This window comes from Channa argus, chromosome 18, assembly GCF_033026475.1.
Source record: "Channa argus isolate prfri chromosome 18, Channa argus male v1.0, whole genome shotgun sequence".
NCBI lineage: Eukaryota > Metazoa > Chordata > Actinopteri > Anabantiformes > Channidae > Channa > Channa argus.
The window spans coordinates 14,730,242-14,802,330 of record NC_090214.1 but is presented as its reverse complement, the minus strand read 5'-3'; the positions used below and the strand labels follow the sequence as shown (position 1 = coordinate 14,802,330).

Here is a 72,089-nt window from a genome sequence, read left to right as displayed (position 1 = left end):
CTAATGCCGATTATATGCACAAACACACCTACAGTGCATATTGAAACGCACATTCACACACACACAAGCACGCACGCACACACACACACACACACACACACACACACACACACACACACACACACACACAAAGACACAAAGAGAATCTCAGGCACAAACTGGCACTTCCTTGTTCCTGTCTTTAAGTTGTCCCTCATGGAAATTATTTTTAATGCACCATAATCCCCCTCTTTCCCCTAAACACATAAAAGAGACATCCTTCTATCTGTGTTAGTGGTTCTGACGGCCACCAGCTCAACACAAACACACACTCATCAACATGCAGTTATTCCTTTGGCACTTGATTGCGGGCTGTTAATTGGCTGCCAGAATTTGTGTGTGTGTTTGTGTCTGCACTGCAGAGCTGGGGTTGTTTAAACATTCTCATCACGTCTCTCTGAGCCTCGATTAAGATGTTGCTCCAGTTTTGAGCAGACAGACATGCGGGGAGGAGGGGAAGAGTTAGAGAGAGTGGGAGAGGATGCAGCAGGGGGGGGGAAGATGAGAGAACGCTGGAGAAGTGGGGTGAGAGAGAAGGAGAGGTGATGAGGTGGGACTTGGCAAAAGGGAAAAAAAGTGAAGGGCAAGCTAGAGAGAGGTGATGAAATGTTGCAGTGATCCTTCGCATAGGATCTGGAACTGATAACTCCCCTGTATTGCCTTTCTTATCCTTGATATAGAGTTGCAAAACAGGGGGAGCTAGTTCAGATATCTTCTGCAGTGGAAGTCCTGGTTATTTTTTACACAGGCAATGTCAGCACTAGTGCACTTCCAAAATTTGGACTGTTATAAAATCCTCACTGTTGAATCTACATCCTCATCATCAGTGCAAACAAAAGAAAAGCAGTGGTATAACAAAAGGGGTAGTGTTGTCTACATAATGACAAGAGGTGAAAAAAACAACTTCGTCATTTTGATAACAGGTGCAGCAGTAAGAAACACGCTGCAAAAGCCACAACACAACAAACTGAGGAAACGTGCTCAAAAGCGATTATGATTGTAATTGACTGACTCCCTGTGCATTTCATACCCATGCAAAGGGGGACCTTTACTTCTATCTGTAAGACACAAAATGGCCAGTTCTGGCTTATGTGTCATTCTTTTAACCCAGTGACATCAGACTTGAGTTGAGACCAGAGTTGCGCATACTGGCAATGTACAATGAGTTTCAAGACAGCCACATCAGTTGTATTCTAAATAACTCTACACAGCAAAAATGTAAATTTCCAGTATTATTGTCTCTAAAAAGAAAAAAAGATCACATTATTTTTTTCCGATCACTACACAGGCCTATGTCCTCTGTCCTCTGCAACAGGTGTCAAATGTCTCAAAACACCGGTGACCATTGCTTTTAAGGCTACAGTGGATCTATAGCCAATTGAGGTATGAAAATAACTTGACTTTGTAATAAGAAAGTTTAATATTTTCAAACACAAGGTCATAACTTTAACCCATTATATCCTCAAATTATCCAGGACACTGTGTTGACAACTGCTAAGACTATTAAAGCAATCATTTCAAATGAGATCTCAGTGTGAAAACTAGTGGCTCATACTTTGCAATTCTATGAGTGGGAACAACAAGCAGAGCAGGTTTGGGATGGGGGAGGGGTGACAGAAACCATAAAAATCCAACATATGAGGAAAACTGAGCGGCTTGGTATGGGAATATACAAAAAAGAAGCAAATTTATGCAAAACAATGACACCAAAAAAGACACACAGTTGCAAGGCTGGAGCAGGGTGATAATTTGTAAGTTATAGATTCAGAATTTTTGGTTTATGCTCTAATGAAGCCATGAGAGACTGTTCAACATTTCTAGGTCACACATACGGAGTCATGTTACACAAAGTTGCTTTTAATACTGTACAAAAACATACACAGCACAAATTTCCTGTTATGTAATAATTGTATGCCAGAGAGAGAGAGCGAGAGAGAGAGAGAATGAGAGAGAGATGGGAGAAGATGGACACAGGCTACTTCCAAGGAGCAGCATCCAAATGGTTTGCAAGTTGTCATCTCAATAGATTGGCAATCGATTAAAAATTTAATTGTGATAAATTTTAAATTAAAGCACTGCTTTCAGTTTTAATGCTGTTACTTTGATTTTAGCATATTCATACGATTTGTAATTAGACAAGCTCTCTATAGTTAACACATACACATGATCACTGTGGGCAAAGCTGACATTACCTTTCTGCCTTTATGCTTTACCTGAGCTCAGATCTATCTCTGTGGTGCTGTAAAGTATGTGTGCGTGTGTGTGTGTAAGAGATGCCCTGGCTACCGTTAAACAGAAAAACAATGCATCAGAAACACTGCAACTCTAACTTAAACTCTGTTAAACTCCATCCAGGGTCGCAGGGGGCTCCAGGCAATTTAGAGTCATCAATTAATCTAACATGCAGAAGATTTATGTATATAGTGAAAAATGATATGAAGTTAGTTGGTGTGAGGAAAGAGGATGCAGAGCACAGGGTTAGATGGAGGCACTTGATTCGCTGCGGCGACCCCTGAAAGGAATAGCCAAAAGATAAAGAAGAAGAATTACCTAACATGGATGGTTTTTGGAGTTCCCATAGGAACACACACAGTCAACATGCCCAAGAAGGGCCCCGGTTGGCCGGGGATGCAAACCCACAACCTTCTAGCTTCTATTGTGTGGCAGCAGCACCAACCACTAACCACACCCTTTGTTAATCTGGGAGTCAATTGCACTGTCGAGCTTTGCACTGGTGAGGCAGGAAAAAATCCTTTTAACAAAAGAAACATCCAGCAGAACCAGGGTCAGGGTGGGCAGCCACCTGCCTTGATTAGTTGGAGTGAGTGGAAAGAGAAAAGTAAAGGAGTCATAAAATTCAGTTAAAAACTGAACAGTGTAGGGACAAATCTAACTGTTTTTTGAGTTTTCTGCTTTGGGTGTGAGAGACTAAGAGTAAAGCTTTCAAGTTCTAACTATGTTAGGGTCTAGGGTTGATTAATAAGCTTGAGTAGAAGATTGCTGCTACTCCTCCACCTCAGCCTCTGCTTTTACGAGTTTGAAAATTTATATGATTTAATGGTCTGGATTTGATTGGGTTTTATTCTGTAAGAGGAGACGTTTTAACTTTTATTAGGTTTTTATGAGGACAATGTTTATCCTCTTGTTGATTTAGAGGTGGTCAGTGAGTAGACACCGTCTTTGTGGGTTTTTGCGGGGTTTCCGGGGGCTGACAACTGTAAGGACACTGCAGAGAGGCAGGTAGGACTTGATCCCTACCTGCCAGGCTCAACTCTGGACCATCATGCTTCAGGTTGGTTTTACTTTCTGTTCTCCACCTAAAGGTCAGAGGTTATTCAAATGAGCCCTTCTAGCCTGAAAATACATTTGTCTTCTTTTCTTATTTAGTGACCTTGAGTCTTTCTTACTTTCTATTTCAGTAAATGTCTCCCTGGCCTTTTTGGTTCCTGTGTGTTTGTACGTGTGTGTGTGTGTGTGTGTGTGTGTGTGTGTGTGTGTGTGTGTGTGTGTTTGTGTGTGTGTGTGAAGGACTGCAGTCTTAGTAATCTCAAGTTGCTATAATGTTTGTTTCATGGAGGATAATTAAATAGGTAATAGAAGCCAGTCTGCTCTCATCACTATTGATTCATTTGCAGCATGCGTGCACTCAAACACACCAACAGAAACACACACACACACACACAAGTCCAATACCCTAAAGCTTCTGGTCTCTGAGAGGACATGTCTAATACCATCACATCATCTATCAACAACCTTTCATGTTTTAATGGATCTATTTAACCTAATCCATAATACCCCCCTCTCCTTCACCCCACCCCTACAAATACCTAACATCAGTAACAGTCTAAATCCAAACACACTGGGTCCTTCACTAAAAAGTGCTTGTTTGATGAAAATCAAACAAACAACTCAAAAGAACCATCCTCCACCACAAGCACACTCTATTCTCTAAATCCATGATTCTGAACCAAAGCCAAACCACAAAGAGGTGTTTAAGACAGAAAGAGATGATGTCATATGCCATGTCATAATCATATGACATCTTTTACTGCAAATTTAACTGGGACAACAAGAGTAGGAAGACTGTTGATGTAAAACAAAGCAAAGTCTTATGTTTGTACAAAATGGTAGGAAGTGAGAGCAGACATAGCTCACGAGTTCCTTACTGCGTAAACAAAAAATAATACAATACAATACAAACAATACAAATTGCAATAATACAAATAAAAGTATATTTACTTGCAAATAACGTCTTAATAAAAGCTTTAAAACACTCGTTTATTTTTAGGTGTTGTGTCAAAGTCTGTTTCCTTGTCGATATATTAAATGGGAATCTGCAATGTTACAAACATGCATTTTTCATGCCTGGCACTCATACCAATACCTTTTTGTAAATCTGTTGTCATTTATCAATATGTGGATGTATAAATAACTTGAAATGATGCACTGCAACTGCATAACTAACTCAAGTCGCAGTTTATACGCTTGTTAATCCAGATTTATATGGTAATAAGTTCATCCATGAGTCCAAGTGAACGTTAGTGCCATATGTAATGGTCCCTTCAGGTGTTTCAAGGCTATATCGTTGATGAGAATAGGGTGGATGTGAGGTCATGGTAACTTTCACTTAAACATAATAAACAACATACAAACAAAAAAATCACAAACAAAATAGTGTTCATTCAAATGTATGTGGAGTACATTTGTGGAATTCAGAGTCGTATGTTGGACACATACTAATCATTGTGATGTAAAGTGACAATTTGTGGAAATTTCTTGTGCAAGCAAGAAATTTTGTCTCCTGTTGGAGCGGCATTTCCCTGTTAAATAGCTTTTGCCATAGCCTATAATGGATTGGGATAGAAGGTTTTAAATTAGGCTGAAAATACTTTATGTACTTTTCTCAGACTTTAGCTAACAAGACTTGCTTAAAAATATATTATTTTAATCTACACATTTTGCGTATGTCATCTGTTTTAATGACAGTCCAATCCTTAATGATCAATCCTGTTGTGTTTGCTTTTTAAATTTTCCTCATTTAATTTAAGACGAGTGTCATAAACAGCAGCATGCTTCTCTGCTCCATGTGCACCTTTGTTCTCTACATGTGTGGGCCTTTGTTCTCCATAATGTGCTTTGCTTGTCTGTGTATCTGTATGACAATGATTAGCTGTGATGGATGATAGTGACCCAATAATTGTGACAAGGACACAACATTAACATTGAAGCAGGGACAATGGCAGTGCAGCTGCGTAGCCACTGCATTATTCAGACAGGATGGATGGAAAAAAGCGGGAAGGGGAGAAAATGGGGAGCGGGAACAAGTGGGGACAGGAAGGAAGGATGAGATGAGGGAGGGAAATGGGGGTGGGAACGGGGCTACGTACGGAAAAATTTATGGAGAGAAATAGAGTGTTGGAGGGAGGGAGGTGACATGGATGTTCAATGCTCGTGTTTGTAATAGAGGACGCATACTGTAGCTACATCGGACTGTAGTATCAACAGAAGTGGAAATATCTGCAGGTGTTGTATGGGTGTGACATCTGATCTGTGTGAATTATCCCCTCCACCAGTTGCTCCCCTGTACACAACATGGACTCGTCATTTATTCTCTAAATTATTTTAGAAATAAAAATGTTCAGCTGTTAATTCAGCTGAAATTCGCTACAGTACAGGTATGCCTAAAAAGAAATAAAAAATACACAAACTGCCAAGTAGGGCCTGCAACACTGCCCAAGTCTTTGATGATCACTGCACCCCAGGATAGGGGGTAGGTGAGGTGGAATGCACAACTGTATGGGATAGAGATCCTTTTTCCTTCCACCTTCAGACATAATGTGACAATGTCCCCAGTGCATCTAAATCATACTGTTTCTGTGTCACACCACAGCACTTTGTTCGTGATCAGAGTACAGTTTCTAACTTAGAACTCGCCACCTATTTAGCTGTGAATGTAGTGGCTAATGCAGCACAAATGTTTGCACTGAACCCAGCAGCTAGGACATAGTTCTTGGTATCTAAGGGCCCCTTAATTGTCTTCTTCATGGAGGTACTGATAAGAACTTATTGTGAGGTTGAACTTGAAAGGAAGTAATGCGATAAATGAAACACAAAATTCGGAGAAAACGTTGGAAATATATTAATGATAATTGAGAAAAGAGGAGGTGTTGCTAAGCAACATTGAAAGGAAGGGGAGGTGACTTATTAAGCACGGTTTCTGGGGAGACGGAAAACAAACATATGTTAATTGGCCACTTATATAACGCTTTTATCATAATTGCTTTACAAGTTGATTCCCATTCCCCGATTCATACACACACATCGATAGTGGTGGCTGCCATGCAAGGTGCTCACCTGTCCCACCGGGAGAAACTTGGGGTTCACCGTCTTGCCCAAAGACATGGGGAACGAACCCCCTACACTGTGACGCATAAATTACTGCCTTATAAACTGAGCTACAGCTACCCCAGCACACATGTGCAGTATAAGTGATCCAGCTGCAGCAGAGAGTGCAGATGCAGATGCAGGCCGTAAGAGTTGTAGGTTGAATTTAATCTAAAAGTGTTGAAAAGGGTTTGTTTTACTCTTTTAAACTTATTCTGGTTTTACTCAAACGGAATAAGAGGAGGATGCTTCATCAGTGTGGTTAACCATAGGGATATTTACTGCTATGTAAGATTGCGTAAACTACTGGTATCTTCATTTGACGGGGGGCTAGAGTGGCTGCGTACCAGCCATAGGGCCAGAGGTTCACACCCCGCTCTTCCTGACTACATGGCGAAGTGTTTGTGGGTAAGACACTGAACCCCCAAAAGCCCTATTCCCAGCCGTGCAGTGCTGGTCCCAAGCCCAGTAGAAATCAGGGATGTCACTGGTATGTAGTAATCAGGGCATCTGGTGTAAAAACTGTGCCAAATCAGCATGTGGACAAATGATCCGCTGTGGCACTGTATTTCTTTTAAACTTATGTTAAACCTGTAACATTATTGTGGGCCCATAATGGTGGTGGCCATCTCTTTCCATTGTTTCAATGCTGATTCGAATCTTTCAATCCTGTTTTGACTGTTTTGAGTCTGTTTTGAGCCCCTTTCGTTACTGAAGAAAGCTTCAATTAACAAGGCAAAAGCAGAAGAAACTGAGTTATTCCTGTATCTCCTGTGGTTTGGCTTATGCCTTTTTCAAGTTTAGGCAGTTGTTGAAGCAGAAACCCCAGAAATCTTGCCACAAAAAGTAGAAGATAGTCGTATTAGATATCTAGAGCTGTCCTATGTGTAATGAATATCCACAGTAAAATGCAAATGAGGCTGTGGAAGCATGCTACCTGTAAATGAACTTTACAGCTAACATACAGCTATTCTGGCAACCCATTATATGAGCTGCCAATGTTGGGTGACAAGAACTAGATGACCACACACACACACACCCACACACACAAAACCAGTCCCATCACCCCTTTGCTGCTATAGAAACTATTAGCGAAAAAATGACAGGGACACATAGACAAAGCCCCTCATTGCCAGGATACTGATCTGTAATCATAGATGTCTTTTAACAAGCAATAGGACATACTGGGCTCCAAGGACTAGTTTATTGATCCTATTGCAGCATCTATTCTCTCCATCTCTGTGGTGGCAAGAAAACTTGAGATAGAATGTGAAATATGTGTTGCTGTCTAGACTTCAATATCTTTCTTTCAAGTTTACTCTACATATGACAGGGGATTCTAAATATTTTGTCCTAATTTAAATAATTATTGAGTTAGGGTAAACTTGCTTGTTAAATGGTTAACTTTTACTTATTGTTAACCTTTTACACAAGTTAATGTCTACAAAAGACTTGGTTAGAAGGCTTTAAACAGAGGAGGTCAGGAGGTTTGATATTCTAGTTCCTGTTTTGGTCTATTTTAAGTTTTGCTCTATGTTAAAATTTGTTCTGTCTTGCCTTTGGTGTCAGCAAGCTGATAAAATATGCATGGTTTGGACTTTTCACCTTTCCGATTTTCATTCCTTGTATAAATCAAAGGAAAATGGAGCCTTTTATGGTTGAAGCTCATCCATGTTTGATGTGCAGCCAGGAGGAAGACCTAGATAATAGAAGCTATCAAAGACATACAGAGTGTGTGTTTGTATGTGTGTGTGTGTGTATGTGTCCTCTTTTAGATTCTGTTTTATTCCCAGGCATTAATGGACTTGAATGTATTATGACATACACTTTCAGAAGGCCTGACACTGAGCTAAATGGGTTCACACACACACACACACACACACACACACACACACACACACACACACACACACACACACACACACACACACACACACACACACACACACACACACACACACAGACACACACACACATGTACAGTATATATGTATTTAAAAACTGCATAATGACTGAAAAAATTGACTGCAGTAAAAAGTAACAACATGAAACAGAATCAGCCACTGCTGCACTAAATGAGATCAGGCAGGCTCAAATGTCTTTTTTCTTTATTTCAGACAGATGTTTAAAAAATCAGAATGACATTTCAAACAAGTGCAGACAAATGTACTTAACCTTATACACCATTCATTCTTTATCCATTCCCACAAATGCATCCATTCAAACAGTCATTGATTCTTCTGCTAGTGAAGAATGCGAAGAAAATACCTGCAGTGGAATATCAGTGAGTGAAAATCACAAAGTGCTCAAAATATAGTGAAGTGATTCATCATTATATCTGATTGTCTGCAGAGACTGTCCTCTTATCTTTATCTATGTGTTTTGTCATGGATCATGGAAACCTGCACTTGCTGTGGGACAAAATCAATAGTAATTTTAGAAACATGACTTAATAATGACTTATTGCAGTGTATTGAGCACTACAGGTAACTGGGGTCAGACTGAGCAATGATAGGATTTATGTTCACATGCAAAGTTTTGTGCATAAACAAAATACATTTTGCTAACTGGGGTGTTTTTTTAGTGAGCATAGTCTTATTTTTAACATACCTGCAGACTTTAGAATTTTCCAAATATCAGCTTGAGGCAACAAAAGAGCATTGCAGGTATTTGTATCTTTACAGTGTATGTGAAAGATGGCCTTTGTGGCTACAGAACAACTGAAGAAAGTATTTTAAATAAGTCTGAAATAAAATAAATTCATATTTATAACAAGAACAAAAAGCTATTCTTTGTGAGTCAGTGACAAAGCATCATAACAGTGTGTTGCTTAATCAACTGAACATTATATATTATATGTAATATATATAATATTTTTTATGTGCCTGGGTTTTAGAATTGCTCTGATTGAGATCCCAATGTGTCTTTCACGATACTCCACGGAATTCATTGTCAACAGTTGAAGTACTGTGTTTCTTTGGCAGAAAGCTGAAAAAAAAAAAAAAAAAACACCCATTGAGTTGTTTTTTTAATCTGATTGAACTGATCACACCACCCTATGGTAATGTGCGAAGGCCAAAGAATGTATTCAAATTTACTGCATAAGCATAAAACTCCAAGGACAAAAGATCTAACTGACAGCTACTTCATTACAAATACTGTTCATGATGTATTCCACATTTGTGATATTAAAAAAATGTGCGACAGAGGAACTGAGACAGAAAAATTGCCACATGCTTAAGTGGTAGAGTCTCTCTCTCTCTCTCTCTCTCTCTCTCACACACACACACAGTGTTTTATTGAAATACAATATCAAAGTGATGCATTGCAGTCATTAGTTTGTCTATGCAGAGCAAAGTGAATATTAAGACGAATGGAGTGTTTTTCACCAGACACCAGAGATTCTTTCAGTTGTTAACTTCAGTTTATACATGTCTCAGTAAAACTCCAAATTATTCCTATAATGTACTACAAAGAGTGGTGATCTTATTTTTTATATGATAATAATAATACCAGCATATTATATATTGGAGTAAAAAGTACAAATGTGTTCTATTGTGAATACACAGAATTCAGCATTTTGAATTAAACAAATGTGATAAATGTGAGTTTAATCATCTACTCTTTTAATTTGAATTGCATGTACATAAAAGTGATTGGATTGCCCAGGACTAAAACTAGGCTAATTAGTATTAAAATGCATTGAAATGTAATTTGTGATTCACTAAAATAATTGCAGATGTTAATCCCTTGAAAGATAAAGGCAAAAACAAACAAAAGGTTCTGACTTTTATTTTTGCTCATTTGCATTGCTGTATGCAACAAACTAAACCCAGAATTATGATTAAACCCATCGTGAAGATCTGACATCCAGGACCAATGTTGCCATACTGCAGCAATACAATATGTTGCTGATCTGTCTACATGTTAGATTAGAATAAATAACTGCAGTAACCATAAAAAACTGTTCTGTTGTGGCTAATTTTTAATCAGTAGCTCTGTTAATTTTGCCAAAGAATATCTGTTTGGAGTTTTACAATATGAGTTATACCTGTGATATGATTACTTAAACTGAATTATGAATTTTTAGTACAGCAAAGATGAAAGTCATGTGGTCCATGTGTAGCATGCTGTCCCCAACTGTAACACAAGCATTTTGCACTTGCACCCAGTGCATTCAAGTCTGCACACTGATATACATGATTATGGAGAATGTATGGCAAGCAGACGCTGGGGAGGGTAATTCCCACCCAGCTCACAGTGGGTAATGTCAAAATAATTATCAGACGAGACAGCTCTGTGAGCAGGCAGCACCTCTTCATTATGGAGCAAGGTTGAGGGGAGTAACAATCTCTAAATGTGGTACAGTGGACAGCATATAACATTTGTCATTAAACTCTTCAAATTCTTGTCCAATTTAGTCAGTGCAATTCAAATCCAGGTTTCATCAGTTCAAAGGGTGTTATTTGCATGTCAAGCATCTGCCTTTGCAAACAGGATTGTGGAAGGTTTTGTTTTTAAGTTTCACATACAAATACATCTTTCTGTAGTTGAATGAAATATATTTTTTAAAAAGACAAATGTTCACCATGTTTATCTTTATCTTTTTAAATAGATAAAGATAAACCAAAGCTAGTTGGACTAGCTTTGGACTAACTAGTGTATTGGTTCATCTATATTATGGCCTTACACTATGTTATTGTTACAGTTCTGACATATACACCCAGCAATAATTAAAAATTTTTGTTGCATTACAGCACATTCATTTTCAAGAAATTGCAGCTGATTTCATCACTTCACATGGAGTTGGATTTGTGCCCATTCAGGAAACTCATGGTTTGACTTGAGTCAGTTAAAGATGCTTAATTTAGTTTTTATGTGTGTGCCTAGCTAAGTCAGGTAAAGTCTGTGTGCGTACATGACACTGAGAGACCTCATTAGACCAGAGTATTAGCTACTGTAAATGCATGTGTGTGGTGTGTGCAAGGTATTGTAGTTATTATTAATATATTATCTCCCTGTGTCTCAATAACTGCACTTTTATCTCACCTTGACTGACCTTCCACACGCACATGCATGGATGCACAAGCACAAAGTTAAACACACACACACAGCCATTTCACCAAAGGGACTTCACATTAGGGACATTTCTGCTCATATGATTGACTGCTTCGAATAAAGGACCTTGGAAAAACATCTGGGCAAGTGACAAATACACCCCTCTGGCTGCCTGAAGGAGACATACTGTAGGTGAAAAAGAGAGAGAGAGCAGTGTGTGTGTTAACTCAGTGCTACACAAAGACCTGCCAGACCTCTTCCCCTGGAGAGGTTTGTGTGTGTGTGTGTGCGCGCATTTCTGTATAAATGTGCGTCCTTCCCAGCCACTTGACATCACACAGCCCTCTCATGGCGGGCTTCTCGGATCAGTAGAAGAATGGATAGGGCTATTTACCAGCAGCTTATTTGGTCCAGGTCAGACCTCCAGTAACAGTTTATTAGGTGTTGAGGGTGGTTGCCACACTGAGAGAGTGCGACTTTATCCGGTCCATGTGCACCTTGAGCCCAAATTTGCATGAAAAGTGATTTAAAATTACCATTTTGAGAAACAGGAGGCTGGGAATTGATCATAGAAAAACAAGATTTTAGGAGATTAGGAGAAAGACAGACATTCTGATTAAAATTAAAAGTGGACAACACTATATTGCATATTATATTATTTATTAAAACCTGCTCTTTCTTTTAATGTTGGCAGATAGCAGTTTGACTCTTCTGAGTCAATATCAGACTACAGAGACGCTCATTTTACATTTTCTCATTGAGTTGATTATATGCTTCAGTGAGTACGCTACAGTATGTAAACACTGTCTAAACACTGCTGGGATTTCACTATTGACATTACAGTTTTGAAAAATAAATAATTATATGCTAATCTTTTGAGCTTTGTAATGTTGTTGCGAAGTGAAAAGATAATTGCATTTTACAAATATGTACTGAAAATCTGATTTTAATAAAATGTAATTATCCTAATGAGCCCTTTCACGACAGTCTAGACAATATGCCAGCATGCACACACAGATAGACCTTCAGCCCTATACATGTGTACAAACTGTTTCAACTGTGGCAATGATTCCTTGGAAAAAAAATCTGAGGTGGCCGTAACCCCACAAAGCTTATAATTTCTCTGCAAGTTTCAACATTTTGAAAAGGCTAGGTCACACCTGCTTCACAATAACGCTGCCATTTTCATCACCCAGCCAGCTATAAAATCTGCACTAGCATAATAATACTTTTATTTAACTGATAAGATATTGTCAAAGAAATACAAAGAGTATACACCCAGGCATGCCTATACTCTGCCTAAACCCTCATAGAGTCACAGCCATCCACACATTCACACCTTAGGCAGACAGCAAAGGTTCTGCTGAAGGTCATTCCTAATGATTAAAGAGGCACGTTTGCAATGATTTTCAAATGACCCATGGGACACCTCGACCACTGACACCTCTTCAAGAGAAAATTACTTTATTGTGCCCTGGGATATCTGACAGTTTAATAGACAGTGAGACAGTAAAGAGCAGTAGAATGGGACAGAGATGTAAAGACAAACAGAAAGCCTGACACAAAGACTTAATAGAGTTACAAACTGAATGTCATGCAGATATAAAGATGTACAGTACAAGCATGAAACAAAGAGAAGAAGTCAGACAGGCAGGTATGTGAAGACATGCATATTGTACATACATACATACAACCAGAAAGACAACCAGGCTAGCCCAAATCTAGAAATCCGTCTATCTATGTAATAACAATCCTAGTCAGCTCCAGTGGGAATATGACCCCAATACAATTCCAGCGCGCACACACACACACACACACACACACACACACACACACACACACACACACACACACACACACACACACACACACACACACACACACACACACGCACACACACACACACCTTCTTTTCAAGCCGCTGATGCAGACGTTCTTTTTGTAATGGCCACACTGATGGTGTGATGGCTAATTTCACCTTCATACACTTTATGAGTGTGTGAGTATAATAATCACCTTGAGCCATGCAAGCAATGGATTCCCCCAGCGATTGGGTAGGACACACACATGCACTCTCCCATTTGGTGCTGATATTTACATATATACGACCATAGCACTTTAAGAAAAGTCACCTTCACAGATGATTCAAGGTTACTGCAACAATCTGAAAAAAATGTGTACATTACTAAGGAGATTAAGCAAATCATTTCCATTGTAAAAACTGTCTTAGGGATTAAAATGATATTTTCCAGACAGTCCATTCAACACCTTCTTTGTAGAGCTTTGTAAATAAGCGCAGATACATGTGTATAATAGATTAATTTTTATGAGGGTTTTATCGTTTTTTTTTAAAAAACATGATCACACAATCACACAAGCTGCTGACATCAGCAGCTAATTTCACTGCATCTGACAGACACATCATTGCTGGGGCTTGCATCATAAGGTTTTAAAACAGCATGCATTTTACAGAACTTCACAGCTCATTATCACTATAACCCAGCAATGAACTGTGCTCTACTGGATTCTGAAATCAGCCATAATGCACCACTGATAATGAGTCTTAGAAAATAGTTTAGCAGAGACAGGAACAGTGTTATTTGGGGTGACTTTCTTCACACAGGTAGTATTTGATTTCCTTCCTAAGTCAAAATTGTCTCTGCATTCATTTATCCATCTGTCTTGGTCTACCTATTCCCCACCTCCTTCCCCTCCTAGTATCCATCTATACAAAGAAAAAAAAAACGGCTAACTAGCTCCCTTGTTACTCTTACAATTGGTATCGCAACCAATAAACCATGTCTAATTACACTGCTGGGGAAGATCATTTAGCAATTACGTTGCCTGGCTAAATTTAAACACAGACAAAAACAGATCACAAATCCCCACAAAGTGGGTGACAATAAAGTTCACAGCCTGTAATTTGGTCTATTAACTGGTAAAGATGAACGACACTAATAGTAATAAGCTACAATACACATAAATACATTTTATTACTAATTGGAATCTGTCCTGTCCAAAATTGCTTAAAGGTGTAGATGATACTTTAGGAATGCCGTGCACAAACTCGAATTATGACCCCCCCACCCCCAAAATGACACACAGGTTATCAATCAATTAAAGTTGCACCAAGAAATGATTAAATTAAATGATTTTCTTTGAATTTTATTGCAAAAATATAAAATTTGATTACACACTACAAAAACATCAACACGAACACAATACATGACAGTTTCAAAGACAAACCCATAGCACATCAATAGCCAAATATTTTTACTGTGCTTTCAATGAATCACAAAACAGTTATTTTGTATATTAAAACCTTATGTGTGAGTTACTGGTAACATGATTATTGTCTTTTACCTGGGAAAACATTATACCACACACCTGCTTTCATATGTTGACAAACTGTGTAAAAGCTGCACATTTTTTCCTAAGACCAAATGTGTGAGTTGGATGTACTTTATGTGGGGCCATTGCTAATAGAAGAATTTTTCCTATTGCGAACTTGCATTTGAAAGTTTACTTTTAATAAGAACTCCAGTGTTAGTCAACACATTAAAACTAGAGTGTCTTTTATTAGTCACTTCATAAATCTTACGACTTAAACTAGCTTTCAACTTCAATTAGTTTTTCCTTTGTGTGGTTTGTGGAATAGCAAATTTACTGTATATAGTTGCCCAGAACAACTTTATCTAAAAAAAAGATGTCAGTGCAAACTTGTAATATCACCAAGGATTTGTGTATGCTAATGAGTTCTGCTGTTGATATCATGTATTGCTTTTTTTTAACATTTGCTAGAATCGAGTTAAACCAATAGTTTATGCAGTGCTTTTATTACTGAGCCAATTCTAACAAACCCCAGTATGTACAAACACATGGACTTTTTATGAAAATGTCTATGTATATTGATGTGAATAATTTACATTACCCTCTTCAGAGAGGTCAATTTTAAAAAACAAAGTTGTTGTTTTGGATGTTTCACCAAATATGTTACAGTATGTAATTTAATTTGACATTACAAAATTGGCTCCTGCATAAACACTTCACTGCATGGCTGATGGAGTTCCAGCTGACAGTCATTGTAGAGTAACAACACATCAATAAATCATTGCAAGACTTGGCTGGTTTGCTGTGCTTGTTTTTTTTTTTTTCCTGCTAAAATGAATTGCTTAATAAGACGGCTAGGATAGAATAAAATCATGCCATTGAAAAAAGTGCTGACAATAAATCATTTCAATTAATGGAAGATATTAGTACAGAAAAAGTTTAAATGTGTAGTTACCGTTGTATGTAGTGACAACAAATTAATATCTGTTTTCACACTTTTATACTTAGCAGTGGTATTGGTAAGATACCACAAACACTTCTTGACAAAATGTCCTAGGTTTGTTGACATCAAGATCAAACGCTGATGACCTCTCGTACAAAATGAGATAACCTGCTGTGTCCCAAAAGAATTCTGTCAAACCCTGTGCTCACATTTTCACATTTTGAAGGTGTATTGTTTTGTCATACACATGAACGTTGTGCTCTACAACAGTGATGTATAGTAGAGTTAATTCATCTTTATAAATATTTTCACTTGCTTGTGCTTAACTTTACGATTCTACAACATGGGAAGCACTGAGTTGAGAACACGAAGTGCTATGATCTGCATTAGGCATTACTGTTTTGTTAGCAATTATGTAGTTAATTATTTTAAAAAATGACACTAAAAGATCAATCACCTATAGAAATTTCAGTCAAATACAAGGGGAAGTTTCTTATAAAGTGCAAAGAAAATTAGTTCCAACATACACATTGTCCGACATTCTTGTTATTGCCTGTAGATATTGTTGGCAAAAAGTAAATACGGTAGAAGGTTAGGGGATAATTAGGGCATAGCATTCTGGCGGGGGAAGAAGTAATGGTGCTCGATAAATGAGAGGCACTTGTAAGGGTGTACTATTCACTAATTGTTCTTTGACATAAAATTCGACATAAGTCTTCGACATAAAATTTGGGTAGGATCAAACACTGAAACTTCAACATTATGTTATTCAGGAAACTTTAATTGAAAACATGCTGAGTGGTAAATTAAAAGCACCCAGCACAATTACTTCACTATACAGTACACACCTTATATTGTTGGTTATAAAAGGTGCATCGCATCATTGATGCGTTCCCTCGCTGAATTAAACATCTGCATAGCCACAACAGTCCACAAATCTTACTGCTAAAATGTTGGTTGCATTGTTGAAGACAAAAATAAGAATTGCTTGTGGGCAATGTGGTTTAAAAAAAGTGAATAAAACCACAAATGTAATAGTGCAAAATGGATACTGTTCCCCAGCATTAAAACTGCAATATCATATAATAATATACAAGCTATAGCTAAATCCTCAAAAAGCTAAATGTAGACTAAAGAGACTAAACAGATGTTTACTGTATTTTTCAAGCAGACTTTCACTCTGGTAGAGCATTTTGACTCTTAAAAACACATACCCATGTTGAAAATGAACTGTGACCATATCCCTCTTGTATTCTGCTATGAAAATAATATTCATGTAATTTATGATCTTGATGCTAAAAGAAAAGGTAGAAGCTTGAGTGCCAATAGTGAGGTGGTTTTCTGCCCCACTGATACATTCTCCCTCAACATGAACATAGAGGAAGGTCTGAGTGTTTAAAAGACAAACATGTTCTCAAAAAGTGAAATGCTCCTTTAAAATCTTACATTCTTTGTGTGTGCTTTTTCTTTCTTCAGTCAGATGACGCCACCTTTTATAAAACTAGTTTTATAATCTCAGTTCATCTTTACCTAGATACCACAGCACTAGCAGTACACTCTGTATAACCAAGAAAAATACTAGCATGTCAAAGAGATATATTGTAAACCTACTGTCAGAACTCAGTTCCTGCTTTAGGTGGACACAATGGCGAAAAAGGGTCAAGTTTTAGTAATGAAGCACTGAGTAGCAATGCATAACATACCATATCAAAGAGAAATAAAGCAAGCAAGGGCTTGATCACTGACATCACTGTATTCCTTTAAATCCTATTATACACCAGATGTTCATATATCAATCCCTGTGCATACTTCTCCTGCTTTTGGAGACAACAGAGTATTTACTGTTGTCTCATCTAGGGCCACTAAAAATACCAAAACCAAAATGAAACACAATTACAAACAACATAAATATTTGATGTTTCAGCATACCTATGTGGGCTCATTTAGCTGGAGACAGATGTGCTGGTTGCCCCCGCCTGACAGTGGCCTATGTCAAAGTAGCAGGAATGCTGATTTAGAATATTTGTCACTCTTTACTAATGTGTACTACTCTGAGATGCTTGATCAATACCACTTTGTCCACATGATGGTAGACAAAAAAACAAAAAACAAAACAATGCTCCCTGCTTTAAATATATAATACATTATATACATGAAAGACATGTAGGCAGATCTGCTCAGTAGTCCAAGAGAGAGTATAATGATGAATGACGAACTGTTAACATTATTTTTGCTCATTTTTTAAAAACACGTTTAAATAAATTATTATTAAGTTGTTTAATATTGCCGCCTTATTTATAGCAGTCCTGTTAGAGTGAGGTTTATTGTAGTGTGGCAGACATGGTGACGAGACTCTGCGGCATGGTGAACTGAACAGATTGCTGAGGGTTTTCTGTGGTACCTGAAGGTTGTTGGTGTTAGGTGAAGGCTCCATGAAGATCTGAGTGCACTACTGAGTGAAGGCTGTATTGGAATTCCATTACAAATTCCATTAAAGTGAAGTTTCCATCCAATACAATATCAATCAACACTCCCATTAGAATCTGCATGATCCTTTCCATGATAATGTGGGTAGCCGATTCATTGTCACATGAACAAATGCTCCATCAGGCTGGACTGAACTGTATCCATGGAGTTCCATAAATGAAATTTCACCTACTTTTAATGTTCCACTGACTCCTACCTGAGTTCCTTAGAACATTATGTGAAATTTCAGTTAGAACCTGTGTCACTGTTTAACATAAATGTCTCTTAGAATGTGCATGACTGAAATCTGAATAATAGTTCACCAGAAAATAGGCGGCTGATGAATGAGAGTCTTAGCAAAACACCTTTGCTCTCCGTCAAGCTGTTTGACTGAGTCGAGATGGTGCTAGAAGTTGCAAAGTGTAAATCAGAGTGAAGAGTCCTTTAAAATCTATAATATACCCAGTACATGAAGCAATTTTCTGACAGAGTTCTATAGGAAATCATAACAATCTTTGCAAAAATTCTCACAGCTTTTCGGAGCAGCTGAATGTCTGATACAATCTGCAGCTGCATTCAGTAGCTGTATTTAACGACCAGAATGGCTTTTTTTTGCCACCTTCTTGACTTATTTGACAGCATTTACTTTTTGTTCTGTGTAGTGCTATACATTCAGGCAGAAAAACACATGTAGAGAGTTTCTTGGTGCTGATAAAGGTCCCACTTGTCTAAGCTCAATAACAGCCAATTATGATTTCGACCTCTTTAAAAAAATGAATGTGATATTATGAAATCTTTTAAATATCATTTAGACTATGATCCTGAACATATGTTGATAAAGCAAAGATCCGCACTAATAAAGATTTTGCTCTTGGTCCATTCTTGTCTTTAGCCTGCCTGAGAATTGTGTTCAATTCATGGACTCCTGATGGATCTACACTTTAACACAAAAATGACAGAGACAAAGCCATTACTGTTCAGGTCACCTGAGACAGGCTGAAACATATCAGTGTGAGCCTGCTGCATGCATCTCCCATATTTGTGTTACAGCTACAAAGTGCTGCTTGCTCTGAGCCAGATCTGTAGTCAATGTATCTTGTCTGATTTGAGAGAAGCCAGTGCACAGTGCACAGAGACATCAGAATCCCCAAGATTCACACAAATAGAATAATAAAAATGAAAAGTCTTTAGCTGATTTTAACGCAGTTCAGTTCAGTCATCTCACCATCATCTTCCACTTAATGTAATAGTTAAGTTCAGTTTGGTTTTAGAGCTGCAATGTCCCCAATGACACCACAAGCAAACTCCACAAACGAGAACCAAAAAATGCAGATCCTCCATCTTAGATCCATATAAACTGGCTTTCCTTGTCCGTAAAAAGTGCTAAGCCATTCTAGGTCCAACGGCAAATCGTTTCATGACATACAAGGTCCATATATTTTGTATATGAAAATATCTTTGTGTGTGTTTGTGTGTGTGTGTGTTTGTGTTTGTGTGTGTGTGTGTGCCTGTACATATGCATCAGATTTTTATAGTAGAGCTGGTGTTGTTCATATGGACTCTCATCTCCTGAATACTAGTGATGATTTTTTTCTGATGTCCAGCCAGGTTAACTCCTACTCTCCGCAAATCCCTGAAAAACAGCACACAAATGACAGGTCCTTATTTTTTAAGAAGTCAGCTAATCAATCTATGTTTTTCTAAATTATGTAAAAATAGCTTATATAGATTCCTTGCTGTTATCTACCTTCCTTTCAGTTCTATATTTCATTACCCTTTTTTACAACTTTGTATTAAATCTTCTTTTGGCTTTGATCTTTAGAAGGTTTATTAACTATGTTTATCTTTTCATCAGTGGGATATGAGGTTGTGTGACTCTCTAAAACTGCATCAAACCCTATTTTCAGTTAATTCTGAGCAAATAAATCCAACACTATTTGTATTGTTGGATGTCCTAATATTTATTTAAATGTTCACATATGCAATAGTACTGTAGCCTTACTCTGACGTCATCTGAGCCACTGTTTCTAGTGATGAGTAACCTCCTTCCATGAAGAGTTCAGTGTAACGACCCATCTTGATGGAGTCAAGCCACTCTCCCACGGTCTGTCTGCGAGTGCTGCAGTCCCCTTCTACACTGGCATGCTCCACTAACAGGTTGGAAACCCTGGCACATAGATGTAGATACAGAAAAGAAAAAAAATTAAAACACAATATTATACATTTATCAATTTTTACAATTTTGAAAAGAATAAAGTACATTAAAGGACTTTACTGGCAGTAGGCCAGGATGCAGTGTGTAAACATCTACATTTTGAAGCCTACTGCTGAGCTCAAGTCAGGCTTCATAATGATAGCTATCCACCATCACACAAAGCTGAAAATGCTGCCTACTCAAAACTCTTTGTCATTCAGCTCACTCTTTACACTAACAAGTAGAGCTCTCCATGCTATTGAGCTGAAACGTTCACGCTAGTTAACAATATTCTCCACGCTACAGCTAGAAAAAAGTCTCTTGTGTGGAAAACGGACAGGCCCTCTTGGTGTCCCTTTAATCTGACTAAGTATCATATGTTTTTGCATGGGCTGTTGGAATTGAATTATTAATTGTATGCCTTTTTGTGTGTGCAATGTGTGTGCAATGTGTGCGTGTAGGTGAAAATAGAAGAGAATAAGAGATCTCACATTATTTAATTATCTCTGCAAAGCAAATAAGGTAATGAGGGTGTCTGTCTCAATGTCTGCTTTACAGCACTTATAGCCATTTTATGCCATTATACACTAATGCAATGCATACATAGTGGGGAAATACTAATTGAATGTTCAAATGTTCTGACAATCAAAGGACACCCCGCTGAATATGATTATGTGCAGTTTAAGAAAAATCAATCAATGATTGAATTACACAGCTACACCTCAATGGAAACTGAAGTGTTACATTTCAGATAACTGATGCTTAGTCTATTAGCTTGCAGTGCAGGGTTTATTTCGTTTGGAAATAATGGCTCGATAAAAACACATGTATTTTCAAGCCTCGGCAAACTTTGCTGACAATGTTGGTAAAAGTGCTACAATTTTATTTGTGATGAACAAACACATTTTCTCAAACAAGAATTACAAATATTAAAATATATAATCATAACTGAGTGAAACTTTTGGCTGGGTTTCAGAAAGTTTCTTTCTGAAGACTCAATAAAGTCTTCTTTATTGAGTCAGGTGAATAATAAAGAAATCCCAGGTCTCTTTTTCACCATGTGAATCCAAGTAGTTATCCTCTATTTTTCAAACTATATATCAAATTACAAGTAGGTCCAGTGTTGTTCTGCAGTAATAGCCTACCTGTGTGACGAGTTGACCAGTTTTTTTAATGAGCTTGGATTGCGAATGAATTTGTCTAACAGACAGACAATCTCATCAAACTTGGGGCGGTTGCTGCGCTCTCGCTGCCAACAGTCCATCATTAGGTGGTACAGAGCCTCGGGGCAGTCCATGGGACCCGGCAATCTGTAGCTCTCCTCTACTGCTTTTATTACCTGCAGACAGACAAGGTGGAGAGTTTTTAAAAAGCCGTGAGTTGTTATGTAGAATATCCCAGGAGACTGCAAAGATATTTCAAAACAAAATACCTTAAAATGTACGTAAAACACAAAAGCAATATACAAATACATGCAAAACATACAGTATGTAAAAAAACTCTTATGCAATTTCATGTAAATAATGTCCATAAACACTACACCACCAGCTAACATTAACCAAATCACTCATCAGTGCTTTGAACCATCATCACCCACCAATTCAATATAGAATCCTCATCATTGGTCTCATTATTAGCATTTAACAGTTTGATGGCATGAGAGACACACTCATTCCTCACCCCGTTCCACCTGGCCTGGGGAGGGGGATGGGTAACCCTTAGATGTATAAGTGGGTAAAAAAAATGACCTGGTGAGGTAATTTGCTTTCAGTATCTTCATATTGATAAGTTGTAATCATTTCATAGTCCAGCTATTTCTTAAAAACATGTTATTGACCTCCCACTTTTTTACCTACAAGCACACACATTTGTGAGGTAAAAAAAAAAAAAAAATGAAGCTAATGTCAGTGTATGTACTGTGTTTGTGTGTGTGTGTGTGACAGAGTATGTGTTTCTTATCATCTATCATCAAATTTGTCTATTTTGTAAGGTGTTTTTTTTGTCCTGGTTCTAAAAACATTTCTGTGACTCAGTGCTGCATCACATAAACAATCACGTTTTCCTGACGTGCTACTTCGTTAATTTTAGTTTTGAGCATAAGGTCAGATAGAGAGCAGGAGTACCAGGATGCAGGATCTTGCTCATGAGAACTCATACTGGAACTCATATATGGGGGGATAGAGTTTGATTAATAATAAATAAACTCTGGTTCTCTCTGTTGGACTGGAGCAGACTGGAGTTTTCAGCCTAGTTCTGCCAGTGCAAGACACTGCAGGGATTTGATTTGTGGGAGTTCATGACAGCCTTTCCTTGTGTCAAATTCACATAAAAGACAGACGTGATAGCACTCCAATACACATGCATGCATGAAAGCACACACGCTAAAGCATGGGAAAGAAGCACAGCATCAAATCATTGCCGCGTGCTGAGAGGGAGACAAACTACACACAGCTGACTGGCGGGGAGGAACGATCAGAGAATGAACAAGACAGACCGAGGTGGGGGAAACAAGGAGAAGGCGGACAGGAGGCAAAAAAGAATATAGACAGAGATTGCATTATAGAGACACCAAATAAAGAGAGAGTGAGGAAAAGAAGTGAAATGGAAGGGGAGAGAAATAGGAAACAGAAGGAAGCTTAGAGAAGGAGAGTGTGAGAGGCTGCACTTTCTTGCTGAGCAGATCAGAGAAAATCCAGCATAACGCTTTCAATTAAACATCAAACGCCTTCTCCTCTCCTCTCATCCTCCTCTACTCTCCTCTCCTCTCCAGACTTCGCTAAAACAGACAGCCTAATAACCAGAAGGAGGAGGGAGGGGTCTGAAGCAGGGGATGAAGAGGTCACTGGAGGGCTGTGCGTACATATGTTGCCTCTGTGTGTGTGTGTGTGCGTGTGTGTGTGTCTCTGGGTGGGTGGGAAGCCACTGCATGTGTGGGGTGTTGAAATCCAATGCTACTTTTTCACTCGTTGTCATATGATGCGATAGCAGATCTCAACATTAAAATTACCTCAATGTTGTTACCTCCTTTTTTCAACGCCTTCTTCTTCTCTGACTCACTTTTCTCCGTTTCCTCTTTGATGATCAGACACATGTAGGTCATTTGAGGACTTGCTGAGTAAAGCTAACCCACTGCCACTTGCAAATCTGTCCATAGCCATTGGTGTACAAGTTTTGAAACTCTGCGTTTGGCAAAATATTTTTTAAATGATAATGACAAATGATAAATAATGCTGTGCTCACATCGTGAAAATGTTAAGCACTAATCAGTGATCTATTATTGCCCACTTGAGTGTGCACCTGGCTATTTTCCTGCCACATTTTTAGTACTGCACCTCTAAAGCAGATTCACCTGTTTCACACACACTTTTCTCGACAACCCACAATCTTTCTTTGTTTTAGCATTAAAACTATTTAATTCTCACTCTCCACACTTTGCAGAATTATAATGCACAGCACTCCTTATTTCACCATTCAGCCAACATTGCATTTTTTCTGCATGTCTTTTTCAGGTCTATATCACCTCTCTTTTTTTTTTAATTTTTTTTATGTAACAAATAATATTCAAGTTAATTTTGTATCAATTAATCATTATTTACTTTTCAACATTAAGCCCTTAGATGACTTGTTTCTAACCGAATTATAAAATGCAGAGAGCCTTGTTTTGACTTGAGTATGAAATATAAAAGGCATTGACTGTTTTTAAGGGTGTGATCCCGTTTGTGCCCAGGGGTAAACTTAAAGTAGCATCTTAATCTCTGATAGATTTATCATAGAAACCATCCATCTGTAGACTGTTTCTGTTGAATGCATTTAAGGACATGAATGCTGCATAATGCCTTTCTGCTCTGGAGAAGGTTATTTTACTTCTAGAAATCCACACATTCACAAGAAACAGGCTATTAGCTTAATGCTAATATTATCTAGTCAAATGCAAGTAAATAATGTGCCTAGAAATTCAGATGAGAGACAATAAATGTGTTTATTCTGGTATTATACATATTTTCCCTAACAGATCTTTTATTTTTTTATTTTTTATTTTTTGTCCTTTCGGCTTATCCCGTGAGTTCAGGGTCCCCACAGTGGATCATTGTCCGCGTGTTGATTTGGCACAGTTTTTACGCCGGATGCCGTTCCTGACGCAACCCTCCCCAGTTTCTGCCGGGGTTGGACCGGCACTGCACAGCTGGGGGATGGGAATGGGCTGTTAGGGGTCCAGTGTCCTGCCCAGAGACACTTCGACATATAGCCAGAACTACTGACCCTGTAGTCCGTGGACGACTGCCTTATCAACTGAGCTCTGTCCCTTTTTTTAATTATTCTAAATGTCCAGTTGTTCTGAAATTCTAATAACTGTAGAAACTTGAGATCTGTTGAGTTGTTACATTTATTTGAGTGTGACATGTTCTTGTGCACTACAGTATAACAGCATGGAGGCAGCAATAGATTATAAAGCTATATAATTACTGATAAATACACATCAGACACAGCAGAAATCTGTGAGCTGTATGAATTTTGGTCTCAAAGGTTTGAAAACATTGTTCTAGCAAGTTTATTCTAGACTCTATTTCAGAAATAGACATACAGTAGATCAGCATAACTCCGAGGCAGCATTTAAATATGGAGCTACAGTCAGCAGCCGGTGAGCTTAACTTAGCACAAAGACTGTGAGGAGTGGGAAACAGCTAGCCTGGGTCTGACCACAGCTTAGGAAATAAATCAGTGCCTCTAAAACTCACTAATCAACACATTGTACCTCATTTATGTAATTCATGCAAAAATAAACAAACAACCAATCAAGAAAAAAAAAGCTGTAAAAATACATTTTGTTATATCCCAGACTCCAGGCTCTGGAGGTGCTGTGATCAAGACATACTCTTGCACAAAACCCCCTGATTAAAACCGTCATCTTAAAAACAGCTGTTAGGATTTCTTGGTTTTTGTATAACTTAACCGTTTTAATTAGCCAAATACAAAGTAAATGTGATTATTTAGTTCCATGAGAAACGGGCCGATGTCACCTGCTGTTAAAAATAAAATTCAGAGCAGCTTCATGTAAATTAATAATTTTCTTAAATTTATTTCCCACAGTTCAACTTAGTGATGAAACTTTGGTGTGAATAACTTGAAACGAGACAAATCCAAACTGGCATACAAGATACAGGATGTCCATCAAACTTACATCTTGATTGGACATCTCCCAATATGGCCTTTCTCCGTATGACATCACTTCCCACATGACAATCCCGTAACTCCACACATCACTGGCTGAGGTGAACTTCCTATATGCGATTGCCTCTGGAGCTGTCCAGCGAATGGGAATCTTTCCACCCTGTGACAAAATAGAAAAAACATTTGCCACATAATGCAGATATGACAGTAGTTTCAAAGTAAATGAAAACCTAAATATTTCCTTGGCTGCTTTTACCAATTTACATCGAAACCAGCTCAAGAATGAATGACCTTTCACTGTAGGAAAACTAGGAACAGAGCTTAATTCAGACACTTCAGCCACACGTAATCCAGGCCACAATTACACTAATGAATACCGGTTAAGGAGCACGTTCATGATACAAAGTTTCACTTTCTTTTATAAATACCCTATCCTAACTGTCGGGGGGCGTGAGGTTCCTCTACGCCTTTCCTTGGCTTCATTATCGCGCTTTCATTGCAAAGATAGGAAAGTTCACAGGATGACTGCTGGGATCCAGAGGAAAATGTGTTTTCAGCTGATGAGTAGTGAAATTAGCTTGATGCAGTATTGATGAACATAGCAGCGGGCTATCTCAGGGTCTGATTATTTGAAGGGTGTGAATTATGGTTTTCTCGCTGCTCTGTCAGGGAATGGGAGCCAGACAGTGCTAGAGAGTGAGAGCAAGAGCAGATGTAGCTTGGCAGTGAGAGGTGAGTGACAGGAGAGGCAGCAAGACTCAGTGCTAATTGACTGTTGCGGATACTGAGCTGGGTACTAATTGGCCCTCCTGCAGAAAACAGCCCGTCTCTTGGCTGACAGGACGCCACTCTGCTTGGGACACACAGCTCAATTTTAAACCTGGTGCTGCAGTCTCCCTCACTTTCTCTCTCTCTCCCTTACGCTGTGTGTGTGTGTGTCTGAGTGAGTGTGTCTGTGTGTGTGTGTGTGAGTGAGTGTATGTGTGTGTGTGTGTGCTTAAAAGAAAATGTTTGTATTCTGTTTTAGCCAGACTACTCCACTTAACCTAAAGATTGATATATCAATCGGGAGAAAATAGGCCACAATTGATGAAACAAAGTTGTTTCAGGACCAAAAGTGCCAAATGTACTAGTTCAAGCTTAAACATGAACCTTAGCTGTAAAACACTATACGAACTATACTATACTAAGACACTGGCAAATGAAACTGATAATTAACAGGTTAATTGTTTAGGAGAAAACCCCATCACACACACACTCACACACGCATCAAGTACAGTCTTACCCGTGTAGTGTACGCAGCCTCTGGGTCATCTTCAAGGACTCGGGACAAACCAAAATCAGAGACTTTGCACACAAGGTTACTATTAACCAGGATGTTACGAGCTGCTAAATCACGGTGGACATATCCCATGTCAGAAAGGTACCTGCATTTGTCAACATAAATAAAAGGATTAAACCTAAATAATGATGCATTTGATAATAGAAACGTAGGTTTGTTGGAATCATTTGTACCTCATGCCAGACGCAATGCCACGCAGCATTCCAACCAGCTGGATTACTGTAAACTGACCATCATTCTTCTACAGAAAGGAAAGAAAAAGAATTTGTTTGTGGTGTCTAGACCTGGGCCACTTTACAGAGTCTCATAAAGAATGTTTAAGAGCGGATAAATTGTACACTGTTAATATGCACACTAATAAAAACATAGTTAATCGACCAATATAGTGCCTCTGCTCTTTACTTATATGCATTTGTTTTGTAATGATACAGTCTGCCCCTCGTGGTTTGACACAAAAACTGTCCAGACGGTGAAATGAAACCACATGGTTCAATGACCATGACCACGGTTCAGTGGGTGAGTTTTCCAGATAATTCAGACAGACAGAAGAGGGAAGACCTCTGCACTGACAAACAACACCAAAGCAGTCTGTTAACTGTCACTTAAATGTTGTCCTATAAAATGATAGCCACTAAGAATATTAACCTAGGGTAGCAACAAAGTCCATACCAAAGATGCAGCAGCACATCCAACTGTAAAACGCAATATAATCAACCAGGCATATTCGGTATCAGATGTGCACCTTTGTTCTTCATGTTATTGCTCCAATATATTAAAATCTGTTCTTGTCAATAGTTCTCCTGCTCTTTGGACAGACCTAAACCAAAGGTAAGGATTCCTCTGATCTTGCCCAGGGCTCAGTGCTGCACATTTTATACAACAAATCATGATGTATAAAATCACTGCCTCTGTTACAGACTCCTGTACAGCCATTAAAGTGAACAGGTCATAGCCATTTTCTCATTCTTCACCTCTAGCCCTGACTTAACCTTCTCTTTTGGGACCTTCAAATTTCCATACCCCTATTTTTATAATTAGGCCTTTCAATATTAAATAAAAATGATTTTAGGGCAAAGAAACTTTTATGTCAAGGACAAAGCATTTCATGCTGGTCAGGATGTAGCCCGCTGAAAGAGCTGGCAACCTTAATTCAGGTCACACCACTGACCAGTCAGTTCTTACCCAAAGACAGTGTTAAGCATCAGCTCTTTCCCATCCATGTGTAAAACAACCCACTTGTCCTTTCTCCACGTTTCTACAGGGAAGACATGTAGGTGAACATTCCTTCTCTCATGGTTTTAACCACACCTTCGGTCAATATCACTACTTTTCCACATCACCCACAGCATCCCATTTACATGTGAAATGAGACATTAAGCCAAACATGGATGTTATGTGCCTTATGGTGCATTGTCCATTGCTGAGACACCTAGTCCAAGAGTCAGTCCAGCCCCTGGTTTCCCCAAGGCTGTGTTATTTATATGGGCCTCTGTGCACCAACCATCCATGTAATTACTTCACAGGGTTTTCTGTGCTTGTCCCCCAGCTCCTCTACCTCCCCTCTGCCATCCAGGATTACATCTCAAGGCACACTAGACAGACATGTCAGCAGTTTCCACTGACCACAGGCCTGGAGCATGTCTCTCTGCCTTTTGTCTTGTAGAATCCTCCCTTTCCATACAGTCTGTATGAAAACATCAAATTCAGCATACCACCTTTGAGCTTTCCAGTCTACACTGCCTTTCAAATGAAACTACACCTCCAACACTCACTTCTCCCATATTTCCATAATGTCTTGAAATGAAAGCGGATTAACTAAGTTGCCATTAATATGCTGAATCATATGACCTTACTTCTTTCATTAGCCATCTGCTGCAGGAGTTTACCCTTTTTTTCATGCAGGATTTAGTCTTGTCTGCCAACTGAGCATCATGCCATTGTAACCAGTAAATGGGCTGGAGTGCTCTGGAGGGGGATCACTTAATTCAGACATTTGCCAGCCCGGTCTTTCATTATAGTTCACCTTCTCCACTCAACACTCAGTCCAAAAATATCTAGACCATGCAGCCATGATTCCAGTCTGGTTCTCAGTACATATGTTCTGTCCCAGTGATTCATCCCAGAGTCCAGGCTACTGATTTTCAAATTTGCAGAAAAGCTTTAAAATCTGTAATATCTAGACACCCGCACAGTGCTCCTTTGACAATTGAGTATTATCTATTGTTCCCAAGTGTTTTATACGGTGGCCATGAGAGCTCAAAGCGCTGCAATTTGAGAAAAGAGATGCAAATAGAAAAAACACAAGCAAATATACAACCACAACTTCACCAATTTGATAACACAGGCGCTGCATTTAGAAACGCACTACAAAAAGGCGTAATGTAACCAAATTGAGAACAGCGGTGCAAAAAGCCACAAAGCAACAGAAATGGCTCCAGAAGCAACTTCCAGGGGACATTTAGATTTGTAAATGTATTTTTTCTCCCGGAGCCATTTCTATTGTGTTGTGGCTTTTGCACCCCCTTTTCTCTTTTTGCATCGTGTTTTGTCACTTTGTTGTGTTGTGGCTTTTTGCAGCGCTGTTTTTTGCATGCGTTTTCTCAAACTGCAGTGCTTTGAGCTCTCTCAGCCACCATAGTCTCATCTTATGTACTGGGAAAAAGGGATACACCATGATATATTGTCGTATAATACAAAAAGAATTCATATTTGAAATTAACTACATAGTTGTATGATCACATATCGCATCACCATGAGCCTGAATGTGGTGGAAGGCAAAGCTCAGAGATTTCTTTGTCATTTGGAATGGTTTGGCAATAAATCACATGTGAATTAAACATCTGGGAAACTCATAGTTGTTTTTCCCCCTCACTTCATGCACCAACACCACCAAGATCGCGGCAGTTTTTTAAGGAGCAACAGTAACAAACTTATTTAAAGTTCAAGAAAGTTAGCTTTCCCCTTGGAAGATATATGTAAAACATCACTTATTGTTCTATAGCTAATTTCTGCTTGAATGTGTAGAATGATGAGCTATTAAACTGGAATAATAATAGTGTTGGCTGCCAATATCCTATGCCCACACAGTGATGTATCTCCATTACAAACCGCTCTCAAAAATGCATTTTCAATTCCACAAGATTAAATGTTTTTCCACTTCTGGGGTGATTGTCCTCCCAATTTGGCATATCAGCAAGTAGTGGCTCTTCAACACTGTGTGTTTGCCACTTAGTGCAGCCTGCTGAGGTATTTCAGAACAACTCTGATGATATGACTGAGAGCTAACTCCATTTCCTTTTAATACAGCCAAATATGCTGCACAAACATTCCTTTACGTCTATTCTTAAGAATTAATGGTGGTTTTCTTTACTCTGCTCTTTCCAGCGTCCAACTTTCTTGACTTTTCTTTATCCTCTTCATCTCTAGCTGCTCCATTTCTCAAACAATCTCCTTTAAATCCTTCTACTTCTCCAGTCCTACCTTAAGGAACGTGTCCAGTGATCCATTCTCCATGTATTCAGTGATGATCATCACTGGTTTGCCTGAGAAGTGAGGTATAAGAACATACATTACCAAAAAACAAATACTAAAAAATAATCTTTTTGAACCATTAGTTTGATGTTAATATACAGAACTTAATTAATAATAATTATGTAACGTAGATGCCCCCACTTAATGTTAATGGTATAAATCAACAATAGCAGCAAATCCACAAATTCAATTATTCCTTCCTCTCTAGATGATGAGTTTATATGCTTTTACATGCATATGTATTAGGAAGCATTTTATTGCCAAATTATCAATATTAGAAACTAAAATGTACATTTTATTTTTATATTATTTTGCTACTGAGGCATCAACGGAATATAACATTCTCAAGTAGACTTTTCTGATAAACCTCAGTTGAAGCTGTCAAAGCTCGTCTGACAAGTTAAGCCTGAGATTCCTAAACATCTTTGCAGCACTGCCATATCCTTCGTTCCAGTAATCCACATTGTGGCTTATGTTACACATCTAACATGATGCATGTTGGGCTCACACCCGAAAGGCAAAACACAGTATGTTAAATCAAACCAGAACATGCCTATCACTCACTCTTGGTAACCACCCCTTCCAGACGGATGATGTTTGGATGGTTAAACTGGCCCATGATTGACGCCTCCCACAGAAAGTCACGTCTCTGCTGCTCTGTGTAGCCAGCTTTCAAGGTCTTAATGGCAACCTGTATCTCTCTTTTCCCTGGCAGCCTCAGCGGTCCGCTGCACACCTCGCCAAACTCCCCTAAGACCAAGACACAAAGCTTGAGTGTGGCCCCAACATTTCAGTCCAACTTGACATAAAACATTCTTGTCCAGTGGCAAAGTAGCCCTGAATAGCTTATATTATGACATGTATATGTAGGGTGTTTTGGTATAATAATCAGAGGACTTAATTTTACCCAACAGATAATTTTTTTTTAAAACTGCAGAGATACATTTCTTTGCTTTTTTGACATCAGTATTTCAGTGCAATCTTACATTCTGTATGAATGATGGGCAACCATTGCTCAACTCTTAATTCAGTGCACATTTCCACAAAAAACATTATTGCACAGTATTGACCTTTTTCAAATGCTGTAAATCAACATGCTTGTCAGCAGAACCAAAACAAAATTTACAGCTATGTGAAATGTCTTTTTCCAGCAAAGTGTTACCATTGTGACTATACAATGACATGCAAATATGAATGTGACAGGTTTATGCAGGTTGAACAAAATATGAGTCACTGAGGAACTGCAGCAGTAATAAGATAATAGTCCTTTCCTTACAAGACGACATAATTTGGCTAGACTCAGTAGTGTCATTATTGTAGTGATTATTGAGTGTTTTCAGAATATTGTTGTATATTTAGCTAACATTAGAGGATTTTATAAGCATGCTTGACTAAGCAGGTTCACTTCAGTAGTTCAGACTGAACAACACTGTATTCTGTTATACATTCTGGCATAATTCATTCTAAACTAATGCTCAGAACAAAAGAACACCGTATCTGCAAGACACACACTCACCAGCTCCAATGATCCTCTCTATGGAAATGAAGGACACGTCAATCTCCTGTGCAAATTCATGCACGGCCTGGTTGGGATCTTCATAGGTGAGGGGGTCAATGTAGGTCCGCACCCCTGGGAACTTAACTGAACAGGCACAAACGTGGCATCATTACCATTTAGATTTCAGCATGAAGTCACACTTGTATCCACAGTACAAGGTAGACACACAAAGCATGTTCTCAGCAGTACTGGTCTATACTTGGAAGTGTTGTAAACATTGCCACAGAATATTTATTTATTTCATCATTGTTAACATCAATAGTATTTGAATCAAAGATCAATAGCTTTCAGGTTGCCCCGAAATAGTATTTCAATACACTAAAAGACACTTTTTTAGAGCGTTTTTATTTTTCCATCAATATGATAAACACCTTGTCCTCCGAAACATTTATCCAACCTTTTAAAAACATCACACCTAATCAAAGTACTTATCAAACTAATATTTTTATGTAAATGTAATTTTAGTCATTACTAGTAAATACTTTTCCTTTTTTAAATATTTTCTTTCATGGTATGACTCTGTATGACATATTTGCACTGTGCTATTTCTCCTGACTTTTAAAGAGCTGATGTTCCCGTCACGGTCAGCTCGGAAGCAAACAGATGGATTGTAGGATAAAATGCCAAAAATGTGGCCAAATATACTAAGCTGTCATGGTCGATAAATCATCAGAGCTTTGTGTGTCCTGTGGCAACATGGCTACCATGGAGCAGGTCTGTATCTGTGTCATTCAAAAAAGAGCTTCCACTACAAAACACTGTCAGCAGTACCTATCACACACACACCCACCCCCTCATGGGCCTACAAGGATGAACAAACTCATACAGACATGGCCGCTGTTTGAACCCTGTACTGTACATGTGGTGTAAATTTGAATGACTCTGAGGACACGCAAGTATGCACACACACACACACACACACTAAGTTTGGGCTTGTCTAAACTTACTGTGACCATTGTGGAAGTGCATTTTCTCCTCTTCAGGATCCTGCTTTGCTTTGCTGTAGCCGCACCGCCTGAGATGTAAGAGATACATATATGTCAGTATCAGTGCTGCCATAGAAATGCACGTGTAAAAGTACACTTTAAAATTATAAGAAGTAGACAAAACAATGGTAATACCTCACAGAAAACAGCTTGAAACAGTGCTATATTGTGAATAAAGCTAAGTATCACATTTTTTCTAGCCAGAACATACTCCTGACAATCAGTATTGTAATTTTTTTACATAAAGACAAAGATAGTGGTTTGGATCATTTATTTTTTAGCATCATCTAGCTTATACTATAGAAAATTCTACTAAACAATTTTTTGTCCAATCATTAGTTTGGAATTAAAAAAAGCTGAAAAAAAAACTGTACGGCCTTATGCATTTTATTTATTATTTACAACAAAGGTGACAAAAAATTGACTAAATTGTCTATAAAAATACTACAAAATTGCCCAGGCACAAACCCTTGGCCAACAAAACTTAAGTGCAAGATAAGCCTTTTATTTCATTTTTTTTTTGGCTAATTTGCTAACTTAAATTTAGAGGTTTGAAAAATATTGATAGAAATGCTGAAAACTACTAGGTTTTGAGATTAAAGCAAACAACTGCAGTTTCTTGCCCCCTGAGAAATCCCTTGTCAACAGATCAACTGACATTTGACACAGGAAAAAACAGTCACGCACCTTTTAAAAGAGAGCATGTAAAAAAATAAAGACCTAGAAAAAGAAAAAGGTTGTTCATAGAAATTCATAGAAACTGACTTCAGTCTGTTTACCCTCTGCTACACAGTGTCAAAAACAGTATTCATTTTTTGTGTTGTGTGGATGCCTGTGTGCATTTGTGCCCAAAGAGCTTCTATATGTCAATATTTGGAAAAGCAGCATCAGAGATAATGACAGATAACCCAGTTTAAACAGGGGGATTACTTTAAATGTGATCCTATAAGCAAGCATACACAGACCCACACACCCGCTGGCTTCAGAAAGTATTCTTCAGTCTTTGCACACTTGCAGACAATGCCAAGCTGCAGCTGCAGCCAAAGATTTTTCCACAATGTAAGTGATGCAATCATTTGAGACTGTAAAATTAAAATATGAGAATACAGTATGTTTAGGTTTTGTGTAGATGGCAGAACAACACACACGGCAAACACACACACACGGACACACACACACACACACACACACACACAAACACGGGCACACACACACACACGGACACACACACACACACGGACACACACACACACACGGACACACGCACACACAGGGGTCATGTCAATGTCTTTCCCATCAGAGTTTTCTGTAGCCAAGCTGGCTAGGAGGGGTTTGGTATGGGCAGCTGGATCGTCTGGGGGAGGGAAGTCTGTGTATGTGCATTATTTTTACACGTGTGTCTGCCTGAGGGTGTTTGTTGTTGTTGCTGAATCTGTTGAGTCAAGGGGTTTGAGCGCAGTCAGTGCCCAGCCAGCCCTTCAACTTCTTGCATGTCGGTTTTTACATGTTCATCAGTCTGTATGTGTGTGTGTATACATGTGCAGTGTTTTGTTATGTGTGTGTTGTCTGGGGGGGATCATGCAAAGTGGGGGTGGGGATATAGTGCATGGAGGGGGTTGGGATGCTTGTGTCCCAAATCTACCACTGGAAAATCTGAAATTCCTGTCTCTCTCCTCCCCCATGCAGAAACCAGACCGATTCTCATCTCTTTTCTACTAAACCACGGTGTCTCTGCGATTTGCCTCCTAATCCTTAAGTTTCACCAGTTCATCCACTGTCTGCTCATCTTGACATTCTGTTAAATCACGACACATTCAACAGCTCTGTGAATAAATTACTAAACAAGGACAAACTAAAATAACCAAAATGGGGACTTACTGGTTAAATGGATGGAGATTGTGAATGAAGATGAAACAAAATGTGTGTGGATGAATTCGATGTTAGATTTTGCTCGAGTTATGTGGAAAAACAGACCCTTAAAACATAGAAGTAGATCTGATTTGTGACAATTTGTGTTAAATATTTCACTAATAATATAGTAATTAATCACCCCCTCCTTTTTACTTGCACATTTTGAATTAATTTCATCTGGTCTATATTTGCATCTGGAAGGCTGTGGTCCTGCATGTGTGAAAATGATATCAGGAAATAGATTGTACCCATTGCAAGACAAGGTTAAGTAAAGGTCATAAAAGCCCAGAGGCTTGCAAATTCAACATTAATGTAGTGTATAATGCGTAGAGCACATACTACTGAACAGAGCCAAGTTTATTCACCAGATGTGCGGAGAATCCTCAGACTTCAATGCATTGACTCTATGAAGCTATAACCTAAAAAGCAACCCTTAATCCTGACCTATTACAAAACTCTAGCCTCAAGCCAATTGCAGCCTCTAATCTCATTAGCCTCCCCAACAACACTGATATATCTGGGTCAGAAATGAGATTTGACATTTGTCATTTCTGTTAGTCAGCAATCGGCCAGAGAAGGATAAGGCCCTGTCTTCTAAGATAACATATTGTGTGTGAACATATGCTTCAAGAAAAACTGTATAGGAGACTAAAGGATATACTTATATTTAACATTGTGAGCAGCTTTGTTCTTAAGAAGTTTATAGGCAGAATGATTCCTAAATAAATGATGTCATAATGCTCTGTCTTTGTAAAATTTAGTTTGTCCTTATTCCTTTGAATTGAGCAACGTCAGGAAAATTCACTCATCTTGCAATAACAGAACTTGCTCCAAGGACGAAAAGCTGAAGGATGTCACTACAAACTCAATTCACACATCAATTTCCTCAATAAATGCACATCATATAGACAGTATTGAAAATGTAGTCACTCATGCTCAATGTTAACGAATATTGATAAATTTAATTTAATGTATTACTTTCGTAAACTTTCATGGTTTGATTTTTTTTTTCCTTTATGTCAGCACTGTCCACATTTAATATCCTGCTTGATGTTAGCCACCATTGTTTTACCAGGAGAAAGATGAGTGTGGGCACCGTATATACTCACACCTGCATACACATCAATAAACCTTGCAAGCTTTTTCTGACTGCGTTTGTCTCCTCAGGTGTGTATTTATGTCCTACCGTCCACTGAGCAGGAATCCAGCAACTACCGCCAGTAGGACCAAAGCCAACGTGATGGCCACCGCCACAACTGATGCTTGGGCACGCTCACTGGTAGCAGTTACTGCCAAAGAAAGGGAATAAATAAAGAGTAAGAAACACTAACAGAGCATACAAGCACACATACAGAGAAATAAAACGACACCTGGCATCTATTGTCGATGCAGGCTCCAAAAACAGGTGGGAGTCATATACAAGCTGAACTTCGATGTACTGTCATGCTCTCTCTCTCTTATCACTCTCTTTCTCTCTCAGGTGTACTCACAGTAAGGGCTGGTCTGGAATTCAAATCGTCGGCTAAATGCTCCGTAGCCTGCTGAGGTCCTGGCTCGCACCTGTAATGCATCAGATCCATATATGTGACATCAAACATAGTAAATACTACAATGTACTTGTATATGTTGTTTATATAACGGTATAGTGAGCATGCCACTTCCACAAACCGTTTTTAAATGTTTTTTTTTTCATTTGTAATCTCATAATCAGTTCCCATTTTCCCAGAATTAACCTGAAAGATGTAGACTGAGGATGGCTTCAGGCCCTCCACCACCATCTCGGTTTCTTTGGACTTTATTATAGTGTAACTGGAATCCTGCTCCTGTCGCCAGAGAATGCGAGAAAGCTTTACTGTTGAGTAGGTCATTCATATGTTGCATGTATTTTCATTGACTTGATTCCATTCAATACAAATCATTCCATCATATTTTGAATATGTATGTGTATTCTTGCTTGCACCTGCATCTTTTTTTCCTATTCTTCCACACATTTCTATGGCTAAGCTACCTGTAGTACGTGTGTGAGCTTGAATGTGTCTAAGTGCGTGTGTGTACAGATCAGTTTACCTAACTGTAACCACATCAGGTTTAAACACAGCTAAATGCCCCCTCCATTAGCCTGAAGCCATTAGCTAACCACTGACCACAAACCCTGCTCAGCTCTCCTGTATACCTTTATTCTGACCTTCAGAGTGAAAAAAGGCATCAGACAATAAAAGAGAGAAGAAAGGAAGGGCACAGGAACAATGATCTGAATACAGGGATCACGTTGCACATCTGTAGAGCTCGTTTTGAAGTAAAGGTTTTCTCAGTGGACCTGATTTAAAAGCCACTTTATCAAAGCAAACTGGATGTATATTTAACGTGCTTGGATCCAATTACAACCATCTTGATCTGACAATTCCTCTAAAACAACTTGTTATATACAGCTGAGGAGTGGAATATTCTGTCAAGACAATATCCAGATAATAAAAAGCTAGTATGGGAAAACTTTAAAATAAAAATTAATAAGGAGTCTTTAAGTTAAGGTGTAATTACATTTCCTAAAAGACCAAGTCTAACTTTCACATTCCAATCTGCACAATTATTTCATAATGCATGAATAAAAGTTTAAGAAAAATAATAAAACTTTGTTACCTTTTCAAAATACTTGATCTCATACTCCAGGATGATGCCGTTGGGGCGATCAGGCTCCGCCCAGGAGACAGCAATGCTGGTCTTCCCTGTATGACCTTTCCTCACTACAGTCACTGGAGAGGGTGCTGCACACATAAACACACACACACCAAACTGAAAATATTGCACGACTTCAAGCATGAATAACAATTTGCATTAATTGATTAAAATACAATCTTCTTTTGATGTCACCTCGTCCTTTGATTTTGACATGCACAGAACTAATTGTAATGCTTGCTGTGACAGAGGTACGTTATGAAGCATAAGTGAAGATGAATCCATAGAAAAAAAAACAAAAAAAACAAAGGCCAATGACCAAAAATTATTATGAAGATGCTAGTGACAAGAGGTGGTTTACAAAACAAAAATGTACACTATGAGACTGTGTATTTGTCTTTGCTGTCATTTTATTTCTGTAATACAGGGCAAAGAAAAATAGTATGGTATTTTTCACCACATTTCCCCAGAGATTCTTGTTAGAATCCAAGTTTGTTAGTTACCACAGTTTGTCTGAGGTTGTTTGGCTCAGTCCACTGAGCTTTAACTGAACCGGGAGATTATTTTTGGTTCCAAAGCCGCTTTGCCTCTAAAAAAAAAGATGTCTGCAATCTGGCAATGAGGTGCACCTGCGCCTAATTAAACTATCCCTTTATATCTCACTATTTAGTACATGCTGGCAGAGTGTGGTCATGAAGTGTATGGTTCTTCACATCTGGCTTAGAGCATTTAGCATACTGAATTTGGCAGCCTGCAAAGGATGACAACACAAATTGTAAAACTGCTCCAATGCATTGAATAAACGAACACCATAAAAGCAGAAAACACAATAATTTCTGCAAAATATGTCCCAACTATTATATATGTTGAATTCATGTTTATACACACTCCTGTCTCCACTGTTGATATGATGGGATCAATCTTTTGTCTTGTTTTCATGTCTTCATGTCTAAAATCTTGTCATCAAAGAAGAAAACTTCATTTGGCCTAAGGGAGAAATTTGTATTCATATTTTGGATTTTTGGAATATTCTTTCTTTGTATTTTTTTTTCTTTAAGCTCTTAAGTCAAGCAAGTTCAGTGTGATTTTGCATCAATCATGGAAACAGTCCTGCTGTAACCTGACCTGTTGGCCCATCTCTCATTGGGACAGTTTTAGAGTCTCTGACACATAAAGAGCTTTTAACCAGGCAAAATGCTCCCTGAGGCAACATCCTGATAGTGTGTGTGTGTGTGTGTGTGTGTGTATTCCTTTACTGCAAATGCTAAACACCGTTTAGGTTTCAATCACCTCAGCAGAACTCCACAGGGAATAAATCATCGCTACAAACACAGTAACTGTATCCTGAGTGGATGGTCGCACAGAAGTGTTATCTGCAGCATCTTAAAAGCCTGAAACTAAAGACCAAATCACACACACACAAACACACACACCCACAATGCCTAAATGGTATAAAGGATTAAGGGGTAACAATACACCAAAACCTAAGTTTAAATCCTCCAGAAATGGGTGCAGTCTGCCTCGCTATATTTAATCAAAAGTTTTGTATTTTTGTAAGCCCCGTAGCGCTAACTTGTAAGTTGTTGGCTATAGCACACACTTGATTTGACTATCCACATCTAAAATACTAAGAATTAAAAACATACCGTACAGTTGTACTTGGCCATTTTTTTTCTTTTTACATTAGACTAAACGGCTTTCTCTCACCAAAAACCACAGATGCAGAAAACTCAAAGCAGCAATAGTCATCAGAGGCACCTTTCTAAACAATGTGATGCCTAAAAGTGGCACCGCTCAGCTACTGAGGCCAAACAAACAAGTCTTTTAAAATATGGCAGAAGAGGTGCTAAAGGAAGTGTTGGGGTTGGAGACAAGGGTTGGAAAAAAAAAAAAGTGAGAATCAAAAATGCGAGAGATAGTGCGTATGGGACATGGTGAAAGAGTATAGACAGGACCCCAGCAACACTTTTCACTTTTAGCAACAGAGAAGACAGTGGAATCACACTTCGTGGTTTAAACACACACACTTTGTGTTGCTTCTGCTGAGCACCTACAGCAACACTGAGAACAAATGAACACAGTCCTGATGTTTTGCCCTAATTTATGTCTGTCAGGCGATTTTCTGTTTTCTCCATCAGACTGTAGCTTTGAGACATCTTCTTTTTTTTTTTTAAACCAACAGAGAGGCTGGCAAAGGTTGTTAAAGCTATTCACCAGACGAGTGCAGCCCTCCAGTGTTACAACTCTGGCCTCAGATAAGAGCAATTTTATCACAGTGCAGAACATAAGCTTCTCAGACCGTTATCTGTCTGAACCATCAACAATATCAATACAGGCCTTCAACTATCTGGTTTATTATCCTTTAACTACCCTCAGAGAATGACAGAAAGATAGACTAAGACAGAATGAAAAGAAGAGATAGGAGACAGGAGAAAAATGGCTTTATTAAGGTTGTAAAGTACCAAAGCTGCTTTTGTCTCTTTTGTTTGCAACTTGACCTCCTACCTAACAGTAAGCGTTCGGCCTGTTGAACCAGCATTGGGTGGTGTCAGCCACTGAGACCACTCCTATTGGCTGTTCAGCTTCGCCAATCAGTGCGCCAGAAAAAGATCCCACTGTTAACAAAGCCAGTACAACTTGTACTGTCGTTGTAAACTCTTATCCGGCCGTCAGGTGATTGAGGGTGGTGTGAACACGGTAAGGTAAGGCTGCAGCGTTCAAAGTTTGTAAAAAACCTAGTAGCCTTCTGCAGAAACGTGTTCAGGTCACTTCTTATCAACAAGTGCTGTACTAGTACTAGTACAGCACTTGTTGACCAAGACAAACATGACTACATGGGCAGTTGGTTGTTGTTGGCACTAGTTTGTTGACGTCAGCTATGCGTGTCACAGCCCTAAGGCATAACATTCAACTTGTCAGTCCATGGAATTTGTTGTACGTAACTTCTGTCTTTCCTCATATTCGGTGTCAACTGTTTTCTGAATTACTATAAAGATCCACTGAGGATAGCACAATGCTAAGTTTGTGCCTTTTCAGTTTGTATGTAACGACATTCTGTGGAAAAGGTCCATGAAGTGACAAAAAGTACCACAATTTGACAAAAGCCACAATTTCACCGGGATCGGCTCCCTCCCGTTCCATCTCCATCGTGGTCGCCAGAGCTGATCACTCGTATTTGAGTGCTTGTAATTCCACTAGATGGAGCCACTTCAAAGACCCTTCTATAAACAGGACCTTTCTGTCAGGGTTATTGGGGACAGTCCCTGGACTACAGGAATGCAGATGAAAACTAAATCAAACTGCTGCTTGGGACAACTTGGGAAAGAAGTACAGGTTGCTTATTTACATGTTAGCTAATGAACGAGCTGCCCAGTAGCTGTTGACGACTGACAAGCCCACGGTGACTGCATGGTGAAGTGGCAAAGGCAGTGTTGCACAAATTGATTGATGCCAGAGGGCGTACTGTTAGAAAGGCACACAATGCCCAAAAATACCTTTAATGAATCCCACAGTGGATGAACCGTTCTGAAAGCCATCCAGGATCATAAAACCACAATAGTGTTGGATCAGGATTACTAGCAGTAATACTTAATATGTACTGGAAGATGCCACCTAACCACAAATTTAAGCTGCATATACTTTCTGCCTCCATGTGCCCCATGGCCAGCTTCTCTCCTTCTCCTCCCCATATCTGCTCTCCTCTGATCCACCAAGTGCCTCATCTGTCTTAGTTAAGTTCATTTTAGATTCCGAGCAAACACTCCAATAACAGTATCAACAGTATCTACTGTATGTCTAAAACTGCAAGTACCAGACTGTGCTTGTTTTCGCTATACCCACAAATTAATGTATCTCAATTATTTAATTCATTTGCTATTGTTATTTAATAATAGCAAAACAATGTTCGGGGCAATGTATGGGACAGTTACCACACCCTGAACCTACTCTGTGAACAGAATAAAAACACAAATGAACAGAAATAAACAGAAAAAAGCCAATCCACTGACACAAGCCTGAATGTTCTGTAAGCTCAAGCTTCCCTGTTATTTTATTTGGTTCTTATTAAATGTAATTTTTGTTTGTGTAAAAGGAATCAAACATCTACTGCATTCATCCCTCCACAAGATCTTTTTTGCTTTATCTAAACCTGAGATTCAGAAGCTTAGTAAATGTCTTTAGGTTGCATGGGTGTTCCTGCAGAACATTTGTTGATTCATTTTTCTTTTGAATTTGAATTCTACTACTCAATGCAGGTTGCTAGCCAGCTACGTTATCAAACTATGTATTCATGAGAAAGGCAACATCAAAGCAGTGGAAAATACCTGACTTGCCTTTTAAATAACTAAGCTACACCACAGCTAAACCAGAGTGTTTTTCACATTAACTGTTTGTATTAACTGTACAAACAGTTAATGTCTGCCATCTCCTTCTTGCCTCTTTAGCCTACCCCTCTGTTTATTTCTCTTTATGCAGCTCCACATGTTCTTTCCTTTTCATAACCTCATCATTTCTCTTTACTCTGCACTGTTGTTCCGTCCTTCTTTCCTCCTCCCTTCATGCATTTCTCTTGCTCTCCTTTCGAATACCAACACTTTATTATTCAGCAGAGCTTCACAGGGGCTTTGTGAAATCACCTATTTCATGGATCCCTTATCGAGTGTGACACTTCCCACACATCAAACGACAGATGCTCTGACTCGTTCTCTCTGTCTCTGAGTCTCCCTGTCACCTCCGTCTTTCTGTACTTTAGTCTCAGTATGTCGCTTTAGCCTTTTTTGCCCCCTCACAAGCTGACGCACAGTCAAAACACAAAGTCACACAAACGTTCTAAATAAATAAATAAATATAGAAAACATGTTTAGAGTGCTGTAACAGTCCTCAATGGGTTGTTCCTGCCACAAAGCGCAGCATCAGAGCATGTTAAACTGCTCATTACACTAAATGTTTTAGGATTATTGGTAACATGATTATCCTAATTAGTTTGGTAAATCACTTGAACTGAAGACCTCCGGTGATTGAAGTTCTAGGCTCGATGCAGTAATGTGGAATATGGAAAAGTTTGGACACCTTACAGTATTGTCTCTGTGATATGGTCAGAATTTTTAACAGAAGAGTCAGTTAATTAATATTTTTCAGCACTGTGTAAAAGCAGTCTTTAATTTCTTTGTACTCACGTTATAGATAAACAGGGTTTTTAAAACAGCAGACTTGTTGACCAGCATCAGAAGTCAGATCAAGTTCAATTGGACTAGTTGAAATACAATATACTACCTAATACCTAATGATTTTTTGTACACCTGAAATGGTTAAGCTATTTGAGACTGAACCAGAAGGACAAAAAGGAAGGATTTGGGAAAATCATCACAATAATGACTGTTTTATTATTGTGCTTTTTCTTCATTTATTTTGTTAATGTTCACATTCACCATTATGACCTTTGGAGGGGGAAGCACCTTCAGGTTTTACACACTTAACACCTCATTGTCACTGTTCAGCGTGCCGATGGAACCAAGCAAGTACTTTATAATACATAATATGTATCTTGTATTTGTTCTTCCTCCTTGTTTACATTAGTGTCCCCCAGTTTATTACTATTAGTATGTCTATCATCATCATCATCATCTATTTTTGTAACTGCTCCTAAGTGTTTCTAAAGTGATATAAAAGGTGCAGCCTTAACACATCAATGCCAAGAAGCAGCACGTTGTGTCTGTCTGGGACTCTCATAGCCATGTGTAATCTAACGTAATCCCTAATCTCCACTTGGTCCAGTGACTAACTTTAATCCAGATCCAACTCCAATAAACTCAGTGTGAGTTGTGTAGTCTGGTGTAATCCACTCAGTCTGCTGACATCCACAGTGACCACACAGTTAGAGGAATGACAGCACTTCAGTCTGTCAGACAACCATCTGCCTCTCTCTCTCTCTGTCTGTCTCTCCCTCACATTACAAACTGTGCCCATACTACTACTACTACTACTGCTACTACTACTACTACTACTACTACTGCTACTACTACTGCCAATGAGCCATCTGTTGTAAAAAAGTAGAACCAACACTCTTCAAAAATGTTTTTTCCTCCATTCTTCCCTCCAGATGGATGCCTTAATGCAGAGAGTATTTATCTCATATTTTTCTTTCATTAGACCGTGTGCTACCCATTTCATTACAAGAAAATAAAATAAACTACATAAACACATACCACCCATAAACATAAAAATGGGCTCCCAAAGCAGATATGAATTCTAATCTCTACTTAACTAGAAGGTAGCAAAGCATCCAGTATTCACAGCTATGTAGTGGGTAGTGGAGCTCTTATATTGTCCAATATTAAAGTGGTTTCTTATGTTTGGCAACTAAGCTGCTCACTTAAGTCTTGTTGGTTTAATGCCTTGCTCAAGCACACTTACAAAGATGTTCAAAGCTCCTCTGAAGTAGCATATAATTACATTTTGTCAGCAGCTACCGTACAAGCACAAAAAAAATTATACTATCTGAAGTTTTCTTTTCTGCTCAAAAATAGTACTTTCCAGACTAAAATTAATGTGAAATGCACATGTCATCAGCTTGATTCATCCTTGTTTATAGGCATGCAGAATAACATCTGCTAACACACAAAGCAGCCGCCACACAAACTGCAAACCAAGAGCTTTCATTATGGTACTGATTCCTAGCAAATCTCGTTGATGAAATGTACTGGCTAATTGAGTGCAAGCTGCTTTTTCAATGATATATTTGGATGCAAAGGCAAAAACAAAAAAGGCTCTTAACTGAGCAATTGTTCCCTCATTCACTGCAGGAATGGTGCACAAGCAGAAATTAATACAGCGATAGATCTGTTGTACAAATACTGTGATAATTTGATCATCTGGTGTCTTTGTTTTCAGACCCAGATATTCGCGCCTGGAAACTGACAGGCAGGTTGATGTGTGGCAGTTTCAATAAGGAGGGAAGAAAACAGAGTCACGACAAAATGGTGATTTCTGTTGGGAAATTCAGAATAGGCCTGAATACTAAGAGAAAAAAAAATGGGACAGCTGTGGTGCTGATTGGAGAGCTCATGGGGATGCTGTGATTGGCTAAAAAGCATGCATGAATGGCTGTGACAGATCTGGCTTAACATACCTGCCTGATTGGTTGTCACATTAAGTGACACATACTGCTTTGCATAGTCTTTGGCCAGCTCTGACACCCCGTTGACAGCTTCAAGCAGGAAGCTGTAGTTGGTGTGTGACTGCAGGTCGGCCACCATCACAGAGGTGTTTGACAGACCAACACGACGTGGTAGAAAACGGACATTAGGGCCGCATTCTTCTAAACCTCTTCCCTCTGGCAAGACCCGTCTGCACAGGATGTTGTAGTGGACATCCTTCCTGCCACCTGTCTCCAAGGGAACAGACCACTCCAGGAAGACGCTGGTCTCATTGACATTGGAGATTGCATTACGTGGTGCAGAGGGAGGACCTGAGAGAGATGAAAAGAGGTCAGAAGGAAAAAACAAAACAAAAACATTCACCATTTTGATGCACAAATAGAAAATTGTCAAGCCTAGTTAGTGTCTTGACTTTTAAAAGCATGACATCCAAAAGGAAAAGTAAGTTTGTGCTGCTCACGGTTGAGCTCTGAAAAAGAGCAGCAAAATCTGAAATAGAAGTAGAAAAAGTAAAATATTTGTATATTCTCACGTGTGCAAGCCATATAAGGAGGGTCGGAGTCAATCTTATAGTATCCATCTTCACAGCTGCAAGCAACGGCTCCTGTCTGCCTGGCTACACTGTGAGGAGGACATTTACTGCAGGCCAAGGAGTCCAGCAGCGAGCGGTAAAACCCCACTTTGCACACTGAAAAATGAGGGTGAATTGCGGTGAGATGATAACAGTGGATGTACAAAAATGTAGAAATTATGTGGTGAGAATTTTTAAAAAGTCAGAGAGAGAAGCAGGGCAGCATGGTTATTTCCTTAAAAAAAAAAAAAAATGGAGGTCAGCATTACAGAAGTAGAAAAATCTCCCCGAGAGGTTGTGGTTGTTTTGAAGTCCCTCATCAGATATAGTTCCACAGTTACAGAGTAGAAATTAAAGAAGCAACTTTCACCAATGTTTTATTTAGTTCCTTTGAAATTTGATTTCTCTTATATCTCTTAAATCCCTCTGGGGTACATTTGTTTTATCAATCCTGTGCAATTGCTTCCTATTGTGGGGTTTCCCCTTTGTTTTTATAGCCAGTCTTCTGTTCAGTGATTCGTAACCAGCACCTGATGCACTGTTTGCACTTGCATCTGCTGCACAATATTGCACCCACCCGGCCCCATATGTGCAACATACACAAACAAATATGAGCACAGAAACGGCCATAATCTCTGTACCTCCCAGACAAACTCACAGTGAGGGGGGGTGATCTAAGTGGGGCAGGTAGACAGAAGGGTGGCACAATCAGAATGTTAACGCGCAAGAATACATCAACAACCTCTTTCACCATGGCTGCACCCCCAAGCCAACCAATCACTTGTCACAGAATCATTTTCTTCCTGATTTTGCTGTTGTACTCAGACAGATATAATTAGACACATGTTACAAAGGATGAAATACTAACTGGGTAATAGACTTCTGATAGGCAAAGTTCCAGATTATTGTGTCCATAAATATTGAATAGTCACTGACAAATTTCTTAGTGTGGTGTTGTGAGGAGGAGAACAGAGGTGTACTGGACATATGTGTTTGTCCTCTAAGGGCTGTAAGGTTAGGGGCTATTGTTTCCACTGATTGCTTCTTGACATGGCTCGTGTGAGGTCCATTTACTACAGTTTTGATTAAGAATTGCATGATACATTACACATACATGGGGGCAGTAGGATAAAAGACAGGAGAAAATATGGGAAGGAAAAAAGGACATACAATAAAATAGGGAAAAAATATTGTGGGAAAAGAGAAAGGGATAAAGAAAGCAAGTTTACAAAGGATGTGGTGAAAGGATGAGACAGAAGAGCAGTGGAGAATTTTGTGTGTCTGTGATTGTGTGTGTTTTGGGCAACAGTGGCTCTGATTCACCTTGACGGAACCTTGGTCTGTTGTCATGGAACATTAGAGCTGAAAAATTCCCCCCTCTGTCCCGGATCTCTCACCTCTGCCACACACACACACACACACACACACACAACTGGGAAGCATTTCATGAAAATGTGTGTGTAAGCTCCAGACTTTGCTATTGAGGCATTCAAGAAGCTGGCCTAGTTTTGTCTGAGCAGACAGTAACACAGCTGATGACATACGTTATGCTTAACAGAGCACAGACACACATATATATGTCTCGAGTTTACTCAGATGCTATAATGATAATAGAATTAATTTTTCTATTTTTTAGTGCTAGTGGGATACATTGGGAATTGGAGACTACAGCTGTACTGATTGTGACTTCTTTACTAAATATATGTTCTATTGAATTTCCATTATTTATTCGTGAATTAATACTTCATCATTGCAGTTTGTGATGACACTTCTACCTTTTCGTTCTTTTGCCAACATATTGGACACACTTGATTCTTTGTGTATTTCAGCTTATTGCCACACACACACACACATTTATGGTTGCATATAGATTTATTGCCATAGTCTGGTGTCTGGCTCTCCTTGACTCGATCCTCCAAATCCCCAAGGCCAAATCAATAAAAATAGGGTGACAGCTCATTTCACATATACAGACAAAGGAGAAAAAGTAGAGTGGAGAAGAGTAAAAACAGAAGCAAGGAAAACTAGTGACAGAAACTAAAATACTGCTCTGGGTTTATTAATAATTTTAGATGCTACTATCAGATATTCAGATACCACAACAGTAAAACTGTGATTATTTTTATTTATTTATCTTTATTTTTGGTGCTAAGCTCTCACCACCTGGCGTGTCTGTGTTGTACTCCCTAAAGATCAACTGCCAATCAAACAGTGTGTTTTGAGCACAGTGAAGATCTTCTGTTCATCAAGTTTTAGGTTTGTATAGATTTTTTTCTTTTATATTTGCCTGTTGGCCACTGTCACTGCCAGCTGTCACTACTGAGGACAGCGTTCTATTTATACCACTCACATGGAGTATATATCATTTAATATTCATTATGATCCAAGAGTTTTTTTTTGGGAAAAACTGAGTGAAATGGTAAAGTTTGACCTTTACAGTATATGTAAATAAAACTATGTGCATTTGTTTTTTGATAATGTTACTGTTTACCATTTGGTAACACATTTGATAATACTGTGACAAAGATTAGATGGTACAATTTGATTACATTAAAACCATTGATGGAAATGTATTTCCACTGGAAGATACAAACAATTATAAGAATGATATAAAGATTTGCAATTAAAATGTGCAAATTTCTGATTTTAAAAACAATCCATTGCATGGTGCTTCAATGAAAGCCAATGCCAGCTGACTAATAGTCACCACCAGAGTAGATGTTAAGGAAGTTACTATCACAAATTTTTGCTCATTTCCATTCAGGGTAAATAGATTACCCATGCATTGTAGGGAACGCAAACATATAAAGAAATTATTGACAGACATGTATCGTTAGACATGACAGCATGCTTGCAAATGAATATAATATGGAGTGAAATTTGTGTTGCCTTTTTGACATATTTCACCTAATTATGTGTCTAAGGATTTGCCACACTCAGGGAAAAGGGGCATGAAGGCCAGGGCAACTAATTGAAAGCTAAAACTGGAATAAAGCAATTACAATAATTAATACTGTAATGTAAACAGTATGTTCAACAAGAAAAGCACAAAGTACAGCTGACTATATATTTTACTAATTGTTTCTACATCCTGTACATACAAATGCCTCTTTGTATTACTGTATACTGTATATTTTAGCAATGCCATAGTGTGGCTTTAATAGGTTAAAGTATCCAAGGTAGTACCAGTAGCATACCCCTGAACATTTAAACCTAGACCATTTTATGTTATAGCTTAATAGTACCAGTTAATGTGAAAAAAATTCAATTAAGTTGTTTATTTAATGACAATTTTCTTCATCTCACAAAAAAATGTATCGCTTGTCTTGTTAGATGTGTAAAATAATATGTCTCCATATAGGCAGAAAATTAGATCTGTGGACCAGGTGCTTTAACTCTGTAATGGTCTTTATGAGACACACCCACTCATAAATATATTTGTACATGATTTTAAACACACACACAGACACAGATACACACAGACACACACACACACACAACCTGTGGTGGGATTAGTTATGGTCATGGCAGGCTGAATAAAATGGGTCATTCCTCATTGTGAATACAACTTGAATAGACTGTGTTGGTGGCATTAGGGTGTATGAGTGTGTGATTGTGTATGTGTGTTGCCCTTGGGCGAGCTGTCTCTCTGATGCCATGCAGCTCTTAATGCAAAGCACAAAGGCTAATAGGTAATTAATATGCAATACACACTAATGTGGCTGTATACATTTGTGTGTGCGTAAGAGCGGGAGAGAGAGGTTAATACGTAATTAATATGCATCACACACTGGCATCCCAGGCAATTAAGGATCCAGTGGTGTCCTGCTTCTTAACGAGCATCCTCTTTAATTGCAAAACATTTCACTGTAAACATGTTGATTTATATGACTGGCTGTCATTTGGTGGGATTAGAGAGAGTAAGTGATTAAGGCAGAGGGGAAAGAGACAAAGGGAGAAAGGGCTATGAAACACAACAGGAGTTGAAGTTAAGGACCACATAGAGTAGGATACTGGCTTTAAATTTATTTCCATAAGCACAGACACATGCATACATACAGACTATCAATGTATGATATGGTAAAAAACAAAACAAAACATAAAAGCCATAGGATCAAGAGTCTACTGGCCCAAGTTGCATATTCTAGCTTTAAGCTACAGTCTTCACTGCCCAGCCCTTCCTCTCCCCGCTGTGCTCCACTTTGCTACACTCTGACACACTGGGTAGTCATCCTTATGAGTTTACAATGTGCTGTTCAATGACAGCACCTCTCCAAGTTATATGTTTTAGACCATACAGTATTTCTACTAAAGGATACACAAAAATACATTTAAAAACACAAAAACAAAGTACAAAAAAAGTTAGACATCTTTAAACAAAGTTTAAGCACTATGATGTAAAAAATATTTTATTAGAGGTAAATGTCATGCTTCAGAAACATTCCCAACTAAAGGCCCTCAATGTACCAAACTACATTTTGATGTTAAAACTGGTCATGTAATATAATGTTATGTTATGTTATGTAAGATGTTTTAAGCTTGTAATCGTTTCTGTGAGAAAAATCTGCTTTGGTAAGTGCAAGTGGCCAACTAATATTAGAAAATAAAATAACTGAAGAGGTAGCTAGATTAGCTTACAGTCAGTCATGAGTGGTCATTTTCAAAATTAACACCATTTCCAACAGCTCCCTTAAGACAATAAAAGCAACTATGAATTGCCTCCGCTCTTAGTGGTCATCAGTCTGAAACCTGCATTATCCCTAAAACTATTTAAAACACATCCAGACACACTGGTTCAATAGGTTTCTTTACTCCAAATTGTGTGGTGGAACAATTCTATAATGTATACTTACTTTACAGTAGTTATGTTCTACCACTGCATGTCAATAAGAGTTATTAATATAATTAAACAAAATTTTAAAAATCCAAATAGGTACATTTCCATCTATCCTGTTGCTCTTCTAACTGTAGATAGATTTTGCAGGTTTGATATAAAAATACATTTGAATTTGAATCCAATGCCTGTGTTGTTAACACATACTATTGTGAACTAATAAACCAGCCAAAGAAACTCAGTAAATATCCTGTTCCTGTATTTGTCCCCCAGTGGGCTACTGGCCTAAGGAACATAAACACAGCATGTGCGAGCCTATTCGTTTGTGTATACTGTATGTACAAGGGTTTCATACCTTCATGTATTATTGTTTTATTAATGTTTGTGCATGCCTCTGCATGCGTATGTGCCGAAGCATGTTCATAGCTGTATATGCCTGTGTGTGAACACTAACAAAGCCAGATGATAATACCATAATATTATACAATCAAGTCAAAGGGGACTTCCTGTCTGTTGAATGAGAGAAGTGGTCATTGTTCAGCACACATTTATTCTCACAATCAGGCCACAAGAAGAAACCAGAAGGTCAAGAAGGTAAAGCTGGCTTTCCAACATACCAAACACTTTAAGGGACAAAAGTCTACAAAGGGAGATTAAATGCCAGCACTTTATCACAAAGGTAATTCAACTGTCAAATAATACTGACCATATTGTTGTGTTGTGAAATTGTTCAACCATGAGCCTAGATTACAAGCTAGCATTAAAATATTAAAGAAAAATTACATCACACGTGTGCACTTGAGAAACTTTTTTCCTGTAATGGACAAACAGCAGCATACATAAATTACAAGCACCCACTTTTTAGGTTTGTAAGGGTCAGGATCTGAGTAGTATTACTAGTATTACTAGTATTACCATAATCCTGAGTATTGTGATCTGGTGGAGGGGGAGAAATACAGTAAATGGTCTAAATGCAATTATTGTGCATGTTGGTTGTGACTCTAATAACATTTTTATTTGACCATTCAAATACAAAGATGCAGTTTCTGAGTGCACAGTGTTGTGTATAGAAGATCTCACTCTGATCTCACTCGATTGTACAAATAATAATAAATAAATAAATAAATAAATAAAAAGGAAACCATGTCAATGATATGCACCTGTTCTTGCATAACTTATTCCTTTAACTGTGTCATTTGGGAAACTCATCACCTGACCTACAGGTGTCTGCAACTGCCAGTATAACCAGTCCTACCAGCCACAGCTGAGTAGGCCACTGGAGATGACCAGGCTTTCATGGAAAGAAGGTGGCTCAGCTGAATGAAGCATGTTATGAATATTTCACCGACTGCATGAATATGTGCGTCTGTGTGTTGGGTCTGGTACTTAGGGGTAAAAGGGAGGATGCACTTCTCAGAAAGTCAGTTTACCCAACAAGCACTCAGGAAGCACTTTAGTTGTCATGACAGCATCACCACGTAGAGATGATGGAAGGATGGAGAGAGAGGGAGTGGGGAGGAAGATGGAGGAGGGAGAAGGAGATGCAGGGGAGAGTACAGAATAAGAGTAGTGAAAGAAGCCTGTAGCAGTTCCCAGCTGAATAAGATCTAAAAAGATGAATGGCGGCTCTTTCCATGATAAATTCAGCCGATTCATATTTCAGAAGATGATGGAATCAGAAAACCTTCCTGGCACTTGCAGATTTCTGCGTTATCATTCACCATACTGCCATGTCTCTCGAGCAATTCAGGGATGACAAAACTTCAATACTTCAATAGGGGAACTGAATACTGTTTAACTCAAATGGTAATACTTTAAAAGACAGATTAAAATCGCTAAAAGGGAGCAAATATTTAACTTGTAATGCCACTGGGCCTTTGGGAATCAGTGTGTTTTGAGGAATATTAAAAACCAATAAGCTGCTAAATATTCAGCTAACAAGGCATATGTGAATATCTACATTAAAGATGTAATACAATCATTGTGATATGGAAAGAAAAAAATACAGCAATAAAGAATCGTAATTATAACTACATTTATACTGGGAACTGGGAATTTACTTAAGTTAAGGTAAACAAACATATTTGTGATACTGGGTTTTATATTTTTACAATAGTCAAAATAATACATGTAATGTAGTTAGCTATTTAGATAACAAAATAACCCTTTAAAGAAAATAAAAGATGTTGGAAACCTAATTTGTCTTCTTCTTTATGGGACTAAGGAAATGTTGTGAACACTGTATATAGGAGATCAGGTACGGAATATGTACATTTTAATTAAAATGTCATAGATAAACAAAATGTTTTTAGGTTCTCATTAATGTTACTGGACAATGATGTACCTACAAGATCTTGTAAATCCCATGTGAGAATGGCCAAATGTTTGGCATCACTCAAACATTCATATTAAAAAAGAAACTGATCAATTGAATGAATAAGCAATGCAACTCACATAAAGGTGGTGTTTGAACACAGGCGGGTGATGATATTAATCATATTGAAATGGCAGATGCTATCATGGTCATGTATCTCTGTGTTATGCAATTGACTGTAATAGCCCGGTCGCCACACCAGCAACCACAAGCCTCACACTGTTGAATATTCCATAATTCCCTGGAGGGAAAAAGCAGAAAGCCTCTTCACATTACTACACCAGTGAGACAGTTTCTAGTGGCAGCACCACCACCACGACCAGATCGAGTTTGACATATGCCGCAGTGACGACTGACAGGCAGGCAAACACAGAGGAACATCAGGGAAACCCTGGCACTAAAACAACATATCATCAGGGGAAAACCAGCTCAATCCTTGGCACGCTTAAGATGACACTTGGTGAACGAAACAATTTTATTATTCTTGCAACTGTCAGTTTATCATCCCATGCAATTCTTTTAAATGATGATACCAGCAGTTGTCCTCGTTTTCATTTGTATTCCTTATCCTTTTGACTCTCCTTGGTCTACTTATACCCTCCCCCAACTTTGCCTTCTCTCATCCCCTCACTTGCTACCCATCTTCTATCTCCAAATCTGTCTTTTTTTGTGTGTCACATTAATTCAGTGCAGCCTGAATCCAAACATCACAAAGCTGTCAATCCCAGGATTCCATTCAGTTCTTATTTCATCTCCCCAACATGACATTCAGCTCTTATCCTATCATTCTAACATTCTTGTCAGCCCTTATTCTATTATTCCAACAGTGAATCCAGACTCATTCCACCGCTGGGCCACTCCTCTATGTCTTTGTTCCATCACATTAGTCAATCATTTAGGTCTTTTACAATCTTTGTAAAATGTGCATTGCAACATCACATCCTGGTTCCAGTCTTATGCCAGCTTTGAGAAACCCGAATACGCTGGAAATAGTGTGTAGTGTAATCTCAGGCTACTGATGCAGCACAGAAAAAACAGATAGACTACTAACTTGGCTCAGCCTAAAGTGCTGAGGGAGCCCTGCAATGACAGAAAATTAAAAAAAAAACATACTGCATATCATGTTTTGAATATGAAACCCCATACAGCTCTTACATAGTCAAGCTAAACATTATTCCAGTGCTCTATTCAGCTATTATTCCTACATTCCTTCTAGTACTCATTTAGCCAAGGGATCGAGGCTGAACTCAGTCTAAAATCTCTCATCCTTTCTCATCCATCTCTTCATCCATCTACTCACTTGTGTCCCCGGTTATCCTTCCTTTATCACTATCACCCCTGAAACAACAGTCATCCATCTCTCTGTCTCTTGGCCCTCACACCATGGGCTGTGAAATCTTCAATTTATCTTTTGTCCCCTTGTTTTGCCATCACTTCTCCTCTCAGCTAGCCTCCCATACTTCCATCTACCCATCCATCCATCCATCCAACCATCAACCTATGGATGTGTGTGTGAGTGTGTGAGTGTGTGAGTGTGTGAGTGTGTGAGTGTGTGAGTGTGTGAGTGTGTGAGTGAGTGAGTGAGTGAGTGAGTGAGTGAGTGAGTGAGTGAGTGAGAGAGAAGGAGGTTGTTGGAAGGAAGGAGAAGGAAGGGGAGTGAAAGGCAGGAAAATGCAAGTGTGGGCAGCAGCCATAAAGTAGAACAGAAAGGAGGAACAGAGGGACACTGAGTGATAACCAGTGATAGAGATAACACGAGCAAAACAGAATGGAAAGTGATGCAAGATGGGGATTGGAGAAGGGTATTTGAAAAAAACAGCAAGGTAAGAGTGAGAAAAAAAGTATAGATGTAAGGAGGAGATGCAGCAGTAGACAGAAGAGACAAAGAGGAGGGAAAAAGAACCGTCTACAATGAGTTCTGTCCTACATTCACAAAGGCTGTGTTAAATCATGCTTTGCTAAGCAGCGCACAATTTCTCTTACACGCACACATTGTATCATACTCTGACCTGCAACCCACTGATTCACAGTCTAAACTAAGACAAAAATGCTTAAAACATTAGCTATAAAGTCAGAAGAGGCTTTCAAATAAATTTGGTTATAATCTACCGTTAAAAAAAATATATATATATACTGACATTCACAGAGAGGCTGAAACAGACACCGAGCAGAGAAAAACTAAACTGCTACACTCAGGGCAGGTTCTCCGTTCCAGTTCAGAATCGTTAAATCCAGAATTTAACACTTCAGCCTCCAATGTGAGTGACTGAAGCAGACATTAAAGGGGGTTTGGTACAGCAGTGAACACATATGGTTACAAAGCTGTGAGAGAGGAAACCCTGCCACGTTTCTCTCTGTAGATGCTTTCAAAGGCTGTCAGTTTAACAGTCTCATCTGCATACGAAACTGTGAGAAAATAAATCCCCCTGTAGCTTCATTAATTGCACGGAGTGTTTGTGTTCTACTCTGTTTGTTTCCTTCATTTTGCTCTACATATGGACCATGATTAAAAAGAAAGATCTATTTCTAACTAATGTTTAACTAATGGCAAAAATTTGCATATCACACATCATCATCATCCTGTAATGCAAAACACTCTGAAACTCATTAAGATGAAAATTAAACCTTCTGCAATCCTGAAACTTTCCATTACTCCAACAGGGCAGGAAAAAAAACAGGCCATGGGGCAAACTGTCAGCTTCTTGGAATATTTGGTGCTGGGGTGAAACTTTATTTCAGTGTGTTCACAATGACTCCCTCACAGCCCTTTATGAATAGGAGTACAAAGAAAATGCTGTTTTTTAAGCTCAGTCTACTCTAGAAATGACTTTGTCCACCATTCATTTTGGAAATTAAGAAATGGGGAATAAAAAGGCTTCTTTTCTTTGCTCTTACTTTTAATATGGCACATTTGCATGTGCTCAATATGCAGATGATTAAGTGATAACATTCAAATTTTAGCTCTTTCAACCATTCTTGTTAAATGAAGTTCTGAGTTTTAGTTCATAGTTTGAAAATATGCACAAATTTTGACTAATGTCAAAATACCAACAGAGGTGTTGTTGATCATCATATATACACAGTTCAGAAAAAGCTCTCAGGTATTTCTGCTGAACGCCACAATGATTTTTTTTAGCCTTGTCAGCAGTAGATCTGTAGCAGTCTGGGTGACTGCACAGTCTGTAACAGTATGACTGCAGGCAGACCAGTGTCCTACTGACAGCTATTTCCTAATGATCTCCCTACAGAGACTCCCATGTCTGACAAAGTGAAGCTAAAGCTGTAGAGAGGGTTTGTTGCTGAGCTATGTTTTATCATTTGATTATAATGACCTGATCATAGCTGCTGGTTCTAAAAGTTGAACCTGTAATGTTGGAACTTCTGCAGGCAGAGTTTGATGAATTCAATGGAAAATCAGATATATGAAATGCTCCCTGAAACCCTTGCTGCCATGCACACAGTTTACCACCCTCCCCTTAAGTCCAAGCCAGTCTGTCATTGACGTTATCATACTGAACAGATTCTGTGACAAGAATACTAGTCTATCTGGTGCATTAAGTCATGGCAGTTTAAAGTGCAAACTGACATTCTTGCTTTCAGAATAGCTGAAACAGCATAACACTTGTTTATACAATGAGGTTTACACATCAGATTTACAGATTTATTATACACTGTCACACATACCTGTGCAAATTATTAAATCAAAAACCGTCATTCATCGCTTGCGACTTACACTCGATCGCTATATTGTGTACAGAGATGAAACACTCAAGCTACTAAATAATCACACATTTGAATTTGCTCGTCCACAGTTTCCTACTGCCACTACAACTATTTTCTGGACATTTTCAAAAATTTCACCATGCCACTTAGAGCTGCTCTCGGTTGCACAAGTAAAGTCTAGAGAAAATTGAGTAATTTAAAGACAGCACAGAGGAAGATTGGAGAGGAATGAAAGAGAGAAAAATAGAGAGGCCCATGGTGCCCGTGGAAATGGCAGTTAAGGTTGGAGGTGGGAAGGTTTTGGGCTTGAGCCGGTGCAGAAAAGAGGCTGTACCAGAGCAGCAAAGTGCTGCAGGGCTCGGGGGAATACCCTGCACTCAGCCTGGGAAAAATGCACACAGACACGCACACAAACACTCTTTGTAAAAGTATTAACAGATCCATGCAAACACTCCAGTACACAATACTAAAAACAAACATGTGCAAGTGTATTAAAACAATGATGAATATAGCAATCCCCCTCCCCCCCCAAAAAATAGGAATCCCCCCCATAATGGTGCACCAAATATTATACTTTCCCCACTCACCTTGACAGGATCCATTGAGTTCCTCAAACCCGGGCTGGCAAACACACTTCCCGATAGGAACCAGCCATTCTCCCTCGGTGCTGCAATGCATCCTGGGAGGCTCATATAAAGGAATGGAGTTATTGACGCAGAAGCCCACCACTTCCACCAGCTGTGAGGCCTCTGAACCTGGGATGGTGTCTGGGAATTCAGCCAGACTCTTCACTAGAAAGGGGCAGCGTTTGTAGAAAACACGCACTGAGACTAAAGCGATGCAAGCCCCCAAATCCTGGAAAGCCAGGTAGAAGCCTTTGTGGGTCAATGGACCTAAATCTCGGACTTCAGTGTTGAGCTTCATCACACGGTCCCCCAGGTCCAGTTCGGTGAAGCTCTCATCAGCTGCTATTGTGTCAATTTTGATGTATCTGCTCTCCTTCATCACTCTGTCTTCCTCCTCCGTCATCCCTGTTCCATCTCTCATCTCTCCATTCTCCATATCATCCTCGTCTCCATCTGTTTCATAGTAATACATGTTAAACGTCTCCTTGCAAGTCCCAACCCCCCCAGGCAGGCTGTTGCAGTCTCTCAGGGTGAACTTGAGCTCAATGAAGACCCGCTGGGCACCCTCAGTCAGGATCCAATTGGTGTGAAGCCAGTTGTTCTGGTTCTGTTCCATCACCCTGCACACTTGGTAGGTGTGGATGGGTGCATAGTCCTCATCAACCTCACCAATTTCTTCCCACTGATGCATAGAGAAATAAAAGGAGTTAATCGATGGCAGAAGGAAAATTTTCTAATTTGCCCAATATATAGAGTTAAATACATTTATAATAATATCTTCGTGTTAAAACAGAAATCTATTTTTGTTTTTTCAAACATAAAAGTGAATTGTATAATTGGTTGGAAGTGGTAATAAATACTATATAGGTTCTGTGGTGATAATTAAAGTTTTTACACAAGAAAAAATTAAGCTCTGTCTCTGAGGCAGATCATTGCTCCTCCAAAAGAAAAACTAAACATTCTATACATTTTAAAGCACAAAAAATAGAGGAGAGGAAAACAATGGACTATTCAGATGTACACTATGCTGCTACCGTAAGTCCCTAATTTAATCAAACATCTATGGAAAGAGCAGAAGCTCACAGATGGGAAAAGGCCCATTAAAACAATCTGCTCCGGAAGAGCGGGCGTGACCAAGTCCCATTAAGAGTTGAACTAAGTGCTTGATTGCAGTGGTTAATTTCCATTATTTTACATACAGAGTTACAGTAGGTAGCTTTGCCGAGCAGCTCCCTGAGGTCAAGCATCTGTAGCGGGTCAGTATCTACACTGAGGGGTCAAAAGATGATTAAAGGAGAAAATGTACGTGCTTTATGTTTTAGCATGTCCTTTGGGGTTTTCTACAAATCACTGTGTAATTGTACTTCTTCGAGCTTTCAATAGCTATTTTAAATAAATAATATAATACATTAAACTTTTTGAGAAGTTTAGATGGGAAATGTCTTCTTGATGAAGACATGTAAATGTGCAGACATGTAATTGTGCAAAGTTGACCAGTGTTATTTAGAGTCACAAGCACGGGTTTAGTATTTTACCAAATAATAGTACACAGTACAAAAAGATCAGTCAGTGAAACCCTACTTTTAAAACGGTACAATTTATTTACTCTTCATCAGAGTTGATAGACATTTAACATTTGAGAACTTTGGCTCCTATTGTAATAAGGGTTCTGTAGAAAAACATGGCTTTATGGCTCCACCAAAGAAAATTTGAAAAATGTAGTTTCTGCTATCATTGTCAAAACTCAGGTATCATATCTGTACTACTAATGAAAAAAATAACCAGGGAATTAACCAGATCTACAAATAACAGAGAACCATGAAATATATGAAAGAGCTACAGCAATGCATATGTGAAAGATTTAAATTATGAAATCTTGAGGATGGGGTGTCTGTGTGTGTGTGCATGTGTCTCCATGACAGAATAATCCTCAACCCTTCCACCTCATATCATCCTGCAACACACAAAAACGAATAAGATGGTGGTATAGGAATTTTAAGAAGTTATAAGAAGAAGGGTGGAGCTCTTGTCAGCAAAAATTTTGAACAGAAAGAAAACATGCACTTCTAGATGTGTTAATCCGTGCATACTGTTCTGTATAGTTAACTATAAAGTGTGCATATGTATTCATTCATGCCTGTGTGTGCATATATGTAAATGATTGTGTTTAAGCGTGTGTGTGTATGTCAGAGAGCAGCATTAATTCCCTCTGCAGGTCTCCTGGGACGTGGCTATTATCTGCATCACTACCACTCTCTCATGGCTAATACAGGCGCTTCATCATGTCACCATAATATGGCCAGAGGGACCAGGCTATGATTTGGTGTTATAGCTTAATAGCCCACATTAATCAATCCTTGCTGTTGTGTACAACCTTCTTTGTCTTTTCTCGCTCTTCTCTCTGTCCTGTTCTCCATCTGTCTTTTTTTTTATTCATCTCTGCTTCAGTCTGTTTGTTTCCTTTCTGCTTATTATCATTCCGTTTCTGAAACATTTGTGAATTAATGCAGGCGCCGGGAAGTGATATTAGACAATGTGTGTGCACATGCTAATATGGTTAAGGAGAGGAAATGGAGGACATTATGCATGTTGTTAATTTAAATAAAAAAATATGTTTTTAGGGTTAATGTTTGATGCACAAGACAAATTAAGACTAAGGGTAGGGTTAATTAAATGCATCCTCACAAGTAGATGCTCAATGCAAACATATCTTTGTGTGCTGTGCATGTCCCTATCTCTCCCAGACTCCAGCCAAGTCAGTCCCAGTGCAGACATTAAGCTTCTTACTGGTTTGATCACACAGATCCACCAGCCTGCCCTGAGCTTTACATAGCTTAACATGACCTTCTCTCGGTTTGCTTAGAACCAAATGGGATCAGTATCTGTGTATAAAGCATGGCTACGGTTGTTGCCACTGGAAGTCCTCTGCAGTGCACTCATGGTACTCACTAGCACTGCAGAATCAGGACCACCCATGTTGATATGTACCATGCACTGAAAGAAGACCTTTTAGAACCTAATTACTCTGCAAATTAATTTGTGAAAAATCTATTCGTGTGTATTTATCATTTCTTAGTGATTCTGGAAAGTTTAAAAATGTGATATTGTAATCTTCACTGCACCTCACGGTTCAAAGAAATGACACAGCCTGTTTTTAACAGGTCGCTTCATCTACAAACACAATCCTTTCGGCTTATCCCGTGAGTTCTGGGTCGCCAGTACCTCCCTTAAAAAAAGTATCTGCTTAGCTTGGCACTCCTTTAATGATACTTTCATGTGAACAAAAAGCAAACAGATTGATAGTTTTGGCTCCCAATGGTTTTAAATGGTCCCAATAATCAGGACCTCATTGCCTTTCATGCAATGATCACCTCCCTCTCACCTCGACATCCTCTCATCTCCACTCTCCACTTGTTTTCTCCCTGCACTGAAATGTCCCTATAGGCATCCTTCTAGCTTCTCATTAGTGTGTTTGTTTTGTTGACTGTGTGTGTGTGTGTGTGTGTGTGTGTGTGTGTGTGTGTGTGTGTGTGCGCTACATCCGTCAGTGGATCCCCTGAGGCTCCACTGAGTGTCCTCCTGGTTGTAAGTCTAAAAAGCTGTCTCCAACTTACTATTACTGCGCATTAGCACCAACCATCCTTCTCAGTCCTTTGCTATACAATAACGCACTTTATCCCATTTCCCCATTTGATTACTCGTCCAACTTGTGGCACATTGATAACCCATTTCTTCCTCCACCCTCATCATTCTAATATTTTTGAACACATGTCCTGCCATTTTATTTCATCCATGTCTATCATAATTTTTCCTCTGTGTCCTGTATTCTTCCTTTATTTATCCAATTTCATGTTTAACCCAGAAACACTGTTCGACCGCTTTCCCCACTTTTCACCTGCATCTCCTGACTTCTTCTTTGTCCTTGTGCCTGAATTGTGCCACTCTCCCGTTCTTACACTTCCAGTTATTGTCTTATTTTCTCTTTCTTTTACTCTCTTCTGTCTCCTTAACCTCAACCTCATCTTCCCTCCTTCACAGGTGTAATGAGCCAAGAGATAAAAAGGGGATTTGTTGTAGAGCATAAGAGCTGCAGCACAAGAAATCTCAAAGCAAACACTGGTTGAACTGTTCAAACAGTCGCCTCCTTCCTCATTAGGGGCCGACAGTTTAGAGCCCTGACACACCAAGCCAACTGTTAGCTGTCACTGAGCCATCATTAAGCTTCTGTGCCCAACTACAGCACAATTTTAGCATTACATTCAGCACCTTTGATGCTGGCTTGCCCATATCTTTGGTCAACTGAGCAAGCTGAATCAGAGAGTCAGTCGAAGTGAGCTCTCTATTTTAGTGTAGTTTCACCTTATTTTTAGTTTCACATTTTTTCTCTCTTGTGCAATCAAAAGAACATGGCCTAAGTAAAGCTACATGTTTAGCTGATTGCCTTACATCAGTATCAGAGCGGTGGTTTGTTAGCTGTTGAGTGTGAAAGACAGACAGCTGGTGAACAGATTTGTCAGAATTTCTCATTTGCACTGTCAAGCACAATACAGCATCATTGTTTACGCTCTTCATATGAAAGAAGAGACTGTATCATTACAGGCTGCTAGGTTGATATACAGACACTGTTAGACTTTTTTTTTTTGCTGAGTTGTATAATTTTGTAAAAAAATAAATACATTTAATGCACTTGTCCAAACTAAACAGTCTTTCAATAACATAATATGTACTTGAATGTAACTGAAGAAGTCTTTCACAAATATCAAACACAAATCATCACCAATCCTACTTTATGGTTTTCTTCTTTAGGCAGATATCAACAACAGGCCTTAATTTATAGAAAATTATTACAACATAGAATTACAGTCCTAATATAATACAAAGCAAAGCAAAAACTTTGCAGTGCTGGTTGCAACTTGGTGTCAGACATATTTCTAGCTTGTATTCTAAACATCTCTCTGGCCCATTTTTATCAATCTGGGTAGCGAGCATCAGATAACCCAACAAGTTTGAAAATGGTTTGTTTTATTTTGGCTTCTTTGAGCAATGCTTGTTTCGCTGTTTTCTACTAGCATTGTTCTCTTACACCAGCTCAGACCATCGTCTATGATAGATACTGGCTATGCATGTGCTGCAGTCTCTGTTTTCTTTTGATTAAAATTAAGGGAGAAGAATTGGGGTGACACTAGGTGACTAAAGGTTTTGAACAATCAGCCTTTGTCGGTGCTTGGTGTTGTCAGGGGCTTTACAAGCCCACTGGCTGTAGCCAACATGATATACCAATGTTCTAATAAGGACAGACCAGAAAGATTAATGGATTTTCAGGCTAATGGGTAATAAATGGCATCCATAATAAATGGTATTAGAGACAGCTGGATTTAAGAGCAAAATAATACACACTGTGAGATCTGTGTGTTTAATGGCACCTTTCTCCACAACTTTTCGTATTTTCTTCGTGTCCCTTTACGGTGCTTGAAGGTGCAGCTGATGAAAAGAATCTACCAAATGGCACATAATGGGTAGTCCAACCAATCCAAGACTAAGCACTCCTCCACAGCAATGGGAACAAGAGGCAAGGTAGAATATTAGATAGTAAGCAAGGAACCCAAATTCCTCCATGTTTTATCCATATCTTAATTTTATGTCCCGTTTTTGTTCAAAACTGCACTGCAAACATACAAATTTTCATTTGCCAACTAAAATTCCAGTTTTGACATTTTGAAAACCAGCTTTGTGATTCATAAATTTTCATAGATTTTCAGTAGTATCATCACATGCTAATTGACGGCATGAATTCTGTGTACAACTGCTTTTCTTTGTTCCTTTGTCTCAACCCTTAATCGTTTGGCTTCCAATCTGCTGCTGTCAGACATTGGAAAGAAACAAAATAATTCTAGGTTTTATGTGCTTCAAAATGCCACATATGCCCTTAACTCTTTTTTCCCTTCTCCTTTTTCCAATTCCTCAAAGTCTTGACTTGACGTCCCCATATGGCTTCTTTCTCCCTGCCCTCAGCAGTGATTTTTGAGCTCCTGTACTTCAAAACAGACTGACACAGAGGATTCGTATTATTGAGGTCTTTCTTTGTCCAACGGAGGCCACCACTGACTGTCGGCAATTCTCCATTTCTCTAAACTGTGATCATCTCCGGCTCCGTCTCATATGGCACCTACCTCCACACTGGCGCATTAAGCTGCCAGGGGGCCTCAAGGCAAAAAAGTACTTTGGTCCGCTGCTAGCTATGTTGTCTTCAAGTCAGACTTCCAAAACAGAGCACTTTTGAATGTGCTTTTTTGAGGAAAGGAGATGTCTAATCTCTAAAAACTCTTTAGTTAGAAGAGATGGTTGATGATAGCTACATTTTGATTGTTAAAACCCTTATTTTACACACCTACAGTATGTCCATATTCTCTTAGATAAATTGCTTTCTTTAAGAACTTTCGAAGCACAAGGAAGGTTTGGATGCTAAAAGCACATGGGGACAGGGAGAAGATTCAACCACAAGCAGATAAAAAGAACAAAAAGAAAACTGAGATGAGAAGTTAAATAAATGTTGGGGTGGGGGGGGGGGGGGGTGGGGGGGTAAGGATGGATGGGAGGCAGAGCGATGCCAGAAAAAAAAAGAAGTGAAGATTGAGAGGAGGGGTGATGATGGTGAAGATGGCAGGAGGAGAAACAAGGGACAAAGCAAACCTTCTGGAAGATGAGAGTTTAAAAAAAACTTCTGCACTTGTTTAACATCACATTTAGCCATGGATGATTGCTCCTGCCAAGTGTGAATGTTCGTTTATGTGTGTAGAGAATGTGTGAGAATATGCCGCAGACTGCAGACCGCTGTCATAAAAATAGCGAACATGATAAGGACTGCCAACATGGATAACGTCTGTTAGTTAAATCGCCAAACAGGGAATGGACCATTTACTTTGCCTGACGTGCTTGTCAATCCCATGCCAGAAAAGAAGTTAAATACAGAGGAGGACATCCTTAATCACCTTAAACTAGAGCTGAATAAAAGCATAATAGCTAATAAGAGAGCACGCCATTATAAGATCCATCACATTGTCTTATCACATATTTAATTGTCTCTCCTTCTTCCCTGAATGCATTTATTTATGCAGTCACACTGTCAAAGCCACACACCATAATCAAATCTTCATTAATATGATTGTGCATACGGCTGCTTTTGTCAGCACTATCTCTCCCATCTACATAGAGCCACAGAGTGGGTCGTGATTTGAATACCCAGAATGGAGAAAGTGCTATGGTCAGCAGTATTGGTCCGGTGTGTACAGCTGCATATTTGCCAACAGGAGTTGTGGCTATATGAGAGATATTCCATGTGGAGCAAATGGATGCACAAATGAATTCCTGTTTAAACCAACCACAGCACTATCATCCCCCATGAGGATGGAGAATTATTGTTTTGTTTTGTTTTTGCCTTGAAATTGTACAATACCCCATTCCTTTTTTATTAAAATAAACTATATAGTGCTAGTAAGTCGTTCTCTAATTAGCCATCATCCTGGGAATACTTGGAAATGGGAATTCAATTCCTGGCTTGAGAGTAATATACTTACTGGTGACTTTTCAATATTTTATTCATGAATTCAATTTACTCTGATAATGAATGGAGAGTTCCTGGAAATGAAATGACCTTCAACCTTGATAAAAACATAAAATAGCTGCATTTCAGAGTGAAAGCATAAAGTTTAATGTGTGTTTTCATTATTCTTGAGAAAGTAAGTAAACTACTTAAACCACATAAACCATGCTTAAACCCCACAGCTGCTCATTCCTTTTAAATGATCCATAGTTTATTTTGAGATGATTCTTTGGGTATCACATCACCATAGCTAACTGGGTTTACCAAGGATACAAAGATGTATGAAATAGAGCATCGTTATGATATAATACTTTTAAAACAACAGATCTAAACTCCTCTATGCAAGAAGAGAAACCACATGCTCCAAGTAGACATCCACATAATAAAATACACTAAGATTATTGTCAATTTCAAGATTAATTACAACAGCTGTAATTAAATGTACTTTTCTTTTTTTTTTAATAATCCAGAGATGCATATATCTTGACATAGGTTTTACTCACCCCATTCTTAGGGTAGGCCACCCATCCCAGGTCTCCAATCACTGAGCGAGAATCCAGCAGGTTTACTGTTAAAGATTAGAAACAACCATAAGAACTGACAAGACAACCAATCAATATTTAAAGAAACAACATGACTGAAAAATGTGCTTCTTCTTTCTGAATCATAGCTTCTAACGGACTCTTCATGTTGTGGACTCATGGTGGAGATTTTGCTGTTCACAAATCTGGCCAGGCTAAAACCGTTTATACATATTGAGCTACTGAAAGCTAAAAATAACTTGTCAAAATAGCCTGGACTGTTGTGCAAAGACCAGAAGCCATTACCCATTCACAGTTTAGTGCAAATGCACTTTTGTGCATCTCATTCACCAACACTTGCAGGTTCACTTTATACACATGTTCAAACAACTTACGGTCTGTAGACCAGCTCTATGCTAAAATTAATCCATTAAATGCTGTTTCTTAGCTTTTCAGCTGAAAGCTATAAAGGTTTCCATATTCTCGTCTTAACCAATAACAGTGTAGACATGTGGGTTCTGGCATATATGACGTGACCAGTGTCCAACTGTTTTGGATAAATTCGGGATGATTTACAAAAGTCAGGGCGGTGAATGTTTTCAAGCTGCAAATGTCTCGTTGGACAGCAACAAATTGTGGGTCTGGTTTGCAATTGGAATAAAATTTGACAGGATAATTGGCATAGATTAATGCTAATATACATTGTGCTTAGTCTAAAGCTAATTCAGCTTAAAGCCAGTTCATATTAATGTCGATTATGACAAAAGGTAACTCTAAAGCATGTTACTTGAAGTGAAAACTAAACTTTACATACAGTGAATACAGTTAATAATTGAAGTGAACATACGCGCTTTCTATTATGTAATATGTACGCTGCCATAAATGTAACACAATATTTCGTAAGGCCAGAGTCCAGCTCTCATTATCACATCTTTGATAACGTTTGTCTCATTGTGCATGTGACACAGTAAGTATTCAAACAATAAAAGCGAAAGTCCCAATAATCGGTCCATTGTTATAGCACCACAGCTTTTTAATGGGAGCCCATCAAGACATACTGTAGACATTTTAAGCTCAGTGGTAATATCTGTTACATGTCAGCTTGTCTTAAGCAGTGCACACATTGTGCATTTTTATTAATTGTGTACGTTGTGTTAACCTGCAGTACACAGCTCAACCGATCCCTGGTTAGTTTAGCCCACCGAAACTAACGCAACACAGTGTCAAAAAGAGAGAAAGACAGTATTTTTATGTTATGCTACTACGAATAAAGTCTACGAAGAAACTAAAACAAATTTAGACTAAAAATAAAACTTTGTATTAGTATTATTTTAATTTCTTTTCTCTCTTTCTTCCCAAAGGTTTAATAGTTCATTGCAGATAAGCCAGTTTGGTAAAAACAAGTAAGAATCTTGCTGATTAACCTTTGAAAGGTTGCTAGATAGTAAAGTTAAATATTTTCAAATTGATACAGTTTGGAGCTATGATCTACAGAGGTTTCCAAGTGTAACAGATACATTATACAATAGCCCATATGTAAAACATAAATCAATCTTAATATGTAATGTTATGAATATTAATTATATCCTAAACCAGCTGTTGAATACAACAGTCACATGCTCTGTGATAAGCAGTGTTATAAAACAGCCGATCCTTATATCAACCCAGCACCAGTGCGTTAACACACATAGACATCTGCAGTTAGAAACTAGAGTAAGCAAAAACACATATGAAGCAAGAGCTAGTTCAGTTCACAGACACACTCATGCTGTAACACCTCCCAGCACACACACACACACCCTAGTCTTACTGTCTCCGCTGCTCTGCAGAGAGTAATAAAAAATGTCCTTAGGAGGTGATTAGACAACTAATTAGGCCATAAAGAAGAGATAAGTGATGCTGAACTAGATCGTAAGGGATACGTTACCTCTTTCACGCTCTAAAGATCAAACCACCTAACAAGTTAGAGTGTGGCTGCTACAATGATTTACAGAACTTCTTATTAAAAGTCATCACCAGTGAATGAATTAAGTGATTTAACGTCTACTAGTGACATTACTTCAAGGATGCTCAAAGAATTTAAACAAGAGTGAGTGGGTCTTTAGCATCGGAAATGTTGCTAAAATTCTCTTTGAAACGTCTACTGAATATTTGATCTGAGAGGAACAAGACAAGATGGGTGTAAGTGCCTGCCTGACCTCAGGGATCAATACAATTTTGTCAGAAACAAGTGGCTAAAGTATAAAATGTGGTTTCCTCAAAACATTTGCCTTTTTAGTTTATGAACATTTATGTGTACAGTTAAGTTTAGATGGCACACAAAATCATGGTCCTCATTTATTCAACATTATTAAAAGGAAAAAGTAAAATTATAGGTTTTACACCTCCTACTGTGGTGGGTCACCCCACCTCATCCTCATTAGTGATACATTAATTTCAACTGTAAAATTTAGACAACAACCATCTCTAAAACAAATTCAATAATGGTATGTTGATCAAACTGAAAAAATAAAATAGGAAAGGATTAGCCCCGGCAGAGGAAATTAATCCAAAATGTGTATCATTCATTAGTAGCTGGGCCACAGGAAAACTGTCCCCACTGGTAGGAAAATGTTAATATAATAAAAGAGGCATTAGGATCTTTATGTGTTCATTCTTTTTTTCTTTCAATTAGTTACTATTCAGAGTGCAAGAGAAAGATGAACTACAGCTTTGAATGAGGTGAATTCTCAGTGTAATGTGAGGACACATTATACTGCAGAAAGTAAGCAGGACCCCAGCCTAATGGGATGGTCCTCTCATAGAAGACAAAAATTGAGATGGGCAAGTGGCCAAAATCCCTAAAGCTGTCTAAAGCACGTTGAAAAATGGTTTAATCTTACTCTTTCAATTACAATAAATTACCCCAATGAGAGAATAGTGGCTATTTTAATTACCGGCATCACTCTCCTCTCCAATTACGCATGCGGATCATTCACTGCAATTCAAGAAACAAGCCAAATTAATCGAAAATTCGTGATGAACTGCAGCCTCTGGCAGATGCTTCATGAGAGGCAACAGTCTTACTGTGTATTTTGTTAAGTAGAAGTTTAAGAAATTAGAAACAGTTTTAACAATATTCTACTGCAGATTACACAAGTGACAGACTTGATAAATGACAAAGTGTGAAAGAGTCACAGCCTGATGCTTTAAAGCACTTATCTTTAACAAGAACGTAGTTTGACAAAGTAGTAATTTTAGCAGTACATCCATGGTGGTAACCTTTTGAGTCATTAATAGATTTTTAGTACACTTTAGTAAAAAGTTAAACACTCTTTGGTGGATTTTTTAGATTTCACACCAGTATAAAAAAATGCACACTATCCCATGAAATACAATGAGACAAGTTGAACATCAAGCCCCTAATGTGGTGATGTGATATAAAGGACACTGATACAAATGTGTAACCTATCCAAAGTGAACTTTATGTTAAGGTCGCTTTTCAGCCCCTTTAGGATCCTTTGGTGTCCCAGGGCCACACATTGGGAACCACTTTTGTAAATCTAAATTTTAACCAAATAAATCTGCCAAGTAAAGAATGAGCAGGTTGATGAATGTTCTCTCTTTCCCGGATAATGCTGTCTAATAGCCCTAAACAATGGCATTCATCTTGAGCTATTAAAATGCTGCTCAGTCTGCAGACAATAGCGTGGGAACAATATTTGACACACCATTTTTTCTTTTATTGTACACACACCTTGCAAATGCTCATATTGGGCTTTTAGTAGCTGGGAATGCAGGTGTGCGCTAGTTCAGTTTAGACCAAAGCACATTAGAGATCAATTGCAGGCATATGGAAATAAATGCACCAAATTATAAGTGGTGCAAAGCGAAACTAATAATATGTTAAATAAAATAATAATAGTACTACTAGGGACCAATTAACTGGTTGCACGCTGGCAGGATTCAGAGATTAAACCCAATGTCAGATACTAAATCTAAAATAAGACCTACAAACTCCCATGTTTGTGGGCTCAGAAGAAACAAAAACTATGGTTAAATAAAACTTAGAACCCAGTCACATAGATGCGAGTACCAGTTCCCTTTTAGGTCAGTGTCAGCTTCGTAGACTGAGCCAACGCTCCCCAGGAAAATGTTTTCAGATTAATTCACTGATTTTTTTGGTTTTTTTTTTTTTCGCAGCGGCACCGTGCGTCTGCCAGCACTGCCAAGACCTCAAAGGACTGGTTATCTGTCCATGTTCTGTCCAAAGGTCCTTTTTTATTCCGGTGTTTTCGGAACACACAGACATTACAAGTCATGGTGGGGGGCAGAGCTGTCATAAAGATCATCTGCTTAAATTAATTTTATGCGTTATTTAATTTACTGTCAAAAGGAGACGAAACCCCCAAAACCCTTCTAAAGGAGCCACAGATAGCTACACGTACTGCGGATCTTTAACCGTTCAGCCCCCATGCGTGTAGTAACCAGCAGTGCCATTAACCCCAAGGTCTTTCTGGGTCCGCTTTACCTTCATTTACGGGGATACACCACGCTCCAAGCACTGCCAGACTCCAAACCCACGTCCATGCCACCAGCCGAATGCCACAACTCCACCAGCGAGATTGCATGGCGCATCCAAGAACAGAAGCAGTAACAGGAGGAAGATTTTCCCTAAACAGCAGCAGTTTCTGTCAGAATAAAGCGGGATGCCCTAATGAAACCATCTGTGCCATCGGAGACGTGGGAAGTCATGATATGCGGCGGGAGGCTACAGGAAGGTGCTGAGCTGTGTGCGCTCCGGCTTTGGAGAGGCGGGGAGCGCGCCGATAGGGGGGGGCGGAGTGAAGCCAAAAGTCTCTCCAATCACAGACTCTCCACAGGTGAACTCCGCTGGTGCTGGACTCGTTACTCTAGATGTTAATAGATTACTCTTCACTAGTTACCACTTCCAAGTCAAACGTCATTTGCTCCCTTTCCTGTTTCATTGCTGCACGAGTGGGACAGAATAAGTGGATGTGTGATGCACAGACAGGGACTCATGCTTGTTACCATATGCTTAGGTATTAAAAACCACTGTAATTTTACATTTTTACTGCTTTCTTCTTCACACCCCCAGAATGAACTCTGGAATGGGGGAATTAATGTTTTGACCTTTGACTATTTAATGAATGTGGCAGGAGGGGCTTTTATGATCATAATGATTATGATCACCAGAATAACCAGTGAGATAAGATTAGAAGAGATTAACCAAATTATGACAATACCACCTGTTGCAAAAGTGATCGGTCAGTTACGCACCTTATTATTATTAGGAGTGCAATTAAGAAATTATGAGTGATGTTTGGTTCACACAGCATAAACTATTTGGCAAAGGTGCATTATGTTGTGGTCATAAAGTGGTCAAAAAATAAAGGTATAAATATGAAGAAAAAGAATGCGCACAATGCATTCAGAAACCTTTTGGCAGGGTTTGAGTGTCCTATTCACAATTGTTTGTTTGTCACTGTAAGGACGCCTACAGGCTACACGACAACTTAAGGTGTAAATTCTGGTGTAATGTTGTCTCACTGCGAAATGTTTTGTACTGTACTGTTCAGCTGATATCCATTGTTGGTGAGACACAAAACTGTTTGTGGACTGAGGTCTTGCTTTTCTGACCCTCAGGTTACGGGTACGTTTTATCCTGCTAGGTGTGTTGCATTCATTTAGGTTTGTCAAATTATAAAACTGTAACATGTCACAAGTTCTTGGCTTTTTATCTTAGTTTCAGTTCATTAAATTTTTTCATGTTTCACTAACTAATTCAGTCTTTTTCATTTTATCACCTCTACCTGTACACATATAGAGAGACACATACTAAACTTCTGTCATACTATACTTTAGTTTCTTTTCTTTATTTGCTTTTTTCTTTAAGCTCTTCTTCTGTGTTCGTGTCTTTAATTCTCCAAGTTTTTCTTTTCTGCCTTGTTTTGCTTCTCCATGGTGCAGAATTCTGGGTATTATTTCTGTGCCCCACTCTGCTGACACCACCCACGTTCCTTTTTAAGAGCACAGACACACACACACGTGTATGCATATTTCCATTCATTTTCTCATTCACAACTAGCTGAAGAGACAGTCAAACTTCAGTGACCTTACTGCGACCTTTGCTTGTCAAACCCAAAAAGATGTTCGGATTGCCACCTACCATTTTTGTCACACATTTTATCATACACGCATCTCAAATGTAACTCTTCTACAGTTAATGACAAACATTGTTTGCCAAGCACAGCCATAACTGTAGGTGTAATGCAGGGTGGTGGCGCGGGTAGTGTATTGCAGACATGTAGGGGTCTGATCAGCAGTGACAGCGGGTGTGGAGGTGGTTCTGGGATGCCAGAAGCTGTTGCTGTCTCCTGGAGGTGTCGTCGGCTTAATTCTATAAAATGTCTGAAGAGGAGGAGAGTGTAAGAAAAATCCACCCCCAAACCTCAATCCACCACGGCCACCAGGTATTTGTGATGTTCATGCTTTGTATTGTGTGGGTATTTTCTCATTTCCTTGGTGTTTGGTAAAACAGGTGGAAGAGGTGAGGTCGGATCAGCTACACTGGGATTTGATCAAATGTGATGTCCAATGGTTTCTTCAATGAAATTTACACTAAGGCTACTCACATTAACACCAAATACCCAACACAACAACATGAAACACAAATAATGTGATGCAAGGTGTTCAAATGAACCTTTTCGAATACAGGATTCAGAACCAAGCTCAAACCACTTTCTAAAGCCAATGGGTTGGTGCAATCAGATGTGATGGTAGCTTGGGGGATGAACACTCAGCTGTGATTTTGTGTCGGCCCACTCATGACAGTAGGGGAGAGAATAGGAAAGCAAGGTCATGGAAGGTCAGTGGACCACACAGACACACACATGCACACATGTGCCTCACTTTCTCTCACTCACTTCAACATATGCCCACACACACTCACACACACACAAAAACACACTGTACCTGTTTGGCTCAGTAAAAACACCTTTGTCCACAGCAGGAGTAGGAAGTCAAAACTTACGTGCTGTCTCTCTCTTGCATCTCTCTTTCTCTATATCTCACAAACACAGACACACACACACACACACTT

General features: G+C 38.8%; 1 protein-coding gene across 1 annotated transcript; it reads right to left on the bottom strand.

Moving 5' to 3' along the window:
• Window positions 1–15,606: 15,606 nt before the first annotated feature.
• Window positions 15,607–69,992, bottom strand: LOC137103933 (ephrin type-A receptor 5). The gene is made up of 19 exons (XM_067484693.1): window positions 69,498–69,992; window positions 64,970–65,034; window positions 56,828–57,548; window positions 45,271–45,426; window positions 44,711–45,049; window positions 37,549–37,673; window positions 36,645–36,734; window positions 36,402–36,471; window positions 36,098–36,200; window positions 32,962–33,029; window positions 31,973–32,098; window positions 31,021–31,206; window positions 30,406–30,467; window positions 27,099–27,166; window positions 26,869–27,010; window positions 25,594–25,743; window positions 21,560–21,753; window positions 20,223–20,387; window positions 15,607–19,853 (listed from the first exon to the last, which is right to left on the bottom strand). Exons 1-19 carry the CDS (start codon window positions 69,595–69,597, stop codon window positions 19,742–19,744), a joined length of 3,042 nt encoding a protein of 1,013 aa, XP_067340794.1. The 5' UTR covers window positions 69,598–69,992; the 3' UTR covers window positions 15,607–19,741.
• Between the last annotated feature and the right edge of the window lie 2,097 nt (window positions 69,993–72,089).

Excerpts from the sequence above, each read along its gene's own strand:
- LOC137103933 (XM_067484693.1), bottom strand. The coding sequence starts at position 69,597 with ATGCAATCTCGCTGGTGGAGTTGTGGCATTCGGCTGGTGGCATGGACG. Across the intron at positions 45,050-45,270 it reads TCCTTATATGGCTTGCACAC|GTCCTCCCTCTGCACCACGT; the intron begins GTGAGAATATAC and ends CATCTCTCTCAG. Across the intron at positions 27,167-30,405 it reads CACTGGACACGTTCCTTAAG|AAGAATGATGGTCAGTTTAC; the intron begins GTAGGACTGGAG and ends TCCTTTCTGTAG.